General features: G+C 40.7%; 2 protein-coding genes across 2 annotated transcripts; both read right to left on the bottom strand.

Annotated features, from left to right (window-relative positions):
• Window positions 1–13,161: 13,161 nt before the first annotated feature.
• LOC127653527 (protein FAM171B-like) lies at window positions 13,162–24,085 on the bottom strand. Its single transcript, XM_052140217.1, has 8 exons — window positions 23,735–24,085; window positions 22,507–22,740; window positions 21,050–21,142; window positions 19,939–20,094; window positions 18,433–18,603; window positions 16,093–16,206; window positions 15,849–15,972; window positions 13,162–15,628 (listed from the first exon to the last, which is right to left on the bottom strand). The coding sequence occupies exons 1-8, from the start codon at window positions 23,919–23,921 to the stop codon at window positions 14,404–14,406; spliced, it is 2,304 nt and encodes a 767-aa protein (XP_051996177.1). The 5' UTR covers window positions 23,922–24,085; the 3' UTR covers window positions 13,162–14,403.
• Window positions 24,086–28,179: 4,094 nt separating this feature from the next.
• LOC127653526 (E3 ubiquitin-protein ligase MARCHF7-like) lies at window positions 28,180–60,433 on the bottom strand. Its single transcript, XM_052140216.1, has 11 exons — window positions 60,321–60,433; window positions 51,039–51,235; window positions 44,540–44,695; window positions 43,919–44,084; window positions 40,548–40,727; window positions 35,213–36,311; window positions 34,633–34,802; window positions 33,579–33,682; window positions 29,760–29,861; window positions 29,480–29,528; window positions 28,180–28,996 (listed from the first exon to the last, which is right to left on the bottom strand). The coding sequence occupies exons 2-11, from the start codon at window positions 51,219–51,221 to the stop codon at window positions 28,899–28,901; spliced, it is 2,307 nt and encodes a 768-aa protein (XP_051996176.1). The 5' UTR covers window positions 51,222–51,235; window positions 60,321–60,433; the 3' UTR covers window positions 28,180–28,898.
• Window positions 60,434–61,894: the final 1,461 nt, after the last annotated feature.

A 61,894-nucleotide genomic window follows, 5' to 3' on the forward strand; every position in this document is an offset into this window, starting at 1 on the left:
ACCCTATTTCTTCCTATGCTGGTCCTTCCTCTAAAAAACCATGGATGACACAACATAAGAAACGAAAAGTGAGGAGAAGAAAATAAATAAACACAAAGCCCTCAAAAGGTCACTTTTCTGGGAGTAACCACCAGCTTGAGTTGAAACAGCAGTGTTTTGTGGGATAAATTGGAACCCTTTTGTATGAGTGTTGCAGGTTGTAATGATAAAGAAATATTATCGATATTATGCTCAGGTTTATTACAATAATTTAGGAAACGGCACCATTTTAAGGACATCGCTGTAAAAAAGTCATTTGTTTGTTTTTGTTTGCTTTTTTTAAATATAGTACACTTTTCTTGTGTTTTATTGTTTTAACATATATATATATATATATATATATATATATATATATATATATATATATATATATAATACATTGATTAATGTGGTGGCACAATTATATTTTTGTTTGCAAAAACTAATTTCAAATATTTAAGCATATGCCTTCAGATTAAAAGATTTTTAAGATCATAAGAAACATTTCAGTCAAGTGTCAAGTAGTGCATACATATATATATAACAGGGCTTCACGTTTTATGTTTTCATGGCAGTAAAAAACATTTCGGCGGCCGCCAAAGCAAATTCAATGACATTCATCTCACGTTTGCGCATCTGTGTTTCATGTGCATATTGTGCACGCTATCTCTGGAGCATGTTAGTGTGAGTGAGTTCAACAAGCTTCAGCGCAATCATTTTTGACTCAGGAAAAACCCTGGAAAACACAGACTCCCAACAAGTCAAGAAAATGAAATAGGAGCTTGTTATTAAAAAAAGGTGTGACATCTGCGGTGTACACTGGTGGCTAAAAGTTTTGAAATAATGTACAGATTTGGCTGTTTCGAAAGGAAATAGGTACTTTAATTCACCAAAGTGGCATTTAACTGATCACAAAGTATAAAAAAAACAGCACCATCACTATTTAAAAAAAGTAATTATTGATCAAATCTAGCAGCCATCAATCCAACACCTTATTCTTGAGTAATTATGCTAAATTTCTCATTTGGTACTAGAAAATCACTTGCCATTATATCAAACACAGTTGAAAGCTGTTTGGTTTGTTAAATGAATCTGAACATTGTCTTTGTGTTTGTTTTTGATTTGCCACAGTATGCAACAGACTGACATGTCTTGAGGTCAAAATTAGATCAAAAATGGCAAAAAGAGAAACAACTTTCTCTGGAAACTCATCAGTCAATCATTGTTTTGAGGAATGAAGGCTATACAATGCTTGAAATTGCCAAAAAACGTGATGATTTCATACAAAGGTGTAACTACAGTCTTCAAAGATAAAGCACAACTGTCTCTAACAAGGACAGAAAGAGATGTGGAAGACCAGATGTGCAACTAAACAAGAGGATAAATACATCAGAGTCTCTAGTTTGAGAAATAGACGCCTCACATGTCCTCCGCTGACAGCTTCATTGAATTCTACCCGCTCAACACCAGTTTCATGTACAACAGTAAAGAGAAGACTCAGGAGGACTTATGGGAAGAATTGCAAAGAAAATGCCACTTTTGAAACAGAAAAACAAAAAGAAAAGGTTCGAGTGGGCAAAGAAACACAGACATTGGACAACAGATAATTGGAAAAGAGTGTTATGGATCTTAACCCCATTGAGCTTTTGTGGGATCGGTTAGACTGTAAGGTGTGTGAGAAGTGTCCGACAAGACAGACTCATCTATGGCAAGTGCTACAGGAAGTGTGGGGTGAAAGGTCACTTGAGTATCTGGACAAACTGACAGCTAGAATGTCAAGGATCTGTAAAGCTGTCATTACTGCACATGGAGGATTTTTGGATGAGAAATCTTTGAAGTAGTTTAAGAAGTTCTGAACATTTTGTTCAAATTGTAATAGTAATTTTTCACGTTATTAATGTCCTGACTATACATTGAGATCAGTTGAATTCCACTTTGGTGAATTAAAGTACCAATTTATTTCCATAAGAGCCAAATCTGTACATTATTCCAAACTTTTGGTTGCCAGTGTAGGTTCACAAAAGCCAACACAGAGCAGAAAAATGTAATCTGCAAACTTTCAAAATAATATTAAGAAAGTCGAACAAGCTGCTGTGAATGTTTCCTCATTTTGTAAGTCTTTGGATAAAAGTGTCTGCTAAAGGAATAAATGTATCGTAAATGTAAATCCATTCTGTTTTTTTATTTTGCAAGAACTGTTTATATTTTTTATATTTATTTTACAGTGTTTACATAATTTTGGATATTTTCTGCAAGTTGTTTTTTATGTATTATTTTCTTTGTTACATTGCTTTGAGAAGATTAAAAAGTTTATAATAATAATAATAATAATATTGGTCAACAACATATCAAACATGTGAAGAGTGGTATAATGTGAAATATTGCATAATAATAAGAATGATTCAACCTTTTTGCATGTGAGTTTCTCTTGTACTGATGGATTATTTAGCAATAATCTTTGTTTTACAGTTTTTTGTTTGTTTGTTTTTTTTAGCTTCTAGGTTTGTGGTCTTTGGTGCTTCAAAAAGAAGTTAAGAAAATCTGGAGTGGGGTCACATGAATGATGAAGAGGATGGGATGCTGGAAGGAAGGACGGTGTGACTGGTTAAGCCACATGTCATAGTCCAGTTGTTGATTATCTCTGCAAAAAAAAATAAAAAATGCAGAGGCAACTAGAGAGTGATCTGAAGTACCTCAACAGCCAGAACACCCATGTATATGCTGGTGACCTGTGATCTCGTAAAATTCAGCTCTGTACATGGGTCATGGAACATTTGGGATGTACTCCTGAGCATATGTCAAGCACTTCTTCTGTTTCTCTGGAAGCAGAGGACTCCTTTGAGATGACATTTAAACCTTTATTATGGTTATACCATATTTAACACTAATGTATATCTTAAACTTAATACTTTAAAGAGGGGTGTGTGTGTGTGTGTGTGTGTGTGTGTGAGCGTGTATTTATCACTTTGTGGGGACTAAATGTCCCCATAAGGATAGTAAAACCCGAAATTTTTGACCTTGTGGGGACATTTTGTCGGTCCCCATGAGGAAAACAGCTTATAAATCATACTAAATTATGTTTTTTGAAAATGTAAAAATGCAGAAAGTTTTCTGTGAGGGTTAGGTTTAGGGGTAGGGTTAGGTTTAGGGGATAGAATATAAAGTTTGTACAGTATAAAAACCATTATGTCTATGGAAAGTCCCCATAAAACATGGAAACACAACATGTGTGTGTGTGTGTGTGTGTGTGTGTGTGTGTGTGTGTGTGTGTGTGTGTGTGTGTGTGTGTGTGTGTGTGTGTGTGTGTGTGTGTGTGTGTGTGTGTGTGTATGTGTGAGCGTGTATTTATCACTTTGTGGGGACTAAATGTCCCCATAAGGATAGTAAAACCCAAACTTTTTGACCTTGTGGGGACATTTTGTTGGTCCCCATGAGGAAAACAGCTTATAAATCATACTAAATTATGTTTTTTGAAAATGTAAAAATGCAGAAAGTTTTCTGTGAGGGTTAGGTTTAGGGGTAGGGTTAGGTTTAGGGTATAGAATATAAAGTTTGTACAGTATAAAAACCATTATGTCTATGGAAAGTCCCCATAAAACATGGAAACACAACATGTGTGTGTGTGTGTGTGTGTGTGTGTGTAGAGAGAGAGAGAGAGAGAGAGAGAGAGAGAGAGAGAGAGAGAGAGCGCTTAAAACAATTATTTCTCAATACACACATAAAAAACACACTCTGACATCCATACCAACACACCCACCCAATTTCAGCTGCATCATTTATTCAGTTGTCCTGCAGTGCTCTATAATACAGAAAATAGGGGAAAAGCATGTATTTGCTCCATAGGCTAAACTTGCCAGAACTGGCACCATCTGGTGGAAAATATTACAAATTTAATTTTGAAGCCAGGGCTCCAGACTGAAAACACAATATCATATAATTCCTAATTTTATGCTTTAATGGCACTGGCATCAAATATTGCCGTTTTAATGAGATTCAATGGGGACATTTGTGTCCTGAAGGTCCTGAGTGGAACTATTTTGTGTACACAGAGTATTATAGATGTATTATAGGAACTGAGGTTGAAATGTCAAAATTCCCCAAAAAGTACACCTCTGGCAAAATTGCATGCGGTTGGCATTAACACAGCCAAAATGATTGAAAAAACTAAAATGAAAAAGACAAAAATGTCCAGAAGGTCGCACAAGGATTAATATACAAATGTTTCACTTAGGGCTGCACAATTAATCTAAATAAAATCGATATTGTGATATGACCTAGTGCGATTATTAAATCGCAAAGGGCTCTGCTCGCCTCAAAGTTTTTTTAGAGCGGTTCTGTGCTCCACAACTCCATGCTTAGAGTAACAGAAGTGCTCAGAGATCGGTTTCATTTGCTTAAGTATGACAAATACTTTATTTACACTAAACCAGTATAATTCCAACATTTTTATTAAATGATTGCAGAGCAAACAGCTTTAACAGAAGCACCTGTGGAGTCCAGAAACAAGTGCTCTTCCTCCATTCTCCTGTCATTTGTTTACCTCATGAGAGAGCGTGTCGCCCTTATTACAGTCCCAGCGGAAACAAGTGTAAGCAGAACTAATATTACCAACATCCAGCAAAATGAAATTGAAGGAACATATATAGGATAAACCTATATAAATTATTTAGATACTATAATATAATGCACTGTTAAATTAAATATAATAAAACAATGAATACAAATTATTAAATTAAATGGTGGCAAACTATCAACTTCATATTGACATTAAGCATAGTTGTTTAGAACTACTTTATATACAGTAGAGAATAGATTTTTTTGGTTTGTTTGTTTTTTATCCGCTTTTCTCCCCAATTTTGGAAAGCCCAATTCCCACCGGGTGGAGATGAACAAGTCTCAGTTGCCTCCGCTTCTGAGACCGCCAGTCCATGCATCTTATCACGTGGCTCGTCATGCGGAGACTCACAGCATGTGGAGGCTCATGCTACTCTCCATGATCCAAGCACCGAAGGTGCGTAGGCACCTATTGTTTCTGTTAGTGTTCTTTTTATTATTATTATTATTATTGTTGTTGTGTATACTTTTCCTATTGTAGCCCATAGAACCGTTAACAGGAAAGTTATGACATTTTGCACACAGGTAAGGGACAGTCTGAAGTGATACCATAGCAAATTTGGAGTCTTTATCTCAAACCCCCTAGTACCACCATCAGTTCAAAATTTCACTCATGTTTATGCTAATAACCTTTAAACCGTAAGGGCTTTTTCAGTCCCTCAGTATGTTTCATTGAGCACTATCAGAGATTATTTAGCCGAGATGGGCCATTTCTATTAAAATTAATGGGAGAAATTGGAAAGCCAAACAAAGGAGTTCTGAGCGCCCAATAGTAGGCAGCGATAATTTAGACCTTGTTTTCAGTTGGTATTAGGATGTGATTCGGATGATCCAATGACAAGTGATCAGCACTATGTAGAGGTGTAAATGGTGAACAAAACCTATTGTGATTAAGGATTTGAGAAATCAATATTTGGTGGAATAACCCTGATTGTCAATCACAGCTTTCATGCCTTTTCATGTCTTGGCATGTTCTCTGCCAGTCTTTCACATTGCTGTTGGGTGACTTTATGCCACTCCTGGTGCAAAGATTCAAGCAGCTCGGCTTTCTTTGATGGTTTGTGGCCGTCCATCTTCCTCTTGATCACATTTCAGATGTTTTCAATGGGGTTCAGGTCTGGAGATTGGGCTGGCCATGACAGATCTGGTGGTCCTCCATCCACACCTTGATTGACCTGACTGTGTGGCATGGATCATTGTCCTGCTGGAAAAACCAATCTTCAGAGTTGGGGAATATTGTCAGAGTGTCTGACAATTATGCTGAGTGGTGCAAACATCATATGCAGCCTGAAACTGAAATTTTGACTGGACGTTAGGAGTGAATGCACTTGGATACTCCCTTGATCCCTAATTATTGAATGATTTAACCTCCAGTTTGTTGTCTGACTGCACTGGTCTCAGCAGTCAGAACTGTTTGAAATGCACCTTATTTTCATCCTAACTCATACAGCCTCTAAAAGCAACATTTTCCAGCTTTCGGATGCTGTATGATTGCTGCATTGATTATCAATGTGATAATGCATAGTCAGTGAATATAGGATTTCTAAGGTAAGTAATGCTTATTGTTCTCACGGGAGGTTGTCATGTTTAACAGTGTGCTGTTTTTATGATAAATACAATTTTCAAAGTGGCACTTCAGATTAAATGTTATTCTTTTGATACAAACAGGTTTCAATGTAAAAACTTCATTAGTGTCATTGATCTACCGGACACTCCCAGCACTAATACTTTACGATAGTAAAGCAAATACTTTACGTAAATACTTTACGATAGTGCTGGGAGTGTCCGGTAGATCTGTGACAATTAGGTTTTCTACCAGATGTAGTTTTGTTGCCGCTTCTCCCAAAGATACTTTTTTGGTACCGTGTTGTTTTGTCACATGACTCCATGCGTTGAAAGTTCAACCCTTTAACCCTTTGAACTGAGATCAGATTGCATGTAGCGGGGGCGGCACGGTGGTGCAGCACGGTGGTGCAGCGGTTAGCACTGTCACCTCACAGCAAGAAGGTCGTGGGTTCAAACCCTGGTTGCCCCGGCCTTTCTGCGTGGAGTTTGCATGTTCTCCCCGTGTCTGCGCGGGTTCTCTCCGGGTACTCCGGCTTCCTCCCACCATCCAAAAGACATGCAGGCTAGGTTAATTGGTGTCTCCAAAAAAATTGCCCTAGATGTGGATGTGGATGTGGATGTGGAGGTGAGTGTGAGTGTATGTCTGTCTATGTGTGGCCCTGCGATGGACTGGCGACCTGTCCAGGGTGTCCCCCGCCTTTCGCCAATGTTAGCTGGGATAGGCTCCAGCCCCCCGCGACCCTGTACACAGGATAAGCGGTTGAGGATGGATGGATGCATGTAGTGGATAACGAAGACCAAACTCACTGTACATGCATGAAGACACGGAGTTGCACAAGGTTAAGGTAGCATTTGCATGTTACCACTTATACAGTGTAGGGTTCTTTTGATTGACATCTTTAGATGTTTTAAATATGGACTCTCATTGTTCCTGAAACCATTGAGCCAGAAACTGTCTTGTGACCAGATCTGAGCAGTAACTAATACACCAACCCACCTCCATTGATCAAAACAAATGCTGCTCATAAAACTTTTGGTCTTTAACTTGTTGTGGCCCAGTATGTGATGAAATGACTGTTCAACAATTGCAATTACAAGCACCATATCTTCTTTGGAAACAGGCAGCTTACAACCCATTTTATCAGACTTGGTTTTTAGAGATTTTAGTTTACTTTAATTTAATGAGGTGTGGTACTGTATATTGCTAAAGGGCTGCCAATGTGTCCCTTAGAGCTCTGTTTATATAGTTAGTTTGAGAGTATAAATAACCGACCCATCTGAGCTGATCTGGTTCCCATATGTAATGTATCAGCCCAGATCAGCCCAGTGATTTTTCTCACAGATTTAGTGAGAACAGCCCGTTTGCAGGCCTGCTTTGCAGTGATTGAAAGATCAAAGCAAGTCCATCAACACATGCCAAAAAAATTCTGTCCTGTAGCCATAGGGTATTTATTACAACACAAAAACCAGCTGTTGGCATTTTTACGTTTCTCTCCCTCACACAAATTCAATCGTTCCACATTAAATTGAAGTTAAACGCTGTGTATATAAAAAAAATCTCATGTAATTTGAAACATAATCATCTGAAATCAGTGGACAGCCCTGCTGGGGAAAAAAAACCATAAACCAGCCTAAGGTGGTTGGCTGGTCTTAGCTGGTCTCCCACATATCCTGGTTAGTTTTAGGTGGGTTTTGGGCCCTATCTTAGCTGGTTAGACTGAGGGATCAGCTAAGCATCAGCTTGGTCAGGCTGGGAATCCAGCTAAGACCAGCAAACCATCTGTTTTTTGTTTTGTTTTTTACAGCAGGAAGATGAAAGAAGAAAAGGGTACATCGAATGAAACTGACAGGAATCTGTACGTGGGCAATAAAAACAGGCATGGTCAAACTGTAATGCCTGAAATGATATGTGAATTATGAAGCATGCTTGGGTCAACAGATGTTTTGATGATGCAATCCATTACAAACTTCTTCACATAGGGACGGGAATCAGCAGACTGATCGGAGAGCAGTTTGTCTTTCTCCAGCACAATGATGCATCGGCACTGTGGGGTTTGTTTTGCAGGATTTACTCTATGACTGTATACAGAGATTGCAAAACATAATGAATCGTTGAATTTTGTTTAAGCCCTGGAGGAACATGTTGTAAACCAAAATCACATGCAACATCTCTTTGTTCGTTCATGTGTACAACTTTGGTAAATGGTACCGTGTGGCTAATGAGTGTCTAAACTCATTTCTGTGGTTAGTCAGAAATCGAACCTGTCAAAGCAACTTTTGTACAATCTTGTACAAAAACTTTTGTTTTCATCACACATTTAAACAAGTTGTCATGCCAATGCTGTTGTCATTCACAAGCTGAATGTTCTGTGCACACACACACACGACCTCCCACTGCAAGAGTCTAATATGAGTCAGTAGTGATGCGCCGTGTTGGGCGAACTTTCAGGCTTCATTCTCACTAGGTAGAGGCCGAACCCAAAGTCACATGGTGTGTGTTATGGCTGTCAGAGAGCTGGTAGATGGAAGAAAGTTCATTGTTTGCACAGTCAAATTTGAATTATTTTTTCACTGTTAAAGGCGGCAAAAATGAAAGCTCACCTTGTTACTAATAACAGTCATGTTTTACTATCCGAAGCCAATTCTCAACAGACAGATCAAGGCTACTAATTATTATTTTACCCTATAAGTTACTGTACCATTGTACAAGGCAAACAATTTCCTACAAACTGTAACTGCGTTATTTTTGTGCCACTTGTACCATTCTGGAGTCTCTATCCTTACACTTAACTAAATAATATAAACATAAAGAAACAGTTCACCCAAAAGTTTAAATTATCTCATCATTTACTCACCCTCATGCCATCCCAGATGTGTATGACTTTCTTTCTTCAGCAGATTTTGGGAAGAATATTACATCTGAAAGTCACATGCGATGCCTGTTTAGTTTCACTTTCACATATGAAAGTTAATGTGGAGATTTAGAGTAAAAAAGACTTAAATATTGATCTGTTTCTCACCCACACCTATTATATCACTTCTGAAGATATGGATTTAACCACTGGAGTCATTTGGATTACTTTTATGTTTCCTTTATGTGATTTTTGGAGCTGGTCACCATTCACTTGCAGTGTAAAAGCTGAAATAGTCTCTAAAAATTCTCATTTGTGTTCTGCTGAGGATAAAAAGTCACACATCTGGGATGGCATGGAGGTGAGTAAATGATTAGAGAATTTTTATTTTTGGGTGAACTATCTCTTTAAATGAGCATTTCATGTCCATTTATTTGTTTATTTCGTAAGTAGCCATATAATATGCGAGATAGAACATTATTCCTTGCTTTACAGCATAGGTTAGTTTGACAACCAGTCTTTAAATGCTGTGCTTATCAATATCATCGTCTTTAAAAAAAAAAAAAAAAAATTTATAAACATTTTCTTTACTACAGAGAAAATAATGAGGAACACTAAATTAGCTCTATTGCTGGAAAAAGGTCGAAATTGTGGAAAATGCCATTAGAGTTGACCACAGAGTCTAATATCGCCATCTTGCGGCGGTATGCAGACATGACTGTTTCAGATTGTTTAGCGGAGACGGGCCGTTTCTACTCAAATGAACGGGAGAAATTGGAACGTTCAACCAAGCAGCTCTGAGCGCCCAACGGTCAACAGATGTAGAAATAACCTGTCAGTTAAAAGAGCCAATCACATTTTAGATACTGACATCACCTGCCAATCAACTCATTGCCATCCCAGACGTGCATGACTTTCTTTCTTCTGCAGAACACAAATTAAGATTTTTAGAAGAATATCTCAGCTCTTTTGGTCCATAGGCTACAATACAAGCAAATGGCTGTCAAAAATGTAGAAGCTTCAAAAATCACATAAGACAACATAAAAGTAATCCATAAGACTCAATGTTTTCAGAAGCGATTTGATAGGTGTGGATGAGAAACAGATATTTTACAATATTAAAGTAATCTTCACTTTAACTTTCACTTTCTTCTTCTTGTGTTTTTGCCGATTCACATTCTTAAAGCATATCGCCTCCTACTGGGCCGGGAGAAGCATTTCTAGCAAAAAAGGTAAGTTTCTCACCCACACTTATCATATCCCTTCTGAAGATATGGATTAAAACACTGTGGTATGGAGTCCAAATTTAGGCACCCATTCACTTGCATTGTCTGGACCTACAGAGCTTAAATATTCTTCTAAATATCTTCATTTGTTTTCTGCAAAAGAAGGAAAGTCATACACATCTGGGATGGCATGAGGGTGAGTAAATGAGATGAGAGAATGTTCATTTTTGGGTGAACTGTGCCTTTAAATGTTCCCTATGAATGTAATTTCAACTCACTCATTAACAAGGTTCTGTTTCGGTTAGAAAGCGCTCTTAGGAAGAGAAGCTCAGTAGGTTTTGAGACAGCATTTGTATATGAGATTATTTTATGGCATTGACTTTTTGACATGATTCAACAATGCCTGCATCATCCAAACTTATATATATATATATATATATCGACCTGTCCAGGGTGTCCCCCACCTTTCGCCCAATGTTAGCTGGGATAGGCTCCAGCCCCCCGCGACCCTGTACACAGGATAAGCGGTTGACGATGGATGGATGGATGGATATATATATATCTATAACTAAATAGATTATTAACACATCTATTTCTCTCTCTCACTGTCTCCTGACACTTTAGTTCCATACTGGGTGCATTGATCCATTGCTCTGCAAGTCTAACTGCTGCTCACTAGACTGGCATGTCATCTACAATCCTCTTTCATGGAATGCCAGAGGTTGCTGGATAGGAAGATCTCTGGCTCCACCTTGTGGTCTTCATTACAAGCTGTTTTTAGAGTTCTGTCTCCCAGGGATTGGTTTACAGGTTCATAAAATTGTGGTCCACCTCAGCTGAGAACAGTGAGTTCAAAGCCATCGGTGGAAGATGCCAGTCACTCCTGTATGAGACCACTCTCATGGGTCTTTGGGGATCTTTGCATCAATAGTTCCCACATAGAACCACACTCCAGAATTTCCATTATGAATCAGAGGTCTCTAGGAAAGGCTGTGCCAACACCAGCTAAGAGGAGAGAATTCTACTCAAGTAGGTCCTCAACATTGGGAAAGGGGTGGATGTGAAGGATCTTCATCTCTGGATCAACCCTAACTACAAGAGTAAAGGGAAGTATATTCTTATCAGTTGTCTGCTTTTTGGTAATACCAACCTGGTCTCATAGAATCAGGTTTCTATACCAATATTTTTGCTAAATATTTTTCAGCCATCCTTGAGGGGGCCCCCTTCCAGCTCGGGGCCCCAGGCAATTACCTGGTTTGCCTACCCCATTGCAATGTCTCTGAGTGTAAGGTGATACGTTTGAACATTTGCATTACAAAACCAACTAAATTTACAAGTGCGGTAGCTCAACTAACAGAGCATTGCACTTGCAATGCAAACGACCAGGGTACGAGTCTTGAAGATCATGTGTGTCGAAACTGTCATAGAAGGACCACAAAATGACGTGGTTGGTACATCCAGGCCAGTGGTGGCTCAGCTCTGGGTTACTGACTGAAAGGTCGGGGTTCAAGCCCCAGCACTGCCAAGCACTGTTGGCCCCTTGACCCTATCTGCTGCTCCAGGGGTGCTGTTTCATGGCAGACCCTGCGCTCTGACCCCAGCTTAGTTGGGATATGTGAAAACAAATGCATTTCATTGGCTCTGTACCTGTACTCTACACAATGACAATAAAGTTGAATCTTAATCAATTGGTTTTTCATACCGTAATTGCTTTTTATGACACCGTTGGTTAGGTTTAGGTTTTATTCTGGATTTAATACAAGTTAAGCTCAATCAACAGCATTTAATGCACAATGTTGATTACCACAAAAATACATTTTGACTCATCCGTCCTTCTCTTAAATAAGGAAAAATGGAGGTCCCGATGAGGCACTTAAAATGGAAGTGAATGTAGCCAATTTTTTTGGGAGGGTTTAAAAGGCAGAAATGTGAATGTTATCATTTTTATAAATGCACTAACATTAATTACTCTGTAAAGCTCATGTATTTTTAGCACATTGTAATTTTGTACAGTTGTTTTTTGGTTTTATGTTTTGTTGAAATTACATCCATGGCAACAACATTGTAAAATTAGCAATAACTTTACACAGAAAAGGTTAGTAAGTGAATTCGTCACACTAAAATCATGTTTACACGCATATTGTTCGCACTTTTGAAAAGTTCAAATTGGCCCCCATTCACTTCCATTGTAAGTGCCTCACTGGAACCCAGATTTTTTCTATTTGTAAAGAAATTATTACCACAAAATACATTTTTGTGGTAATCAATATTATGTTACAAAAGCTGTCGATTAACTTGTATTGAACCAGGAACATTCCTTAAAGCAATAGGTCATCTAAAAATGATAATTCTCTCATTATCTCAAACTCGTATGACTTTCTCCAACAAAGATATTTTGATGGAGATATGATGTGAATATATCCATACAATGCGAGTCAATGGGGACCAACACTTCTGAGCTCCAAAAAGGACTTGCCGCATAAATGTAATCCATATGATTTAAGTGGTTAAATCCATGTCTTCTGAAGTGATACGGTCGGTTTTGGCTGGGTCACTATAAATCTTGACATCTGCAGACTCCTACAGGCGCGATAATAACACATAGATTAAAGACCAGCACACTCATTTAGGATTACATGTACACTGCGCTGTGATTAAATAAAGCTTGAATGACAAGATTTAAACGTTTATTCCCTAATCCCATATAAACAAAATCCCGAAAGATTTCTGATCAATCCTGAATTCAGGAGCCCATCCTTGAAACATTTATGATAATTGACATTTATATAAGAGACAATAATATTTTTTATAAGGATTTGTTTCATGTTTAAATGTTTGTTTATTTTGTTAAAAAAAAACAGTTTATTCTGTTCTGATCAGTTTGGGGTGAATAAAACTTTATTTTTGGTTAAGTACCTTTTATTAAATGTGCACAAAAAGGCAGATTACAAGCTGTATTGTAAAGCATTCAGGAAGTGGCTCACAAGCCATTTAAACCAGTGTGTTGAGAAGTCATTAAAAAATATTATAAGTAACCATAAATAATAAATGCTACAGTATAACATAAAGTCCTTTAAAAACATTCAATTGACACAAAATCTCACTTTCTCAGTCATACATCATTGTAAAATGTGAAACTCTTAAATTCGATTTATTTCGTTTATAATTGCTGCCTGACAACAAACTAGTCTTAACGTTGGAACTGTTAATAACCAATACACAGTACATAAACTGTCAAAAATAATGAAGCTACAAAGGATTCAGCGCATGAGTTAATAATGATTGTTGTCGTGAAGAAATATTTTACACTAAACACATTAGCACAAGAAACATCTTAATATGCTAGGATCATGGCCTTGTAATGTAAGACATAACCTGAGACATATCTTCAATGTTTATAGGTACTACATTCTTACAGATGAAAACATTGAATGGTTAAAGTATCACAATGGAAGACATGCAAACATGACTAGCAATAATATATTAAATAAGTACAGTGCGTCAGAAAAAGCATATGACCTTAAAGGCCTCAGTTGCTCCCTCAAAGTACCCCAGAAAGCCCCGTGTCCGTGAAACACACTGGTGCATTGGAGCATATAGAGTGCTTAGGTTTATTTTATAACAGTGCTTAGTTTTTCACAATTGTATTCTATCGTTGTATTTTATTCATGGCAGTCTGTGGCAGTCCCAATGTGTTATCTGAACTGAAGAACAGAAACTGATTTCCAGAAACAGAAGCGACCCAAGCTGATCACATTTAAACTGCTGTGACTCATCACGAGCACTAAAAGAGTATTGTGGGTGCAAGCATTGTGCTCTCAGGGTAGCAGATACGTAGCTACAGTATATATATTTTTACAATTAACTTTTGACGGTAAACAAATATGTTTTTCAAGAAGTTTGTAAAAACACATTATATAATGCGGTTTGAAATTGTGTACAAATGAACTGCAAAAATGCTGGATACAGTCAACTTAGAGTTGCCACAAGAATAACTTTGAGCTACGGCAGGACAAGACAGGCTTTTTTAATTTGAACCATTGTTCCTGATGTTTATATAATAAGGCAATTTGATCAAAACCATTTTTCAGACACCAAAAATCTACAGTTACACACAGGTTATTCAGCTAGTGTTTCGTTGGTGGTCTCTCCTCCCTCAAGTGCAGAGAAGGCTTCTTCTCTGGCTTCTTCTCTCGAACCTTTCGCAGCCTCCTTGGTGGAGGGGTAGATTTGGATTCGCTGGAGGTGTCCCCAGCATCCCTGTCCTCTGGGATATTGGGAATGGCTGCACTGCTGCCCTCCAGGGTGTTCCTAAGGGACATATCCTCGGGACTCCCAATTTCACTGCTGCTCAAGTCCTGCTCCTGATTTCCGCTTATTTTAGCCATGCTAGCGCTCGAGGGCTCCTCGCTTTTCTGCAGAGGCTGCTGCAGCTCATTCATGTCCACTCCAGAATCCAAGCTCGTGTCGTTGCTGCTGCCTGGACGATGTCTTCCCTGAAGTTCGATTACAGAGTGACGAACTTGGGCCACTGGTTTACCCTCTAGAGACACAAACCAGGCACGGGGTGGGTGAATGGAGGGCTTGCCCTTGGTAAGCTCCAGCAAGGTTTGCTCCGATATTCCCTGGAGTTCCCCTCGGAAAGGCCCCATCCTAGCGGCTTCATTCAAAGTTCCCGGAACAGACACGGATTCCAGGAGATGACTGTAGCGGCCCCATAGGCCTGGGTTAATGGCGGAAGCCTGCGCTCCTTCCAGAGCCTGCTGCTCATCGCTGTCCTGCTGGGGGATTTTGGGTAACGTCTGGGTGAAACTGTCTTTCAAGGTCCGCTCTGTCTGAGCTCCGTGCTCCATGCCATTCCGTGGGAAAGTGGCAGATCTGCTTCCAGAAGGGTCGGTCTGTCCCTGGGAATTAAAGAGCTCTGGGCCTTGTACAATAGCCATAGGCTGGTTATAGATATGGAACAGCTTGTCTTTGAAAACGGCATTCTCTGCACCGCCATGACGTGAGGCATTCTGTTCCCATTTCTCTCGAAGCTTTGCCACTTCATCACTATTAACATAAAGATTCGTCACTGGGGCTCTAAGGCTTTCTAATCCCACAGCTCCAATGTTCTCATACAGATTGCCCACAGGCTGAGCAACATTTTCCACATAAATGTTAAAACTGGCTTGGTGCCTTGGAGAGTCCGATGCTTCATGGCTTCTTGCAGCCAGTGAATAAGATCGGTCACCATTACGAAAGAAATGTTCTTGAGCCTCATCGGAGTTGGTTGACGTGGTCTGGTCTTTCTTCAGTACTGTGAGCCTGGTGGAATTCCATCGCTTTCTTCCTGCCTCATGGTTTAAAGCTCTATAAAATGAGAATTCAAAAGGATTGCATACTTTGATGATCGCTAGGGAGTTTTAACTGAGTCAGAGGAATGAGAGAGCGGCTTTGATTCTCTGGATACCATGAAATAAACGTGTTTGTTAAAATAAGATCCTGCAGTTCTGCAAGTCCTGCAATTGTTTAACTCAGTTTTTATAAGATGCTGATACAATGATGTTTGTATGGTTAAATCAACTCTTACCTGCAATGAAATACAATCACAGATAAAAATCCAATGACTATCACAAGAGTTCCTCCCAAGACACCCACAAGTAGGTATGTGTGGTAGGAAATGAAATCCATTGAGCTTGCATGCCCCATATAACCTAGATGTACACAAACAGACATCTGGTTACAGGGCTGCAAATGAACAGAAGAAAAAAACACCTATTTAGATTTAGATATATTTATTTTAATTACACATGTTACACTTCCCCGATTTTTACCTGAGGAAGGTGATGGGGCAGCAATCCAGTTGCCAAGATGAGGTGCTACATAAGTCCAGACCAGGCCATTTTTCTCCATCCGAACTATGCCTACACCTTTATTCACCCAGGTGCCTGTAATGACATAACTCATTTACTGCTTACTGGGAAATACAGTTGAACTAACAACTTCAGCATTAAGACTCATTACAGCTGAGAAACATACTGCCGGCGCTTACCTTTTACTGGAGTTTCCACATTGGAAGGAGATATAAATATTCAACATAGCAGAAGAGAGAACGGTTTCAATAGTGAATGACTCTTGCGCACCGGCTACCACGAAATACTCAGGGGACACCCTGCTCGAATGGCTGATACACATTTGATTTAATGAGATTTGACCAGAATACTATTATCTTCAGCAAGCAGACTAACACTACACTAATGCTTGAGTCGCAACAGATGCATGTAGTCACACAAGCTCAATCTCTCTCTCTTTCTCTCTCTCAAACACACACATACATCCTTGTTTCTCCAATGACTTGTTAGCAATAGCCCAAGCCATCGTTACTAGTTCTGAAGTTATGGAGGCTTGTCTGCATCTTTTATACTAGCAACGTCAGATCCTGATCCGTGGCATAAGAAAGTAGTTCCATGTATAAATGCATTTTATTTTTGTGACAATCCTTAGTTTTTCCTAATTGTTATGATTCACTTGTTCTTTGAACATTTGTATAAAATTTGAGCTGCTCACTGAAGGGACTCGGCATTCAGTGAGCCTGCGGCTGAATCACAACAGTGCAGATGCAGGGCCATATAGCACACTTGCTCGTGTGATATCGCTTTAATAATGCATTTATCGATGGCCTGGGTAGCTCAGCAAGTAAAGACGCTGACTACCACACCTGGAGTTGCAAGTTCGAATTCATGGCGTGCTGAGTGAATCCAACCAGGCTTCCTAAACAACCAAAAAAACCTCCTTGTGGTCGCTATAATGTGGTTCTCGCCCTCAGTGGGGCGTGTGGTGATTTGTGCGGGGATGCCATGGAGAATAGCATGAAGCCTCCACATATGCTACGTCTCCGCGGTAACGCGCACAACAAGCCACGTGATAAGATGCATGGATTGACAGTCGCAGATGTGGAGGCAACTGAGATTCATCCTCCACCACCCAGATTGAGGTGAGTCACTACGCCACCATGAGGACCTAGAGCGCATTGGGAATTGGGCATTCCAAATTGGGGAGAAAATTAAAAACAATTAAAAAATAATGCATTTATCATTGCTACTGAAAATGCCTTCAGTAAGCAGCTCGTATGTGCACATGTCAGACAGACGCAAGTGTCAATTATTGCGCATTAAGTTTTGGCAGTAAAAGCAAAGGGACAAAACCGTAAATAAAGAGAGGACGTTTTACAGTATGTATGGTCACAAAGAAGGTGTCGTTAACATGCAGTGGTATCTGTTTACAGGGGTAAACAGATGCTTCTCATACTCGGATGGCACTCGTTTTCCATATATTACAACCCAATTAGTGCAAACAGAGGCTCCTGGGAGCAGTGAGAGGGTGGAATCGAACTGTGGTGCGGACCAAGCAATCAAACACGGGTGGGATAAAATTCTAAGTACATGAGAAGGGCAGAGCCCTGGAGCAACCTTGGGTTAAGTGTCTTTTTTCAGTGTACGGGTCAGCCCTTGCGAGATTTGATCCTACAACCTTGTGGTTAACCAGATCTTTAACCACTAGGCTACACCTCACAGACTGATAGCACTGTGAGTTTAGAAACAGTATTTAGAAAGTTCTGCTACTTAAATTGGTCTGTGCTTACCGAAATTTGAAACACCACCCTCCAGTGGCCAAAGATGGAAGTGCTGTTGAATGTGTGGGACGTGTGAGCTCCAGTCCCTGGGCGAAATGTCAAGAGAGTGGAGCCAAAAGCGAGTTGTGTTTTTAGTTTTAAATGATGTAATTCAATCACAGGAATGCAAACCTTCACCCAAACCCCAACCCTAAACCTAACAGTCAGTGGAGTAAACATTTCAGAGTGAAAATGCAACCTCAGACTCCAGCCCACCATTGTTTATATAAATGCGATTACTTCCTTGTTTCCATGGGACCAGAACCCATGTCTCAGAGGTTGTTCATGTAACAGTTATCAATAGCACTAGAAGGAAATGTAAAAACATTTGAATTGGTGCAAAAATGTCTGTTGGGGAAAAGGGGCTTTGTCAGCAATTAGGTAGAATTTCAAGATTAATGACCATTTGAAAGCTACTGTACATGTCGATTTCCTGTTTGATTATGTTGCACCTCCCCCACTAATAGAAAACTATGAAAGCCTTACAATGCTGAAATGTTACCTGTAGTCATGTTGAAGTTCCACCCAGGAAGTGAGTCTGAGGGCCGTAAGCGGGTGTGGTAGGGAAGTGGTACTGTGAGCTGAATGGGTCCTCTGATTTCAATCTCATTTCCATTAGACACTAGTTGGGTACTGATCATAACCAAGGGGCTCAACTTGACATTCCTACAGCCTGTAATGGGGATACAAAAATAACAGATTTATTTTAGAGACTGCAGAAAAATGGATTTGCAAAATTGTATTTTGGGGCTGTGCTGTCTAAAGGAGCAATAGTTTGTCTAAAATGTGGCATCACATTAGAATTTGTTTAAGTCTGGGTGGCCAAATTATTTGCTAAATCAATGCAGTATCAAGTCTAAACAGTTGTAACCTTATGGGGCTTTTCCACTGCATGGTACAACTCGATTCAACTCAACTCTTTTTTAGTTTTTTTGGGGGGGTTTTCCTCTGTGGATAGTACCTGATACCAGATACTTTTTTTAGTACCACCTCGGTCGAGGTTCCAAGCAAGCCAATACTAAATGTGACGTCAAAATCCTGCAGATCACTGATTGGTCAGGGAGATTCGTCACTAACAGCGTCACTGGATTTCCGACACGTTCAAGTTAGGAACAGCGATAGCAGTATCAGTTGTTCACGTGACTTTCGAATTGTGAAAAAGAAATGGCTGTGCGCAAAACCACGCCATGGTCAATAAACGAGGTGCAGACGGTCCACTCGTTAGCGATGAGCGAAACGAAAAAGTCTCTCAAGAAGTGTCTCAGCTGTTGGCCGCACGAGGCTACCACCGGACCAACCAACAGTGTAAGGAAAATTTTAAAAAACTTGAAAGTGACTACAGAACCATCAAGGAAAAGTGGAAGTGGTTTGACCAAATGGACGCTATCTAGACCGGCGAGCAATGGGAGGGAGAGTGTCCTGGACTGGTGTTGATCCACGATGGAGGACGGTACGTTTTGTTATGTTAACTCTATACTCTGCTTGAAAGCTTCACTTTATTTAGTTGACCAGCTTCTGGAAGCTGCTTCTAAAACAACCAGGCCAATTTAACTGTTACACTTGTGTAAAATCACCATGATGCAACAACTGTTTTATGCAGCACAATGAGCTAGTAGCTAACAGCTAACGGTCGTGTTATTGTTTTGGTCTGTTTGTGTCATGTTTAAGATGATGTCATGGCAGTAGAGGATGCGCAACTATGATGATCAGACTATAATCCCACCCACATTGATGTGGTAATAAACTGCAGTGGAAATGCAAGCTCAGAAATGCAAAGCGAGTAAAGTTGAGGTGAACCGTAACGTGCAGTGGAAAAGTGCCATGACTGACTTAAGCTGCCCTTCTATACACTCCCCTCAATTTTACAGATCATTGACATCTGAATGAAAGATATAGTGTCATGTACTATGAAATGGCAAGACTTATTCTTAGATTTACTTGCAACACTTGGTCATGGTTAGGTACAATACATTTAATGCAATTCATTCTTTAGACAAATTAAATTTACCTCCTTTACTGCTCAGGCTTAAAGTATAGAAATTTGCATCTTTTTCTGCAGACAGGGCTGGAGATGTTAGATACGCTGACAGCATTGAGATGTTGGTGTTCTCGGATAGTTTGAGGAGACTTTTGGGAAACTGGACACTTGGCTGAAATGACACATCTGTAATACATGTGAAAATAAATACATTGAAATTACCAAGAATATTACACAGTAGAAATGCATTGTGTCATGTAGAACAGTAAGGCTACATGCTCCAAAAATTAAACTGAAGAAAAAGGTTCGATCTTCAACCTTGATCTAGGCTTGTTAAAGGGATAGTTCACCCAAAAATGAAAATTCTCTCATCATTTACTCACTCTCATGCCATCCCAGATGTGTATGACTTTCTTTCTTCTGCAGAACACAAACCAAGATTTTTAGAAGAATATCTCAGCTCTGTAGGTCCATTCAATGCAAGTGAATGGTGACCAGACCTTTGACCAAAACTAATCTGTTTTGGGTGAGAACATACCAAAATAGCTGTACATCTGGCCATTGCAGTCTAAAGGTACAATCACAATTTAAAGCTCGATTACACTTCCTAGTGCTTGACGCATGCGCAGATCACTAGATGGCGCTAGGAAGTGTAATCCAGCTGGAAATCATGATCTCCAAGCAGACTGCTGTCAAGAATTTTAGTGAATATTTTTGTCAGTTCTCGCCTAAAATTGCTTCAGAAGGCATGGAACAAACCAGTGGAGTCGTATGGATTACTTTTATGCTGTCTTTGTGAGCTTTTTGGAGCTTCAAAGTTCTGGCCACCATTCACTTGCATTGTATGGACCTGCAGAGCTGAGAAATTCTTCTAAAAAGCTCTGTTTGTGTTCTGCTGAATAAAGAAAGTCACATCTGGAATGGCATGAAAAACGGATGAGAGAATTTTCATAATTTTGTGGGTGAACTATTATTCCTTTGAGTGCTACGATGAATGACATTCATATTTTGGAGTTACTTAATTTTTAGCCTTTTAATTACACTTGTTAAAACAGCTCTCAGTTTCACAATGGTACAAACAGGTAGTAGGATCAAATAATAGCTAATAGAGTACAATTTTGTTTTGTTTTAACAGACATACCAGATGTTTTTTGCGTTATCAGCACAGAATCTTCAAAGACCCAGACGTTCCCTTGTGTTTGAGGATGCAGGGACATCGTAATGACAGATAAAACTAGAAAACAATAGGAAGACACTCAAAACTCAAATTAGCAGCAAACTGCCTCTCATTAAATGGATTTAGCTGAATTTCTCCACACTCTATGTTTAAAGATATTATCTGTTGTCAATTGGGTGTTAAACAGCACATCAGAGTGAAGTCACTGGGGTTCACAACTTCATTCTTGCTGCCTCACTGTTTTTCTATCCCTGTTTATTTTGCATTGTTAAAGGGATAGTTCACTCAAGCATGAAAATTCTCTCATAATTTACTCACTCTCATGCCATCCCAGATGTGTATGACTTTCTTTCTTCATGTCTTCAGCAGAACACAAACGAAGATTTTTACAACAACATTTCAGCTCTGTAGGTCCATACAATGCAAGTGAATGGTGACCAGCACTTTAAAGCTCCAAAAAGCACAGACAGTTAGAGTAAAAGTAATCCATAAGACACCAGTGGTTAAATCCATGTCTTCTAAAGTGATATGATCGCTTTGGGTGAGAAACAGATCAAAATGTATGTCCTTTATCACTATAAATGTTCACTTCCGGTCACTCTCTAATACGCGTTCAAAAAAGGACCGAGTTCAGGCAGCCTCTCATGTGACGTAAACAATTTGGCATGTTCAAACGAGAACTGACGCGTGAGCGACACAACCGAAAGTGCAGCTCGGTTAGTTTACAACAGAACACTGTACACGAGACGGGAGAAAGGTGCCACAGATTGTTCCTGGCAGGGTACGTAGCCTTACAGGCTCCACTTGGTAAGGATTAGGGTGGGTGCATCTGCTGCCTGCCAGGAACATAGCTTCATAGGTTTTGCTTTCATTTGAACATGCCGACACGCTTACGTCACACGAGAGGTTGTGTGGCCTTGGTCCTCTAATGAACGCAGATTGGAGAGAAACCAGCAGTAAACATTTATAGGACTTAAATATTGATCTGTTTCTCACCCACAGCGATCGTATCGCTTTAGAAGACATGGATTTAACCACTGGAGTCATAAGGATCACCATCCACTTGCATTGTAAGGACCTGCAGAGCTGAGATATTCTTCTAAAATATTCATTTGTGTTTTGTAGAATAAAGAGAGTCATACATATCTGGGATGGCATGAGGGTGAGTAAATGATGAGAGAATTTTCATTTTTGGGTGAACTATCCCTTTAAATCCATCTAACTGAGGAACAGAGCAGTCATATATCCAGATACAATGGGAAAGAAGAGGATTTAAAGAGGATCAAACGTACAATCTTACAGTAAAAGTTTCCTTTGGATTGAAAAAAAAAAATATTCAAACAACCATCATGATAATGTCTCTGCTTAGCAAAATAAATAGACAATAAATGAACACTGCATTTAAAAGATTATGAACTCACTGGGCATCTTGGTGGTTTTCCAAGGCAACTGGGTGAGTACATAACCCTCCATGCTGGCCACCAGAGTGAGGGTCAGGCCAAGGTGGTACGGGACAGTGACAGTGACCTCTCCATTCTCCAGCGTCTGGCTGGAATGAATCTGAGATCCATTCACAAACACACCCACCAGAGCTCCTTTCAGGAACCTCTGGCTAGACGCATCCTTCACCCAAACCTTGAGTGTCAGAAGCGGCTCTAGAGACCAAGATAAGATCAAAGCTTTAGTGAGGGAGATTTCCATTCCACTTTATAAACATATCACTGCATAACATTATATACTGTATGGTGCATACATTTTATCTGAAGCTTCTGTAATATCATTCAGATTCAACAAAAGAACTTTAAGGTGAATCGCCATTGTAAAAGATCCTACCTGAGGTAACACAGATGTGCAGTACTTGCTGAACGCATACAAAGATAACTGAATCACCCGTTTAATGAACTCATGCAACACTGGTAATAGTGTGATGTCAATGCCTGAAACAAATTGTTGGTGACTGTAAAATCTTGTGGTACGTAATTGCAAAGCTTTGAAATAGTAATGACCAATGGCTCAGTCAGAGGGACTTAAAAATAGATCAAAGTGGCAAATGTCGGATGAGCACTTCATTGAAAATACTGAGACCTTGAAATATCTCTTATTAATGAACAATGTGAGTGATGTTGAGAGTATGGTTCTGAGTACAGGACAAAACACAGAGCGTGCTTCATTTTATCTTCTGACACACACACACACACACCCGTGACACACACCCATAAGGCATGGAAAGGTCCACAAATGCTCTCGACTGAGCTGAACTTGTATTTAACCCCAAATATATTCCTTTAAGTGCATTTGTCTCAGTAGTACTGCCAAGGCAAGGGGTGTTCAAGGATGCTGCCCAACCATATCAGCTATTCACCTGTAAGTAATGCTGTAATGCACAGTGTGGACATGACTGGCCTGAATAAACTAAATAAAATAGGCGAGTCTTCACTTAGGATAGCATTGCATATAATGGATACATGTAAAATGCTATATATATATATATATATATATATTTAATAAAACAATCACAGCACAGTCCTTTGTTGTCATGTAGCCTACCCCTTCGTGTAAACATCCTTATTATTTATAAGCACAGCTCATTTAATGGCGGAGCTGATATGGGCTGGTTGGTGATGCTGAAGATGATGCTGTGACCATTACCTGATGTAGGCACAGTCGCATCCGTCTGTGCCGTGAGCGGGGCCGGCTGTGAGTTGCTGCCATTGTCCTCCTCCGACAGCGAGGCGAGGCCGTGGGAGAGCACCCCACCCTCCGCTCTCCTCACGCACCCATCCTCGGAAAAAATCAGCACCGCGGCGAGCAGCAGGCACCCCGAAAGATCTGGCATGGCGAGAGGAGGCAGCGCGTTTTAGACATAACTGCACGAAACGACACGGAGAAGGAGAATGTTGTTGTCTTTTCTGTCTTCAGGCGGCTCTGTGTGTCATGGTCACATCATGGTTCACGGGTGGACCGATGAATAAGGAGCTGGTGGAGTCAGACGGGTGCGCGTGTTGCGTCATAGCAGGCGCGCGATGCCATCTGCTGGCTCAGTGATTTTCTCTTTGTTAAAGGTTACGCAATTACCTTTTTTTTTCCTTTTTTTTTTGGATGGTTAAATATTTATTTTATGAATATAAATATGTTTAAATGGGGCTGTACACTGTAATTAAAAATATTAGTAAAATAGCTGTAAATATTTGCATATGAAAAACTATATATTTTACATGTAGGTAAATAGGGCTATATTTAAAATGCTATAGGTATGTTAAAGCTTTTTACTTGTATTTGCATTATGCAAAAAAAAAAGTAGGCTATTGATAGAAACCCTATAGGGCTATAAATATTTTTAATACAATATATATTTTGGTATCAGTAAAACACACTTAAATACGCAGTACTTAAATATTATTTTTTGCACCAAAAGCGATTGTATCGTTTTAGAAGACATTAATTTAACCGCTGGAGTCGTATTTATGACGTTTATGCTGACTGTCTGTTCTTTTTGGAGCTTCAAAAGTCTGATCACCATCCACTTGCATTTTAAGGACCGACTGAGCTGATATATTTTTAGATTTTTCTTTAAATGTGTTCTGGTTAAGAAAGAAAGTCATACACACCTGGGATATCATGAGGGTGAGTAAATGATAAGAATTTTCATTTTTTGGTGAGCTAACCCTTTAAGAAAGAGGGCTGTTGATCAATTAGCTTTTGCTTTTAGAGCAACCCATGACAGGAATGGACTTCCTGCTTATTTGTAACATCTAACAAGCCATGGGGTTTTCTCTAAATACAATCCAGTCATCAAACCAGAAATGTCAACATGGTACACTTAAAGGAATAGTTTACCCAAAAATGAAAATTCTCATCATTTACTCAACCTTATGCCATCCCAGATGTGTCTTTCTTTCATCTGCTAAATGCAAATTATCTTTTAGAAGAATTTCTTAGCTCTTTTGGTCCATACAATGCATGTGAATGTGTGCCAACATTTTGAAGCTCCATAAATCACACAAGTCAGCATAAAAGTAATCCATAAGACTCACAGTTAAATGTTTATCTTCTGAAGCGATATGATAGGTTCTTCTATAGATTCTCCTCCCTGATCAGTAGGTGGCGATCTTCACTAATAATACACTCACATTTTTTTCTTGTGTTTTTAGTGATTCACATTCTTCATGCATACCACCCCCTACTGGGCAGAGAGAAGATTTTCTAGCTAAAAATAGCTTAAATATTTATCTGTTTCTCACCCACACCTTTCATATCACTTCTGAAGACATGGATTAACCCACTGGTGTCATATGGATTACTTTTATGCTGCCTTTATGAGTGTCAAAATTTGGCATCCAATTACTCCATTGTGAGGACCTACAGAGCAGAGATATTCTTCTAAAAATCATAATTTGTTATGGGGTGGGATGGCATGAGAGAATTTTCATTTTTGGGTGAACTATCTCTTTAATACTAGCGGTATTGTTTTATGGATATTATACACAGTGTTTTTGAACATCATGCTCTTAGGCGTCGTTGGTTATTGGTTTTGATTTGCCTTTGGCCCAAGACAGCTGGGTTAGGCTCCTGTACAACCCGTGACCCTGCATAGGATAAGTGACTATAGATGATGGATGGTTTTGATTGTAGTGTTTTAAAAACAGCCTTTTTAATGTAATTTTGCACTTTGACATCAACCTGCCAGCATGGACAGCAGAAGAAAATGAGCATTTTTGGCTAAATCCAGAACATTTTCATCAATTAGTTGATTTATTAATGTGTATTGTCCCTGACAAATAAATTAAATATGTAATTATATCAAATTGTGTAATGGATATGGGATTAATTAAAAGCTGATTGTTTTGTCTTTTCCATTTGTTATAGTTGCTACACATGTAAAACACTTGACAACAACTAAGACACAGAAGTTTTAAGAAAAAGTAAATTTGATTTAAACAATGCCAGGAAGCTACAATGAGCACCTCTGAGGAAGTAGTCATCTAACATGATTTGCCAAAGCATCCAGTTTATGGCACTGAATCTTTAAAAGAAATAGAGTATTGTTTGATGCAGATTATTTGATTGTGTCAATTTTTTGAACGAGTCACCACTTTATTGCGTCAGACACTCCTTCCTTTCTCTCCAACTTTACTCATCCTCATGCCATCCCAGATATGTAGGACTTTCTTCCGCAGAACATATTAGAAGAATATCTTGGCTCTGTTGGACCTCACAACTCAAATAAATGGCTTCCAAAACTTTGAAGCTCCAAAAAGCACATAAAAGATAGTATAAAATTAATTAATATGCCTCCAGTGGTTTAATCAAAGTCTTATGAAACAATCAATCCAGTTTTGGGTGAGAACAGACCAAAATGTAACTTCCCACGGTTCATCTTGCTATAGCTACAATCATGATTTAAAGCTTGATGAAACTTCCTAGTCCTCGATGCACGTTGCAGCTTAAAATCATGTTAAGATTTATGGTGAAACAGTCGTTGTATTTTGGTCTGTTCTCATGCTAAATAAAAAGGATCGCTTCAGAAGACAGATTAAACGGAGTTACACTCACCTAAAGGATTATTAGGAACACCTGTTCAATTTCTCATTAATGCAATTATCTAATCAACCAATCACATGGCAGTTGCTTCAATGCATTTAGGGGTGTGGTCCTGGTCAAGACAATCTCCTGAACTCCAAACTGAATGTCAGAATGGGAAAGAAAGGTGATTTAAGCAATTTTGAGCGTGGCATGGTTGTTGGTGCCAGACGGCCGGTCTGAGTATTTCACAATCTGCTCAGTTACTGGGATTTTCACGCACAACCATTTCTAGGGTTTACAAAGAATGGTGTGAAAAGGGAAAAACATCCAGTATGCGGCAGTCCTGTGGGCTGAAAATGCCTTGTTGATGCTAGAGGTCAGAGGAGAATGGGCCGACTGATTCAAGCTGATAGAAGAGCAACTTTGCCTGAAATAACCACTCGTTACAACCGAGGTATGCAGCAAAGCATTTGTGAAGCCACAACACGCACAACCTTGAGGCGGATGGGCTACAACAGCAGAAGACCCCACCGGGTACCACTCATCTCCACTACAAATAGGAAAAAGAGGCTACAATTTGCAAGAGCTCACCACAACTGGACAGTTGAAGACTGGAAAAATGTTGCCTGGTCTGATGAGTCTCGATTTCTGTTGAGACATTCAGATGGTAGAGTCAGAATTTGGCGTAAACCGAATGAGAACATGGATCCATCATGCCTTGTTACCACTGTGCAGGCTGGTGGTGGTGGTGTAATGGTGTGGGGGATGTTTTCTTGGCACACTTTAGGCCCTTAGTGCCAATTGGGTATCGTTTAAATGCCACGGCCTACCTGAGCATTGTTTCTGACCATGTCCATCCCTTTATGGCCACCATGTACCCATCCTCTGATGGCTACTTCCAGCAGGATAATGCACCATGTCACAAAGCTCGAATCATTTCAAATTGGTTTCTTGAACATGACAATGAGTTCACTGTACTAAAATGGCCCCCACAGTCACCAGATCTCAACCCAATAGAGCATCTTTGGGATGTGTTGGAACGGGAGCTTCGTGCCCTGGATGTGCATCCCACAAATCTCCATCAACTGCAAGATGCTATCCTGTCAATATGGGCCAACATTTCTAAAGAATGCTTTCAGCACCTTGTTGAATCAATGCCACGTAGAATTAAGGCAGTTCTGATGGCGAAAGGGGGTCAAACACAGTATTAGTATGGTGTTCCTAATAATCCTTTAGGTGAGTGTATATTGATTAATTTTATGCTGCCTTAGTGTGCTTTTTTGAGGTTCAAAGTTCTAAAAGCCATTCACTTGATTTAATGATGAGAATTTTAATTTTTGGGTGAACTACTCTAAAATAATTAATGAAATGACCCGCCCCCCTTTATAGTTTAAAATGCTTTTGAAACTAACCCCCCCTCCCCCCTGTAGTTCAACATGCTTTTGAGTATTAATATTTGTCCTTTTTATGCCTAGGTATAATTGTATTACATGATGCACTCAAACTATGAAAATATGGAAATTAAGTCAGGTTGTGCAAAGCAGTTCACAGAATCAGTCAACCAGCTGTAAGAAAATTCTGAAGCAGAATGCAGGTTTTTGTGAGGTATCAATACCTCCATTTTATTGTAATAATTAATTCAAGCAAATTACATTGATATTATAAAGCAACATACAACATACAAAAGGACTGTGGAAAAGGTCCTCTGTAAATAGAAAGTCTTGAAAGCAAAGTGATCACATTTTCTCACTCACCCATTCTCCGAAAACCAACAAGTCAACGCAAATGTATTAATTGCATAAAAACAAAAAGAAAATGAAGTGGTTTATTTATTTTTCTTAAATCATTCAACATATTACCAAACATCATCCCATTTTCAAGCAGCCCTATAAATGAGCAGACAATCTTTTACCACCGCACCAGTGTAAGTATGCAAGAATGAATCTCTCCCCAGCCCAGCTTCGGTCTCAGCATAGATATCATGTAAAGCACTCATGGTGGTCGACAGTTCACCGGACTTTTTTTTTTTTTTTTTTTACTGAATAAAGCTTCAAGAGTGCTTACCGACCTCTGATGCAAAAAAGAAAACAAAACATTTATCAGAATGTGATCCAATCAGCTTCTATTGACAACATTTATCTGCATATTATGAAAGCCTTGTAATAGGCTAGGGACAGTGGTTATGCTGCCAATAAGACATTGGCTAAAGTCACTTCAAATAGGAGGAGAAAAGTGACACAGGAAGTGGGAGGAGACTGTCAAGCCACACCCCTTCCCTTCCACCACCTGATTAAACCTCCTCCTCTTCATCATCATCATCCTCCAGATCACCGAAGTCGATGAAAGGCCTGCTGTCTTCAGTCTCATCATCGGATTCTGCGTATGAACCTGTGAATGTGCGAATACATCAGGAAGAATCTCAATGAGCAAAAACAACCTTGGAGAAACAAAACTTGGAGAAAGAAAGATGGAAAGAAACAGACATAAGAATTACAACAACCACAAGGCACCAGTAACCTACTTCTTGTGACCTACAGTCACTTATAACTCACATGGAAAAAGTGTATTTTAAGAGATTTACATTCTAATATCCTTAACCTGCTTTTGTGTAATAATATGCAATAACACATTTGTATTAAAGGCCATGCATATATTTTAATGCAAGACTTTAAACTGTCACGGTCATACATTTGGTTTACACATTCTGTATCGACATTCCACATCCACAGAATGGGCAAAGTGTTATTATAATTGATACTTACCCAAGCATTTGTAAAGCTTTATATAAATAAGCAGACATCAACATGACAAACTGACAAGGTTTTTACAGTGCAGGACCAATACAAATATAAAAAGTAATTCAAAACGTACTTTCGAGATTGTCCATGTGTTCGTGCAGAGTTCTCGCCAAGTTGAAAAACTGAGCGAGAGAGGAGAACGTTTTGGTTTTCAAAATCACAACATTCATTTACAATGTAAATGTCCATAATATCATGTGTGACAGCTCACACGACAGAACCAATTTTTTGGACTGTATTGGACATTAACTAACAGAACAGACAATGATTCTTGTGTGAAAGAGAAAACATGTGGAAGGACAAGGCAGGTAATGTAATAAAAAAATACAAATAAAAAAAGAAGTGCTGCTTACCCCGGCATCATTGACTGCCCCAAGGACATCAGAGAACCTCTGCTCACACAGGTGCAGGAGCACCACCAGATACAACCCGCAACTGATGAACTCGTACTCTGACTGAGGAATCAATCGCAGGCAAAAAAGAAATCAAATGGTTAGCATTTACTTTGCTATGACATGTATCCTTGCCACTACTGAATATACAGAGCAAGAGTATGTAGGTGCTGCAAATCATTCCTAGGTGAGTTCAATCACTATAAAGGGGACACACACACACACAAAAAAGTCAAAGATCCCCCATTTAGCCTTAACAGACTGTAGGGGCAAGTGCTGTTAGCGAGCACCTATGAAGGCCGGAACTGTACACGAGGGGGTGGGTGGCCAGCACCACGCCCGACCACCTTTGTCTCCCCAGTGGCGATGTTTTACACACAGCACCAGGTACTCATGTTAGGCTGAGTCGACCTAGGGGAGGCCCAGGACCCCCATGTTGGGGTCCACTTCTGTCATTCCAGAACAGAAAACAGAGGCTGCAGTGGGCCTACCATGTGTGTACCTCAGCAGAGATCCAGATTAGTCAGAACAGGCGATTCATTTCAAATTGTCTACGGTCTGGCGAGCCTGTGTCCACTGCAGCCTCAGTTTCCTGTTTTGGTCACCTCTCTTACCAAGGCCCCCTTCCCCGATTGCTCAGTTTGGCCGGGCAGCAAGTTCTAGGAAAAGTCCTGGTTGTTCCAAACTTCACCATTTAAGAATTATGGAGACCATTGTGCTCTTGGAAACCTTCAATACAACAATGTTCTTTGTAACCTTCCCCAGATCTGTGCAGATTTCATACAAAGGTGTAACTACAGTCTTTAAAGATAAAGCACAACTGTCTCTAACAAGGACATAAAGAGATGTGGAAGACCAAATGTGCAACTAAACAAGAGGATAAGTACATCAGAGTCTCTAGTTTGAGAAATAGACACCTCACATGTCCTCCGCTGACGGCTTCATTGATTTCGATCTGCTCAACAGTAACGAGAAAGGGTGCAGGCCTTATGGGAAAAACTGCAAAGGAAAAGCCACGTTTGAAACAGAAAAACAAAAAAGGTTAGAGTGGGCTAGAATGCCAAGCATCTGCTAAGCTGTCATTGCTGCACATTGAGGATTTCTTTTAATGAGAATTAATTGTAGTTTAAGAAGTTCTGAAATTTTCCTCCAAACATAATGGTCACATTAACAGTTAAAGAGCAACATGCAGGTTGAATTTATAACTGAATTAATACTTTATATTGTCTGCAGAGGTCTTTTAAAAACACATATGTAGAAATTATTAATTAAATCTCATTTGATGTAGAGATTTTGATGAAAATGTGCTAGGCTCTGGGATACGCCTTTCCCGCTATCAACGCGTCATATGACGTAGGGCGAGGCAAACAAAAGAGCTCGCGGTCAGCTCTCGTTGTGGGTGTTGATGTAGTTAGAGCAGTAGTGAGAGACAGAAAGTTTTAGAGAAGCCATAATGGTAAATTATTGTGTTTGTGCTGGTTGCACGAATTCCAGCCTGTCATGACATCGTGTCCATCATTTTCCTTCTAGAAAAAACAAGGCTTTTCGGTCTTGAGTGCGTTTTGTGCAGGTGAAGAGAGCAGACTTCACTGCCGCGTCTGTTACCACACACTCGGTCGTTTGTGGCGCACATTTCACTCCGGAGAATTATCGACCTGGAGATTTGTTGGAGTCTCGGATGGGATTTCGGAGTAAGGAACACGTGAGGCTGATTACTGATGCTGTTCCCTCGGTGCACTCGATGGAATCAAGTCCACCGTCTAAGTGTACACCGGATTTTGGCGCGGGCTGGACTGGAGGACAAAGTGCTAACGTTAGCAGACATTCTGTGCAACGAAAACGAGGACTTAGCAGAGTAAGTCTTACTTTTAATTATTTTAACTCTTAATTTGCTCATAATTATAGGCCTGTGGGCCATCATAGGCATGTTCGGCCACACCGGAGAACTCGGTTTCTTCATTCGCATCCATTGTAACCTGAGCTTGAACTTGACCAGACTCCCTCACCCATCGTCACTTCCGGTTAGTGCTTTATAGACGCGGAAGTTATTTTATCACAATTTATCTCAAAATATCGTTAATGGCCAAATATATATTACTCCAGTTCAGAAAATCTAGTTGTTTTATCATCAACATACACTATGCTATATAGGGGTGTCCAACCTGCATGTTGCTCTTTAAATATTTGTTTCATGAGACCAGAGGACATTTCTCAAAAAGATCTTTGTCCCCATGTGCACTTGCAAACTGTAGTCTGGCTTTTTATGACAGTTTTGCAGCAGTGGCTTCTCCCTTGTTTAGCAGCCTTTCAGGTTATGTTGATATAAGACTCGTTTTACTGTGGATATAGATACTTGTCTACCCATTTCCTCCAGCATCTTCACCTGCTTTTTGAGGCAAACTACGGTAATCTCTAGGAGACAGAATGAGTCTCCTTCCTGAGCGGTATGATTGCTGTGTGGTCCCATGGCGTTTGTACAGATGAACGTGGTACCTTCTGGTGTTTTGGAATTACACCAAGGATGAACCAGACTTATGGCGGTCCAAAATTGTTTTTTCTGTGGTCTTGGCTGATTTTATATTGATTTTCCCATTATGTCAAGCAAAGGCACTGAGATTGAAGGTGGATGTATTTTTAAGCCTACAGGTACAACTCCAATTCAGTACACCTTCTATCAGAAGCTAATTGTTTTCTGGAATATTTCAAGCTGCTTAAAAGGCACAGTTAACTTAGTTTATGTAAACTTCTGACCCACTGGAATTGTGATAGTCAATTAAAAGTGAACCAATCTGTCAATTATAAAACAATTATTTAAATAATTACTTTTGTCAAGCACAAAGCAGATAATAATAAATCTGTGGAGTGGTTAAAAACAACCCAAGTGTATGTAAACTTCTGACTTCAACCGCACGCACGCAGAGTTGCCATATGGAAGCCTCTCCGCAATGCAAGATACAACAAAGCACCTAAAGGACTCTCAGACTGTGAGAAACAAGATTATCTGGTCTGATGAAATGAAAATTTAACTGTTTGGCCTCAACTCCAAGCAGCATGTCTTGAGGAAACCAGGCACCGCTCATCACCTGCGCAATACCATCCCAACGGTGAAGCATTGTGGTGGTGGTGGTGGCGGCATCATACTGTGGGGGTGATTTTAAGCGACAAGGACTGGGAGACTGGCCAGGTTTGAAGGAAAGCTGAACATCACTAAATACAGAGATATCCTTAATGAAAACCTGGTCCAGAGTGCTCAGGACCTCAGACTGGGCCGAAGGTTCACCTTCCAACAGGACAATGACCCCAAGCACACAGCCAAGACAACGCAAGAATGGCTTAGGAACAACTCTATCCTTGAGTGGCCCAGCCAGAGCCCAGAATTAAACCCAATCGAACATCTCTGGAGATACTTGAAAATGGCTGTCCCCCCACGGTGCCTATCCAATCTGACAGATCTTGAGAGAAATGGCATAAAATCCCCATATCCAGGTGTGCAAAGGTTGTCACATCATACCCAAAAAGACTTGAGGCTGTAATCGCTGCTAAAAAGGTACTTCAGCTAAGTACTGAGTTAAGGGTCTGAATACTTATGACAATGTGATATTTCAGTTTTTTCTTTTTAATAAATTTAATAAAGTATTCAAAAATATGGTTTTTGCCATGTCATTATGGGGTATGGAGTGTAGATTGATGTGAAAAAAATAAAGCATTTTAGCATAAGTCTGCAAGGATATGGTCAAAACAAATGTGCTTGACTGACAAGTCAAATTTTGATCCACTCACCCTCTCATGAGACCTGTAGAGCTCATTAATGTCAAAGTTCTCAATGTTCAGGTGCAGTTTTTCCTTGCAAAGCTCACAGGTAGTGATGGCCTCCAAGTTAGAGCCTGCATATCATAGCAGATACACAGACAGAATTAAAAACATTGCAAATACTACAAGCATAAATAAGTGTTCTTCACTAGATATTAGAACATTTAATAGACTGCCTTCCAGTTCACAGGTGCTGAATCCCAGATCCCCCTTTTCAAACTGACAAGTGTAGATGGCATAAATTCAACCTAGTCAAATAGAATGAACGTATGTAAACTGACATTTACGTGCCTTGTTCTACGTTTCATTGCAGTTTCCTGTGGTGAAATGAACACTAGAGGCCTTAAAATAACTGCGTTTTATCCACCTTTACACAAATCACATCTACAACAGCTGATTTTTCATACAATTACTCTAACACTGCAACGTTATGATATTGAATCAATTCCTATAATGCATCTCTTGAAAAACTACCAATTTTAACAAAGGTATTACAGACTCGCCTACTTGTACAAACGTATTCCAACGTGGTTAGCTTGCATGGTAGCTCACCTGATGGAGTATTGGGCTTTGGACTCATAAGACCATGGTTCGAGCCTAACCAAGTATGCATGCTGACATGTGAGACGAAAGTGTCGTTGCTTCAGAAAGTGTGCTTTCATTTCTAATTTAGTTTTTGGACAATCGGTAAGGTTTAGGTGTTGTTTAGGGAAAGGATGTTTACCTCACATTTGCTTTTTAGATCACTATTGGTTAGATTTAGGTTAGGGAGGTACACTTTATTCATTAAAAATCTCCATCTAATATTTATCTTTAAATCTTGTCTGATTACAACACTTGCTTTTGGCACCCCCCCCCTGGACATTTCAATAGGAAACTGCAGCGAAACATGTAATTAGACACGCAAAAAAGTTGCAATGGTCACGTAACGTTCAAGAGATCAGGCTGCATATCATACAAACTAATATACACAACGGTTACGTCTTTTTTTATTGCCACCCTCTGGAAAATACATTACCCATACCAGAGCTGATTTTGGAGTGAAGCCATTTCTTAATGCAGTCCTGGTGCACGTACTGCAGGCTGCCAGTGCACTTGCAGGGCACGATCAGAGGGTTGGAACTCGACTGCTCCCCCATCTGACAGATTCTGCATAGATCACCCTCCTCTTCATCAGAATCCTCCAATAGCAAACTATAAATTAGGAAAGATGTGGATATAATCAGCAAATGAAATGGTAAACAACCACTACAATTGGGTCTCAATCATCGACAGTACATTGAACCGGTGTAAAATCTTGATTCTGCAGCAACTTTGCATTTAAATTAATTCTAACTTCAGGCAAAAAATATGCAATTGTTAGTGAACAGGACCCATTAAGCCTGAGGTTTACTTCGTTCTTTCGCCTGCCATTACGTCTTGCTCAAGGTTAAGTAATCTATAATTTCCAAGCATACTCTATTGACAAGCAAGCTGTGGCAGCTTTGGCCTCAAGTTCCTTGCCATTTTTCCTAAATGGTCCAAAAATCCTCTTCCATTGATGCATCCTCTTTAAATCATTTATTAACGTGTAGTGAACATCAACATTGCTTTATAAGTCTTACCTCTCCTGAATCTTTCGTAGTCTCTCTGGGTCTCTGGAAGGGGCAGGTTTTTCTTTCAACTGTTCGTCAGTTTGACACCTCCCCTCTGCTCCCACACCAATTATTACATTCTCAGGCATACGAAAGAGGGGGCTGGACACCACTCTGCCAATCCCGTTGCTCCGTCCTGCTAGACGGGCTCCATCCTGCAGAAGTGATGACGAGAGACCTGAGGCTTCAGTGGAGGGTGCTGCTGTAGCACCCTCTGATGATGAAGACTCTTCTTCATCCTCGTCATCATCTTCACAGCAAGAGCCCCGGTTGGGTGTTTTACGGCCATTTTGGTCACCAAGGGGAAATTGGGGTGAACTGCGAGGGTTCAAGCGCGCACTTTCATCCTGACCATCCCTTCGACGCCGAGAAAACAGAGGGGTACAGCGGTTCCAGTTTAGCCAAGCCAGGCCTCCTGAAGCCCTGAGCGATTCCGGTTCAGGCTCCACATTGGCACTCTCCTGCACAGCAGCAAGGGACGGCCCGCGTCTGCGCAGAAATGAAAATGCCTGAACTGGGTCAGAGCTCCTCAGCTCTGCTTCCAAATTCGCTCTACTGACTGGAGGAGGAGTTTCATTAGGCGGGGCTTCATCTGGGCCAGATTCATATGACCTTGAATCAGACACAGAGCTAGTAGTAGAGCTTGACTCCTGACTGGAGCGTCGGGAGAAAAGCCGGGATAGCAGACGCCTGGTTGTTCGCCTGCCATCGGAGTCACCACTATTCCGAGTAGTGAGTGGAGCAGGGGCGGGGTTAGATAGAGGTGGGCTGGAGCGTCGATCAGTAAGGGCCGTGTAAGGGGTGGAGCTCCAGGATGAAACTTGGGAGGGATCTGAGACAGAGGTGGAGGTTTTGGTGGAGCTAGAACTGGAAGTGGAACGTGGAGTTTCACGAGAGAAAGGGCCAGACGGGAACGAGGAGGTCAGTCTGTGGGAACTACGTTCCAGTGGGGGGAGGTACTCAGTCGGGATACAGTGACTGGATGAACCGCTCTCTCTGTAGGAGGAGTACTGGCTCTCTTTGGGTCGAGCACCCTGTGCATAGGTGGAGGTAACACGCTCAGAGCGATCTGAAGCACAAAAAGAAATAAGACTGAGTTGATCATTCAGTTTTAATTGATACATTGAAGAGATGGGTGGGAATAACTAGAGTGCCATTAGACAGGTTAGTTTCCTACTTGACAAATAGGAAATTTGTAGTGTTTGTTGGAGTGGAGATGTCCTCCTCTTCTAAAATGAATTGTGGTGTTCCGCAAGGACCTCCATTAGGCCCTACACGGTTTTCACTAATGTCATTCAAAAATACAATTTCATTGCTATGCAGATGACCTGCAGTTGTATTTGTAACCCTCAATGCTATGATCTGACTAATTTACATGTTCTTCAAGTGAAAATAGGAGATATACAAAATTGGGTGGCTCTAATCTAATTTCCTTTAGATAAATACTAGTGGTTGTTCTAAACTGTCATGATAAAAAAATTAAATAAAAAAAAAAAACTGAGTCAGCACTTAAGGTGGTCACAAATATTCAGCAGGTGGTGAAATTTATAGTCTATTTTGACACCAATTAAAATTTGTAATACCATGTCAGGAAGTTAATTCAATCTTTTTTTTTTTATCAATTAAGGAAAATTTTCAAGGCAAGACATGTCTTGAGTTAAGAAAGCTCATACATGCTTTTATTTTTCCTTGATATTTGTAATGACAACTTGCAGTGTTAAATCAATGCACTTTAACACCGCTACAATCAGTGCAAAATGCTGCAGCTAGACTTGTCACAAACAAGGTCTTTTGATCATATTACTTGGTTTAGTTTCTTTGCACTGGTTACCAACTGATTTTTGGGTTGATTTTTGGATTTTATTAGTCAAGTGGTTTTTATTGTCGTTCAACCATATAAAGTTAGTACAGTACAAAGTGAAACGAGACAACGTTCCTCCAGGACCATGTGCTACATAAGACAACATAGGACAAACACAAAACCACATGAGACTACACAGACTAAATAACATCCCTATATAAAGTGTACGTGCAAACGTGTGCAAAAAGTACGGGACAGTACAATACATTTCTAAAAATTAACAGGACAATAGGCACAGTGAGACACAGTAGTGCAAAAAGATGAAGGTGCAAGTCCCAAACCAGCCAGTGATGCAGCTGCTCAGGTTGCTCTCAATAGTCCCTCTATAGAATGTAGTGAGGATGGGGGGGGTGGGAGATGTACTTTCCTCAGCCTTCGAAGAAAGTAGAGAAGCTGCTGGGCTTTCTTGGTAATAGAGCTGGTGTTGAGGGACCAGGTGAGGTTCTCCGCCAGGTGAACACAAAGGAATTTGGTGCTCTTGACGATCTCCACAGAGGAAACCGGTCACTCTGTGCTCTCCTAAAGTCAACAACATTCATGGACAGGTTTGTTGGCTCTACACCAGTCTGTTAGCCACTGCACCTTCTCTCTGTATGCGGACTCGTCGTTCTTGCTGATGAGACCCACCACGGTCGTGTCATCGGCAAACTTAATGATGTGGTTCGAGCTGTGCATTGCTGCACAGTTGTGAGCCAGCAGAGTGAACAGCAGTGGACTGAGCACTCAGCCCAGGTGGGCCCCAGAGCCCAGTGTGGTGGTGGAGATGCTGTTCCCGATCCAGACTGACTGAGGTCTCCCAGTCAGGAAGTCCAGGATCCAGTTGCAGAGGAAGGTGTCCAGGCCCAGCAGGTTCAGCTTTCCAATCAGGTGCTGAGGAATGATTGTGTTAAATGCTGAGCTGAAGTCTATGAACAGCATTCGAACGTATGAGTCCTTTTTATCTAGGTGGGTGAGGGCCAGATGGAGGGTTGTGGCGATGGTGCCGTCCGTTGAACGGTTTGGACGATACGCAAACTGCAGTGTGTCTAGTGAGGGGGGCAGCTGGGTCTTAATGTGCCTCATGGTGAACCTCTCGAAGCACTTCATGATGATGGGTGAGTGCGATGGGACGGTAGTCATCGAGGCAGGACACTGAAGACTTCTTTGGCATAGGGACGATGGTGGTGGCCTTGAAGCATGTTGGAACGACAGCACTGCTCAGAGAGATGTTGAAGATGTCGGTAAGAACATCTGCCATCTGGTCTGCACATCCTCTGAGCACTCTGCCAGGAATGTTGTCTGGTCCAACAGCTTTCCGTGGGTTGAATATGTAGAGTTTCTCACATCAGTCGTGGTAAGACAGAGCACCTGGTCGTTGGGAGGAGGGGTGGTCCTCCTCGCCACCACGTCGTTCGGCGCATCTGGAAAGGAGGCATCTTTGTCACAGGCAATAGATGCTGTCCTGTAGTTGGTGATGGCCTGGATGCCCTGCCACATGCACTGCATATGGCCGCTGTCCTGGAAGTGAATGTGGATTCTCTGGGTGTGCGCGCGCGCTTTGCCTCTCTGATGGCCCAGGACAGTTTGGCCCTCGCTGTTCTTGGGGCAGCCTTGTCGCCTGCTCTGAAGGCGGAGTCTCGGGTCCTCAGCAGCGCACGCACCTCCGCAGTCATCCACAGCTTCTGGTTGGAGCGTGTGGTGATGGTCTTGGAAAAGGTGACATCAATGCACTTGCTGATGTAGCTGGTCACTGATGCTGTGTATTCCTCCAAGTTGTTAGAGTCGCCATATGTTGCAGCCTCCCTGAACATGTGCCAGTCAGTTCACTCAAAACAGTCCTGAAGAGCAGAGATGGCTCCTGCTGGCCAGGTTTTCATCTGCTTCTGGAGTGGTTTTGTGCATCTGACGAGCGGTCTGTATGCTGGAATTAGCATAACAGAGACGTGGTTGTGTAGCCGAGGTGGGGGCGGGGCTCCACCCGGTACGCGCCTGGGATGTTTGTGTAAACAAGATCAAGCGTGTTTGCCCCTCTCGTTGCAAAGTCCACATACTGATGGAATTTAGGGAGCACTGTCTTGAGATTTGCATGGTTGAAATCTCCGGCAACAATAAACGGTCTGTCAGGGTGAGCGTTCTGCAGTTCGCTCATAGCCCCATACAGTTCACAGAGCGCTTCCTTAGCGTTAGCGCTGGGGGGGGAATGTAAATTCCGGTTATAATAACATTCCCGTGGTAAATAAAAAGATCTGCATCTAACGGTCACAAGCTCCACCAGCGATGAGCAGTAACGAGACTTGCATAAGAGTTATTACACCATTCAGTGTTGATGTAAACACACAAGCCACCACCGCGAGTCTTGCCGCACAGAGCTGCATTTCTGTCGGCACGAAACGAGGTGAGTCCATCTAGGTAAATGGCAGAATCCAGAACTCTGTCGCTGAGCCACTTCTCAGTGAAAACAAAGACGCAGCAGTCTCTAAGCTTGTGCTGCGTAGTCTGCTGGAGTCGGATATAGTCCAGATGATTGTCCAGGGAGCAAACATTTGAGAGCAGGATAGATGGGCTAGCCGGCCGGCTAGGGTTTGTTTTTAGCCTAGCATGGACCCCCGCCCTCTTGCCACGCTTGTGCTTCCTCACACACCGCTTACGACGTTCCCTCCCCCGGGCACCGGCAATGCCGAGGACTGGAGGGCTGGTCTCTGCAGCAAGCAGAGTTTGCGTAGCAACTCCTGCAGATCATCATGCAGCTTGGTTGTTGCATGAATCTTATATTTTAACAGTGTCTGGCGATGGTAGACAAGAACAACGGTTGCTCCGATGTCCGTGTGCCATAAAAGTAGAGCTTAATTACATAAGGCATTACATGGGTTGGCACCAGAATATTTAGCAGAACCATTAAGACCATATAAACATTAGACCTCAAAGACCTTGTCATGAACTGTTGGCTGTAGCAAGATCCAGAAACAAAACAAAAAGGAGATAGAGCTGCCAGAGCAGCCTTCCCTAGAAGACTGGATCTGCTGAATTGTGTCCGTTTTTAAGACTCGTTCAAAAACTCATTTGTATAGACTTGCTTTTATTACTATGTGAATATTTTGGGTTTTACGTGCGTGATATGGATTTTGTGAAGCACTTTGTGCTTAAATCGCTAAAAGGTGCTATATAAATAAATGATTATTATTATTATTATTTATTTATTATGTTAAATATGGTTACCATGATGGGCTACATAAAATTACATATTTACACAATGTTTTTTTTTTTGCCAACAAAGGCACACCTGATTCAGCTCATTAGTAGAGTGATCCATGAACTGAACTGGGTTTGTCAGATAAAACATCCACAATGTGCAGTTCTGGACATTGTGGATGTTTTATCTGACAAACCCAGTTCAGTTCATGGATCACTCTACTAATGAGCTGAATCAGGTGTGTTTAAGGAGGAGTTCACCTAAAATGAACATACACAGTGAAGATGTCAGACCACTGGGCCGGTAACTCGACTCTCCCAGTGAGGTCATCCCTGAATCTGCCCTCTTCTCCAAATCCCTGCGGGCCCACAGACTCTCTGACTGAGTGGATGCGGAAGAGGATGATGAAGACGACGATCTAGACAAAGGACTAATGGCAGACTTCCATGATGAATCTTAACACAAGATAAATTTATTAATCCACCATATAAACATATTGGAGAAATGCACTTTATATTCAAAAGTATGTGGGCACCCCCTTCTAATTAACAGGTTTGGCTAATCCAGTTATTTCTATGAGGTAAAAAGTTAAAGCTACACATTGAAATTATATTAGCCATACAGTGAATTCAGAATCAACACACCTGTATTAAATAAAAAGGGTCTTTTTTTTATGTACACACGAGGTGTAAAAATACTTTTGGACACCTGTATTTCACATTTTGTATCATACTGAAGAAAACTTAAACTTGCTAAAAAGCACTTTTCTAGGAGCAATTACTTAAATTATGACAATTAGTGATGACAAAATACCAGTACTTCGGTACCAAGTCGATACTGAAATAAAAAGATGTCACGATACCAGTGTTTCTACAGTACCAGAGTAGTGTCAAATTTTGACTCCCTAGTATCCTTATGTTTAGGGGAAGGTGTAGGGATGGGCTTTAAGGACAGTGGCCACCAGCTGCATTAAGTACTGCAGTGCTGCATCTCATGGACTGAAGCAGATTTGCCAGTTCTTGCTGTGAGATGTTACCCACACTTCTACCAAGGCACTTGCAAGTTCCCAGACATTTCTGGGGGGAATGGCCCTAGCCCTCACCCTCCGATCCAACAGGTCCCAGATGTGCTCAATGGGATTGAGATCTGGGCTCTTCGCTGGCTATGGCAGAACACTGACATTCCTGTCTTGCAGGAAGTCACGCACAGAACGAACAGTATGGCTGGTGGCATTGTCATGCTGGAGGGTCATGTCAGGATGAGCCTGCAGGAAGGGTACCACATGAGGGAGGAGGAGGCCTTTCCTGTAATGCACAGGGTTGAGATTGCCTGCAATGAAAACAAGCTCAGTCCGATGATGTTGTGACACCACCACAGACCATGATGGACCCTCCGCCTCCAAATCGATCCCACTCCAGAGTACAGGTCTTGTTGTAACGCTCATTCCTTTGATGATAAACGTGTGTCCGATTATCACCCCTGGTGAGACAAAACTGTGACTCGTCAGTGAAGAGCACTTTTTGCCAGTCCTGTCTGGTCCAGTGAAGGTGGGTTTGTGCCCATAGGCGACTTTGTGGCCGGTGATGTCTGGTAAAGACCTGCCTTACAACAGGCCAACAAGCTCTCAGTCCAGCCTCTCTCAGCCTATGGTGGACAGTCTGAGCAATAATAGAGATCCTGTACCTGTCCCGCAGGTGTGATATTCGTATGTACTGATCCTGTGCAGGGGTTGTTACACATGGTCTGCCACTGCGAGGATGATCAGTTGTCCTTCCTGTCTCAATGTAGTGCTGTCTTATGCGTCTCACAATACAGACATTGCAATTGTTTGCCATGGCCACATCTGCAGTCCTCATGCCTCCATGCAGCATGCTTAAGGCACGTTCAAACAGATGAGCAGGGACCATGGGCATCTTTCTTTTGGTGTTTTTCAGAGAGTCAGTAGAAAGGTATCTTTAGAGTCCAAAGTTATAATAACTGTGACCTTAATTGCCTACCATCTGTAAGCTGTTAGGGTCTTCATGACCGTTAAGGTCTGACACAAAAAAGCACCTAAAAGGACTCTCAGATGGTGAGAATCAAGAGTCTCTGGTCTGATGAAACAAAGATTGAACTGTTTGGCTTCAATTCCAAACATCATATCTGGGAGGAAACTAGGCACTGCTCATCACCTGCAAAATATCATCCCAACGGTGAAGCATGGTGGTGGTAGCATCATATTGTGGGGGTGTTTTTCAGCTGCAGGGACTGGTCGGGGTTGAAAGAAAGCTGAATGCAGCAAAATCCTTAATGAACAGAGAAACCCTTAATGAAAACCTGGTCCAGAGCTTTCAGGACCTCAGACTGGACCACAGCCAAGACAATGCAAGAGAGGTTTAGGGATAACACTGTGAATGTCCTTGAGTGGCCCAGCCAGAGCCCGGATTTTAACACGAGGCACAGATCTGGGGAAGGGTACAGAAAATGTTCTGCAGCATTGAAGGTCCCAATGAGCACATTGACCTCCATCATCCATAAATGGAAGTTTGGAACCACCAGAACTCTTCCTAGAGCAGGACTCGGACCATGAGAAATTCTCTTGTTTGAGGAAACAAAGATTGAACTCTTTGGCCTGAATGGCAAGCATCATGTCTGGAGGAAACCAGGCACCGCTCATCACCTGGCCAATACCATCCCTGCAGTGAAGCATGGTGGTGGCAGCTTCATGCTGTGGGGATGTTTTTCAGAGACCGGAACAGGGAACGATGAATGCAGCAAATGTACAGAGACATCCTTGATGAAAATCTGCTCCAGAGTGCACTGGACCTCCAACAGGACAACAACGCCAAGCACACAGCCAAGACAACAAAGGAGTGGCTACGGGACAACTCTGTGAATGTCCTTGAGTGGCCCAGCCAGAGCCCAGACTTGAACCAGATTGAACATCTCTGGAGAGATCTGAAAATGGCTGTGCACCGACGCTCCCCATCCAACCTGATGGAGCTTGAGAGGTCCTGCAAGAAGAATTGGAGAAGCTGCCCAAAAATAGGTGTGCCAAGCTTGTAGCATCATACTCAAGACTTGAGGCTGTAATTGGTGCCAAAGGTGCTTCAACAAAGTATTGAGCAATGGCTGTGAATACTGATGTACATGTGATTTTTTGAATACTTTTGCAAAGATTTCAAACAAACTTCTTTCACGTTGTCATTATGGGGTATTGTTTGTAGAATTCTGAGGAAAATAATGAATTTAATCAATTTTGGAATAAGGCTGTAACATAACAAAATGTGGAAAAAGGGATGCGCTGCGAATACATTCCGGATGCACAGTACGCACACATAAGTAATGCATACTTAAGAAAAAGGAAATATGCATTTCTTTAATTTTATTATTTATATTTAAATGTCACTTTTAATAGGCTAAAAGGAGTGTGCTCAATAGCACATTACCAAATTAGCATATTTTTCCAGTAGTATCGCCATTGGTATCGAGAACCGTGAAATTTCACTGGCATCTGTACAGACTACTGAAATTTTGGTATCATGACATCACTAATCATAAGATACACCAAACATAAGACCTGTGTTTAAATGGACCATAATGCATGAGCATAGGACAACTGCCTATTCAAAATACTTTATGGTGGTAATTCTTCATGTGCGATCACCTGACATCCTTCCTAAAGCGGAGTAAGAGCTGGCAGGTGTAGAGGTCGATGGGGTTCTGGAATACGCTGCTCTATTTGTATAGGACAGTTTTGCTCGTTTAGACTCGCTGTCTTGGGACGTGCCCAAAAGTCCAGAGTAGGTTCCCAGTCTTCTTTCAGAGTTGGTCTGAAATACATGCACCCAAACACACAGTCTGATGTCATACAATGGCTCAACAGCCTCCAATATTTTTGGGGACTACAAGTGATATTACTAGTTAAGAAGGCCTCAAAGAGGTATCAAAAACATAATCGATTTTGCTCCATGGTGGAGTCCAAATCCGACTGGTGGCATGGTTTTACGAGAGAGGAATAATATTAAAAAAAAAATAATAATTAAAAGCAAAATCAGTGGACAGTATTGTGTGTATACATAATCTAACGGCCCTCTATTACTTATTTGATAAGCATAAGCCGATTCTCGACTTCAGAAAAGCATGTTTTGTTCATATAATCTGCATGGTTACAAAAAAATATGCGTGCAGGTGGTACCGTATTTTCCAATACAACACTCAAACTAAATGTTGGCAACCTAATCATGCAAGTTAAGAGTTTGACTTAATAATTTACGAAAATACTTACAAGTCTGCCTCGGTCCCCATTGGAGGAGTCGATCCATGATCGATCACAGGAAGACGAGGAGGAAGAGGAGACCGTGATAGGTGTGGAGAGTTTCCAGCTTGAGCGGCGGCTCTCAGATGAGCTGTAACCTCTCGGTGAGCTGACCAAATGGGAACTCTGGAACACACAAAAGAAACTTGAGAAACAATCACAAAACACGTGGACATGGGAAGACAAACATGACAGAGTCATTCAACTGTTGTTTGTTCTATATCGCTCTGGCATTTTTCTCTTCAAGACCATTCATGTTGAATGGTAGGTTTCTTAAACTATTTTATTGCCTCAAACGTTCATGGCATTGACGAATAAATGTATATACAAAAAAAAAAAAAAAAAAAAACATTACTCCCTAAACCCTAAAGTTGTCATTAAAGGGATAGTTCACCCAAAAATGAAAATTCTCTCATCATTTACTCACCCTCATGCCATCCCAGATGTGTATGACTTTATTTCATCTGCTGAACACAAATTAAGATTTTTAGAAGAATATCTCAGCTCTATAGGTCCATACAATGCAAGTGAATGGGTGTCAATTTTAAATCCACAAAAGTACTCTAGATGACTCTGGTGGTTAAATCCATGTCTTCAGAAGTGATGAGATAGGTTTGAGTGAGAAACAGATCAATATTAAATTCCTTTTTCCTATAAATTCTCCTCTCTGCTCTGTCAATCCCCACTTTTTTCTGCTTTTGGTGATTAACATTCTTCATGCATATCACCCCTACTGGGCAAGGAAGAGAATTTATGATAAAATAAATAAAAAATAAATAAAAAAACAAACACTTAAATATAGAAAAGTCTGGACACATGGATTTAACCAGTGGAGACATAAGGATTACTTTTATGCTCCATTTGTGGATTTTGGAGCTTCCAAATTTTGGCATCCATTCCCATGCATTGTGAGGACCTATAGAGCAGTAATATTCTTTTAAAAATCTTAATTCGTGTTCTGCAGAAGAAAGAAAGTCATACACATCTGGGATGCCACGATGGGGAGTCAATGAGAGAATTTTCATTTTTGGGCGAACTATCCCTTTAATAAAAAAATTTAAGTGGTCCTAATTATACAGTACTTGAAATGTGACATTTTGGAATTATCACATTCTTTAAACTTTGGCTTTGAGTACTACCAACTCAAAATTATCAAGTACAAAAGTGTGGTTGTGTGGAATCCCCATAAGCCCTTGAAAAAAATTGTTTGTTCAAAACGAGAACTTCTCACCAAGGGGAAAAATCTATAGTTTTAATACTTATGACTATTGTTGTTTTATTGTAGCTGTGATAGTTGTGATTTTTTTTTAAGTCACCATTAGGGTGCTAGAGTTACCTCTGGTGAACTTTGAGCATGTTAAATTTAATCCATTCTTCTTTACTAAATTGTACATTAAAACAGTGCAGATTTATGTACGGAGCAGAATCTAATGTGTCATATGGCTAACTTGGATTTCAGTCATAATTTCCCTTATATTGGATAAGACGTGATACAACTCAATTTAAATAAAAACACTGATACTTTAACTAGTTACAAGTTAACTCACCTGTGATTTAAAGTTAATTTAACTTGAGCTAAATAAGTAAGTTTACTTGCAAACCATGAACAGTGAATCAAAACACCACTGCAAACTCTTCCATATGGGAATTTTTCCTTGTTGTGAGTTTAGAAATTTATGAAGGAGCGGATGGTGGCAAACCTTGTTTAATGTCCACTTCATACTAAGACCGACTAATATCATGATGTAGCAAAGTTATTACATGTGATCATGGAAACGTTCCCGAGACCCTAATGCAATCCAGGGTGCTTCAGTAACCTTATCTAGCGAGACAGACCTTGACATGCTGACGAGATCCAGGGCCAGGAATCCAGCACGCCCTATAAAAAGCCCAATGAAATAAGCCAGTGTAACCCGAAGACCTTCCCATAGACCCAGCGGAGCAGCGGAACTTAAGATGGTTACAGTTCTGGAGGACTGATCTCCACAGTGGCTCTGTCATGCCTCTAGATGCCTTATGACATTTTACTGATCCCAGATGTTTATGATTTTCTTCTGCTGAACACAAATTAACATTTTTAAAAGAATATTTCAGCTCTGTGGGTCCATAAAATGCAAGTGAATCGGTGCTAAAATCTTGAAGCTACAAAAAGCACATGAAGGAATCATAAAAGTAGATTAATTTGACTCTGGATTAATTTATGTCTTCTGAAGCAAAACAACAGGTGTAAGAAATAGTTCAATATTTAAAGAAAAAAAAAAAATTCTAAAGCCAGTTGTGGCCAGCTGTGATATGCATGGTCACGAGGGTGAAGTTCAAACTGCCTCTAGCATGACATAAGAGAGTTGGCATGTCGATAGGGTCAGATCCTACAGATGGTCTGAAATCGAGGGGAAAAATGTTCACTGCACGCCCAATATTTTGAGTGACTCTGTCAGTGTTTTGTTATCCCATAGCTTCAGTTGCTCAGGATCTTTCATAGGGAATCTGTGAAAAGTTAGTCTTACCTCTTGCGATGATGCCTGCAGATCTAATCTAACATTTTTGTGTATGTTGAAGCATCCAGGAGAAGCACACACACACACACACACACACACACACACACGTGCACACACGGCATTTTTAAATAGAAACGGACAGAAAATCAATGGCAAAACCAATTCAGTTCTGTACAACATTCCTCCTCTATTGCAAACACCACAGCCATTTCCTGTTCCTGTTGGTGCTAGTGCTCATGTTTGTAGCCTGCTAGCATTACTTATCTTTTTATTTTCAGCATTTAAACTAATCTCTCCCATTTGTTTTGAGTGCATAGTTTTCTGCGTTTTTATACTTAACTTGATACAACTACATGCATTTTACCACGCACGCCTGCCTTTCCACTTATCAGGATTAAACTGCATGCTTTACCGCATGCATTTTGTATTTTTTTACACCGATCATTGCATCGATCTCAAATCACTGGTGATCAGGAACCACCACCACAACAACAACAATTATGTGAGGGACTTGCATCAATCTCAAACCCGCGCTGATCAAAAACCACCACAACTACAAACAATTGCAGTAAGTCATGCATCTGCTCATATTATCACTTGGTGCATTGCATGCCACACGTTTACTATAGCTTCTTCAATCAGTAGTGCGGGATTCACATGTTATAAAATGTAAGGAATTAGTCAGGCTGAAGGTTAATGAGTTAGAGACACGCCTCCGAACGCTAGTGGAGGTCAGTGAGAAAGAGAAGCTGGTAGATACAGTTTCAGATGCGGGTAGTACAGTGAGCAACACAAACACACACACAAGTTCCGGCTGTAGAGCCCCCACAGCAGGGCATTTGGGTGATGTCTCGGCAGCATACTCCAAGGGCAAAGCACACCACTCTCCCATTCCTGTTAGGATTTCCATTCGATTCTCCCCACTCAATGATGCCCCCAAAGCACCCTTGATACTTGGAAAGAGACTCCAGACACTATGGTTAAAATGCATTTCAGGTCCCAGAGCCTCTGACATCAGAACAAATTTACAAAAGCTGGCTAATGCTAAACGTAGATTTTTCTAAGATTGTTATTCATGTCGGCACTAACAATGTCCTGCTTAGTCAATCGAAGATTGAGAAGTGAACCTGCAAAACCGATGTCAGACACCGTAATATGTTCTAGCCCCCTCCCTGCTTGTCGTGATGAGGTTCATATAGTGATAGTATCGGACTAACTTGGGAGACAGGTCAGGAAGCAGACAAACTGGCTAATCCGAATGTCTGCTAGCTGCCTTGAGACACACTGGTCCCAATCAACATCACAGAGAATAAATCGCCTATATAGATTATTGTATCAAATCCCTTAGTTCCAGGGAATGGGGCAGCAGGAGACAGCATGCTCCATTCAAAATAACACAGTCTTTATTCACACAAGATGCTCACTTTTCAGAGCCACGCACGCACGCACGCACTTTGTTTAAGCACCTTTGGCACCAATTACAGCCTCAAATGTTTTAAGTATGATGCTACAAGCTTGGCACACCTATTTTTGGCCAGTTTCTCCCATTCTTTGCAGGACCTCTCAAGCTCCATCAGGTTGGATGGGGAGTGTCGGTTTACCGACATTTTAAGATCTCTCCGGAGATGTTCAATCTGGTTCAAGTCTGGGCTCTGGCTGGGCCACTCAAGGACATTTCACAGAGATGTCCCATAGCCACTCCTTTGTTATCTTGGCTGTGTGCTTGGTGTCTTTGTCCTGTTTGAAGATGAACCTTCGCCCCAGTCTGGGGTCCAGAGAGCTCTGGAGCAGAGTTCATCAAGGATGTCTCTGTACATTGCTGCATTCATTTTTCCCCTCAATCCTGACTACTCTCCCAGTTTCCGCTGCTGAAAAACATCCCCACAGCATGATGCTGCCACCACCATGCTTCACTGTAGGGATGGTATTGGCCAGGTGATGAGCGGTGCCTGGTTTCCTCCAGACATGATGCTTGCCATTCAGGCCAACGAGTTAAAACTTTGTTTCATCAGACTAGAGAATTTTGTTTCTCATGGTCAGAGTCCTTCAGGTGCCTTTTGGCAAACTCCAGGCGGGCTGTCATGTGCCTTTTTACTGAGGAGTGCCCCCTTTGCTTCCGTCTGGCCACTCTACCATACAGGCCTGATTGGTGGAGTGCTGCAGAGATGGTTGTTCTTCTGGAAGGTTCTCCTCTCTCCACAGAGAAATGCTGGAGTGCTGACAAAGTGACCATTGGGTTCTTGGTCACCTCCCTGACTAAGGCCCTTCTCCCCCGATCACTCAGTTTGGCCAGACGGCCAGCTCTAGGAAGAGTCCTGGTGGTTCCAAACTTCCATTTACGGATGATGGAGACCACTGTGCTCAGAGACCTTCAATGCTGCAGAAATTGTTCTGTACCCTTCCACAGATCTGTGCCTCGATACAATTCTGTCTCAAAGTCTAAGGAATTGTCTGTAGACCTTCATGAATTGGTTTGTACTCTGACATGCACTGTTAACTGTGGGACCTTATATAGACAGGGGTGTGCCTTTCCAAATCATGTCCAATCAACTGAATTTACCACAGGTGGACTCCAATCAAGTTGTAGAAACATCTCAAGGATGATCAGTGGAAACAGGATGCACCTGAGCTCAATTTTGAGTGTCATGGCAAAGGCTGTGAATACTTCTTTACATGTGATTTGTTTTCGTTTTTTATTTTTAATACATTTGCAAAGATTTCAAACAAACTTCTTTCACGTTGTCATTATGGGGTATTGTTTGTAGAATTTTGAGGAAAATAATGAATTTAACCCATTTTGGAATAAGGCTGCAACATAAAATGTGGAAAAAGTGAAGCGCTGTGAAGACTTTCCAGATGCACTGTATATATTTAACAAATATATAAATGTATTTTCTATTATAGCATAATTTTAAACTATGCCAGTTTTAAAAAACACTATACAAATAACTTGGACTCGACAGATGTTTTTCACACGTCAGTTCTCAAGTGAACTTTTCAACGCACATATTGGATCCTTGTGAATGTGCATGCCATAGCTGGCTGGATGAAAAATTTTATTGTTAAAAAAAGTTTTAATTATGGATCTGTTTATTAAACCTAGTGTTTCGCTTCAGTAGACAATATTTAATCCACTGGAGTCATATGGATTAATTTTAAGATGGCAATGTGTGCTTTTTGGAGCTTCAAAATTTTGGCACCCAGTCTTGTATGGACCTACAGAGCAGAGATATTCTTCTAAAAATTTTCATTTGTGTTCTGCAGAAAAAACAAACTCATGCATAGCTGGGATAGCATGAGGGTGAGTAAATGAGAGAATTTGGATTTTTGGGTGAGCTATCATTTAACGACCCTTTTTGGTGTCACCCCAGGATCTGACTTGTCGGCATTCACTTACAAAGATAATACGCTCGTTTCAGATGAACAATAACAGTGAACGGATGACAGTGATTACCAGCAGGTCCATACTGGACTGGTTAGAAATCCGTCAGACTTGCTGTGATGTCATGGCGACATATGCCAAAAATACTCTTGTGAGAGTGATGCAGATGAAGTTTTTAGAGCCAGGTGGCGCAGTTGCTTACTTCCAGATGTGCGAACTGCAAGCGTGAAGGAAACTACTAGCTGACGACACATCTTAATGCTCATTAGCATAAACTGTGTTTTGTAATATGCCATTATAGTTTTGTACTGGAGATGGGCTATGGGAGGGTACAAATAGAGGCAAACTGGCAAATATGGACACTTGCTCTTTTTCCAGACAAACCAGTATATACTGTCCCGCCAAATACCAATAAAAAGACGTTTTGGGGATTTGCAGGTGACTGTTACAGCAGGTCTTCTACTGTGGAAGGTCTGATGAGGATTCAGAAATGACAGCAGTTATGTTGTGAAACTGTGTCAAGTTGCACTACCTGTGGAGCTGCATATGAACAGGAGCGGTTCCAGAAATGAATGCGACACTGTAATACCTGATAGTCTGAGTCTAGCTTGACAGAAGCTTCTCTGCTGAAGCGATCTCTCCCCAAGACGCTCCCTCTGCCATAAAGACGACTAGCACTGAGCGCTGAAGATGAGGAGGACAGGGAGGAGGGTGATGACTGTGAGGAAGAGCTGGAGACAGCGAACGGAAACCGACGAGACTTTGAATCCATCTCTGAACTGCACCCTGAGAGAGAGAAAAGGAGTGTGAGAAGGCACTACAGCTGAATACCTATGGCAGCAGTCAAAGCAACATTGCACTTAACAAGTGTGTCTTCAGTCACTGACTACCACAACCTGTCATGTATTATAAGCTGCCGCCAGCAGTTTGATGCTTTTTAAGTTCTAAAAATATGAGTGACACCAGACAACTGTGAATTTGAAGATGGAAGGGGGACAGAAAAACATCCACATTTACTAGATAGCCTGAAAAAAGTTGTCAAAGTCTATTCAGCAATGGCTCACCTGCTTAGAAAGCTTTAAAGGAATACCCACAAATTTAAATTGTCATTATTTACACACCCTGATGTCATTTTAGATCCATATGAAAACGGATATGAATTCTTCTGTATAGCACAAAAGGAGATATTTTAAAGAACGTCCCGATTGTTGACGTCCATACAAATGGAAGTTAGTGACTCACTTTTAAAGCTTAACAAAAAAAAAGGTACCCAAGTGTCATAAAAGTAGTCCATGTGACTTGTTAGTCATATTCAAAGTTTGTGAAAACCATCCGATTGCTTTGTGCAATGAAAATACAACTTTTCACCTTTTCTACAACTAATCATTTCAGTAAAATATAGAGCAGACAGAGAAGAATTAAAAGCTGTAGACTGTTAAGAAAAACTTTGTTAACTACTCTACTGGATAATAGGCAGTGGTGGCACAGCAGTTAAGGCTCTGGGTTACTGACCAGAAGGTCGAGAGTTCAAGCCCCAACACAGTCAAGACACCATTGTTGGGCACTTGAGCAAGGCCCTTGATCCTATCTGCTCCAGGAAGGCCGCATAATAGCCGACCCTGCACTATGATCCTAGCTTAGCTGGGATATGTGAAAAAAATTTCACTGTATACATGCAAAAATGTATGTATAATGTGGGACAACTGATCAATTATTATCATAATATGGAATTGATTCTTTAGTGGATCTCTTGTGTTCACTTTAGTTGTGATGGAATATTACTAAGTCTGACTGGGGGACCTCGAGGAGTTCCCAGGTGAATATGGAGATATAATCATTCCAACTAGTCCTGGGACTTCCCTGAGGCCTTCTCCCAGCTGGACGTGCCTGAAACACCCCCTTAGGGAGGTGCCCAGGCGGCATCCTTACCAGATGCCCAAACCACCTCAACTGGCTCCTTTCGACGCAAAGGAGCAGTGGCTCTACTCCGAGCTCCTCACGGATGACTGAGCTCCTCACCCTCTCTCTAAGGGAGAAGCCCGCCACCCTTCTGAGGAAACCAATTTCAGCCACTTGTACTTGGAACCTAGTTCTTTCGGTCATGTGTGCAACATATACAATGCTTTCTACATGTGTTGATACTCCAGAGACCAAAGCGTGGCTTGCTGTGTGCATTTTCCATTTCCCTTTTTGATTTGTAACTAGCAGCACTTAATAAACAAGAAAAAACTAAATTCTAGGAGCAAAAAATCTTCCTAAAAATGTATGTTCACATATGTGGACATATCAAACCAAACTAGCGATGCTACTCTTTACACCCAAACAGGGTTCATTTTAAAAAGCTTCTTGCCAGTTGGTTTTAATCCATTTAAAAATTCTGCGTTCGCCTATAGCAAAGCCAAAATTCAACATCCATGCATGTAGACCAAAATTAAAGGCTTCTTTTAAAATTTCCTGGAAATATTTTAAGCCCCCCCCCCCCTTTCAGCCAAAAATGTTTAGAAATTTCAGTGCATCCCTAATATTTGAATTAGGCTCTGCCCATGTGAGGTGATCAATCATTTTATTTTCTTTGAGAGCAAATAACAAACTTGGTCTGTTTGATTTACAATAGTGCACAAGTTGTATCGCCTATTTTTATGGCGTGTTTTTCCTTCATGGGGCTTGAAAGCACAGAGTCACTACAGTATTCACTGTAACTATATGCCAAAAAGATTGAACACTGAAAAATTATTTTGATAGAAAGACGTCATATGGGTTTGGAACACCAGAACAGTCATTAAACTTTTATTTTTGGGAGAACCAATTAGTCTGCTGTATCACAACACACTTTTTTCCTCCTCTGTAAACCCCCTAGAATGTCTTCCTTCTGCAAACTTCATCAAGCCATCTAAAAATACCCCACTCTCTACAGTAAAGTATCAAAATAGCACCTGCAACGAAGGCTAAAGCTCTCTGCTGTACGCACAGCCTTTTTCAAATCACATTTCCAAAGTGAGAACACTGCTAAATTTAACCTGAAGGCATGAAATCACTGCCTCAAGTCAGGTGTCATGCAGAAAGGGAGCAAGTGCGGCAGGGACCATTGCAGGCCAAAGCCTGTTCTTGAAACGTATAGGCCTACTCTCATTTCTCTCATTTAGATCATTCAGCATGTTATAAAGACACTGCATTGCCTAATTTATTAGTCCTAAGCAAGCTGTTGCATAGAGTGGACCCAAAAATTATTTAGATGCTTAAGCCACATTTAGAAATGGATAAATATCATTAAATTAGTGCGGTAGTTCCCAACTCTGTTCCTGAGGCCCCCCAAAACTGCACATTTTGTATATCTCCCTTTTCGGACACACCCAATTCAGGTCTTGGAGCCTCCAATAACGAGCGGATGAGTTGAATCAGGGGTGTTTGTTTTGGGAAATATCCAAAATGTGTGCAGTTTTGGGGCCTCCAGGAACAGGGTTGTGAACCACTGAATTAGAGATTATCAAACAAATGTGTTAAACAAAGCGATAACTGCCAAAAAACAAAAAAAACAGCAAGACCTTTTCTCAAACTTCAAATGGAAGAAATGAAGTCATGTGGGTTTGAAACAACATGATGTATCATACTGTTTCAAACCCATATTACTTAATTTCTTCCATTGAAAACTGATAGATCGAATTTAGAACGCGTGCTAAAAATTGTTACTGTCTCTTTAAGAAAACAGGCTGCCTGTCAATGACAGCATATTAACGAGAGAGGACTCAAATGGCAGCTTTACCTCATTCGTGCTATTCATGATTAGAAATAAATGTCATTTCTTTTTTGTTTTTGATCAACAATAGACTGAAAAGAACAGAAAGGATATTAAGGGCGTTTTCACACCTAGTTCATTTGAGCACTACAAACGGTCTCAAGAGTGATATAACATGCAACTCAAATGATCTCAGATTCCCCTAAAAGGTCCCACAAACGAACCATACTCAGACCACCTCAGGAGATTCGGTCTAAGTATGGTTTGTTGTGGGTCCTTCTGTGTTTGGACTGATTTGTGCTGTGTGAAGGCGAAGAGGTACCAGTCTGCTTTGCATTTAGTTATGACATAAGTCCCTCGAAGTCCCTGTTGAAGTCAGAAGTTTACATACACCTTACCCAAATACATTTAAACTCAGTTTTTCACACTTTGACATTTAATCGTAGAAAACATTCGTGGTCAGTTAGGATCACTACTTTATTTTATGAATGTGAAATGTCAGAATAATAATAGGGAGCTTTTATTTTTTCATCACATTCCCAGTGGGTCAGAAGTTTACATACACTTTGTTAGTATTTGGTAACATTGCCTTTAAATAGTTTCAATTGGGTCAAACATTTTGGGTATCGTTCCACAAGCTTCTCGCAATAAGTTGCTGGAACTTTGTCCCATTCCTCCAGACAGAACTGGTGTAACGGAGTCAGGTTTGTAGGCCTCCTTGCTCCCACAAGCCTTTTCAGTTCTGACCACAAATTTTCTATCAGACTGAGGTCAGGATTTTGTGATGGTCACTCCAATTCCTTGACTTTGTTGTCCTTAATCCATTTTGACACAACTTGAGGTATGCTTGGGGTCATTGTCCATTTGGAAGACCCATTTGTGACAGAGCTTTAACTTCCTGGCTGATGTCTTGAGATATTGCTTCAATATATCCACATAATTTTCCTTCCTCATGATGACATCTATTTAGTGACGTGCACCAGTCTCTTCTGCAGCAAAGCACCCCCACAACATGATGCTGCACCCCCATGCTTCACGTGTTCTTCAGCTTGCAAATCTCACCCTTTTTCCTCCAAACATAATGATGGTCATTATGACCAAACAGTTACATTTTTGTTTCATCAGACAAAAATACATTTCTCCAGAAAGTAAGATCTTTGTCCCCATGTGCCCTTGCAAACTGTAGTCTGGAGCAGTGTCTTCTTCCTTGCTAAGCAGCCTTTCATGTTATGTCGATATAGGACTTGTTTTACTGTGGATATAGATACTTGTCTACCTGTTTCCTCCAGCATCTTCACAAGGTCCTTTGCTGTTGTTCTGGGATTGATTTGCACTTTTCACACCAAACTATATTCATCTCTATGAGACAGAATGAGTCTCCTTCCTGAGCGGTATGATGGCTGTGTGGTCCCATGGTGTTTATACTTGCGTACTATTGTTTGTACAGATGAACGTGGCACCTTCAGGCATTTGGAAATTGGTCCCAAGGATGAACCAAACTTGTGGAGGGCCACACATTTTTTTCTGAGGTCTTGGCTGATTTCTTTAGATTTTTCCATGATGTTAAGCAAAGAGGCACGGAGTTTGAAGGTAGGCTTTAAAATACATCCACAGGTACACCTCCTGTTCAGTACACCTTCTATAAGAAGCAAATTAGCTAATTGTCTAAAGGCTCGACATAATTATCTTGAATTTTCCAAGCTGCTTAAAGGCACAGTTAACTTAGTGTATGTAAACTTCTGACCCACTGGAATTGTGATAGTCAATTAAAAGTGAAACAATCGGTCTGTAAACAATTGTTGGAAAAATTTCTCAAAGTAGATGTCCTAAACGACTTACCAAAATTCTAGTTTGCTAATATTAAATATAATATTGGTTAAAAAAATTGGTTTTAATTACTTCAACCTTAAGTGTATGTAAACTTCTGAATTCAACTAAGTCCCATAATTGCCTGATCAAGATAATTTGATCTAACTGTGATTTTTGTGAACTTTACAATTCCAACAAAATTTTACTGTCCAAATAATGGAATGTTAAACTAATATAGAAATATCATGATTACGATGACCGTGCTGTCTCATTTTCCAGTCTTGCCATATTATTAGAGCACTCCAAATTACCAGCGGACTGGCCGCAGTGCAGCTTCTGAAGTGCGCGCAAAGATAAACTGCTTTGCGCTGTGATTTACATGCTGAAGTCTGCGAAATTACAATCAAGGATTTTGACAGTGCACGCAAAGCACTCCGTTTCACTTTAACATTTAAGGAATGGTAAATGTTTTGGGTTCATTCACACATGCAGGAGGTGATGCTCGCTTACTTTATTCCTGTGGAGATGATAAAACGTAACACATTGTACATAGATCGCAAATGTTTTCCTTCATGCAAAATAAGCGTTTGTGCGTTTAATTGGGAGAGCCTTAACATCTGAAAGTGAAGAATTAAGAACAGAAATGTATTACTATTGCATTTCCTAAAGTAGATTAGAAAAAAGCAGCGCTGTCTGGGCTATATTGAAAACAGTGTAAATGTAATGTTGGCCAAAAAGAAAGACTTAAATATTTGAAAATATTTAAAATATGACTTCTCGTGTCATTCTTTCCCAATGCAATATTTTAAGTTTTTAAAGCCATAAAAGGAAAATCACAAGTCCATTTACACTGCTGAAGGGTGAGGGTCGAAATCCCTTGTCTCTTCAGATATATCAATACATATATATATATATATCCTTTTATATCAATATCTATCTATATTCTGTTGCTTAACTTCTTTAATAAAGTGATGAATTAACTATATGCATGATCACATAAACAATTATATTCTCTTATGCATAACTGAAATATACTTTGAATCATATGTGTGTTGGAATGTTAACTAGTGTCTTTTAAGGAACATTCCAGAGTCTCTCTCTCTGTCCTGCCCGTAGTCTGAAGGTCCTTTGGGGATAAGCTTAGCTGTGATGAGAGGGGGCAGGGAGAATGTTAAACATATGTTCTGTGTTTGATCATTACTTTTCTATGATTAAGTATATGGTTTAAAATCCTATGCAATATTACCTGAATAGTAGAAGTGTGATTTTCTATTATTATTTCTTTAGGGAAGAAATGTATGTTATTTTTCACCCTCTCCTCTGCCCGAGGAGTGAATATTTTATCTCTCTTGTTTTGGCTTAAATGACCTGATAATGTGTGCTCTGGCTCTCCTGTGCCCAGAGAAGAACTGTCGTTCGTCAGTGTTTTGTGTGTGCGTTTGACCTTCTACCCAGGTTTTGAACCCAGGAAGGCACACCAAGCCGACTCGAAGACGCCCGCGACCATCTGCGAGGTCACTTCAGACGTAAATCTCGGGCCCAGACGACAATTGCGCTGACTAATGTTGATAGGCCATTTAACTATCTATATGTTGTGACTTTGTACTTTTAGCCAATCAGGAGTGAAATAATGGAATGTACGTCCTTGCAAATGGTATAATTGATGTAAGATTTTGTGTAAGGTACGAGTTGGCTTTTCGATCTCCTCGTGATACTTTGCCGCTGGCTCTACCAATTTCACTGCAAACTATACTTCAGTAAATTTTGGATTCTTTAATTATACTTCTCGACTCCTGGTCTTCTTTCTCCATATCTGGTCAGGGTCATAACTGTTATACCCCTAACACTGCAAACACAAAAAGCACTGAGGTTGTTTCCAGCTGGTTCCATTTAAGTGAACTGGGTTTGGTTCATTGTATTACATGTGAAACCACCATAAAACAGACATTATTCAATGAAAAATGGATGCTGTGGATCTTGTCTTTGGATACAAATCCAAGTCAAATCTAACTTAATTTCTCACCATGCAATGAAAGGATCTCGGTGCTGAACTTTTATGCCATTATACTCAATCACCGGTGAGTGCAATCTAAACCTTTACCAGCCAGTGACATATTTAGTCTCATAGTGCGAAATTTGTTCTCATATGAGTGTCATTTACACATCGTAGAGGTGCACATGTAGTAAAAGATCAATCTTGGGATTTAATGATAAATGCTGATATCGTTCAAACGAAGACTGTGATGCATCAGAAAATCAATACTCTTACCAAATACTAATGAAATGTAATTAAATGTAATCCAATGAATGTAAATGCTGACAGAGACAAATATTCTGCGTTTTGTCTTCCATGGAAGCAAGCACATAATATGGGTTTGGAACAACATGAGGGTGATTAAGGTTCCGGAGTTCCGGAGCCGCCTTTCCAAATGGTAACTAGTTAGAACGGTGTTGTCAGATCTCACAAGAAAAACAAAAAGGACCTGGTCCGGAAAAACAAGCTCAAAATAAGGAACTTGCCACACCCAAAATAAATAAATTCTATTAAATAGCATTTCTATATGGGGGTGAATTATCAGCATAGAAATCATAACTGGGATTTAGCATCATCTATTGCTGGCTGAATAATTGTAATTTTTTTAAACATTTGTTTTTAAAAATGGTGTTATTCAGAATCTAAAAGCATGTTTATTTTCTAATAATAATAATAAAAAAAAAGCTTAATTTTTTCCAAGCAGCAGGAAGCTTGACTTTGTTGTTTGGTTTTATGACAGAATTATCAGAACAAAATTAACTGGTTACCAGCATTTAAAATTTTCACATTTGAAACAACTGAAAGGGATATTGTTCCCATTTTAGGTTAAGTTCTGGTTTTCATTCCTTGAACTGTTTTTAGTCCTTGCTTGAAACACACAATTATTTTAGGTCAACTGCATTTAGGGTCTCTGTATTTATTTGCAGAAATCACATCCGTAAAAGCTAACATAGTGCTACAGAAAGATGTCTGACAAGCATGTGTATGTTATAACATCCGCGTGAAACATTATGCAACCATTGCAGGATGATTTTGTAAAACTCAGGCTCATACCACCGTACACCCAACAAAGAGCACACTACACTGTACACTTATAACGGAGTCATTAGAAGTTCATGCATGCAAATTCATCTTTTTTTCTTTTTTTTCCTTTTCCTCCCAAATTTCACATGCCCAATTCTCACTACTTACTAGGTCCTCACGGATGCACGGTAACTCACCACAATCCGGGTGGGGGAGGACAAGTCTCAGTTGCCTCCAAATCTGAGACCGCCAATCCGCGCATCTGATCATGTGGCTCGTTGTGCATGACACCGCGGAGACTCACAGCACGTGGAGGCTCATGCTACTCTCAACATACCATGTGCCCCATTGAGAGAGAACCACAAATCACAACCACAAGGAGGTTACCCATGTGACTCTACACTGCCTAGCAACCGGGCCAATTTGGTTGCTTAGGAGACCTGACTGGAGTCACTCAGCACACCCTGTATTCAAACTCGTGACTCCAGAGGTGGTAGTCAGTCAATACTCGCTGAGCTACCCAGGCTACTGCATGCAAAAACAGCATGTTTTTTTTTTCCTTCCTGAATCAGTAGTACACTACAGGGAGTACATACTTCTACTCTTCCACTTCCCTGATTTTAGTGCACCGTTTTAGATCAGTTATAACACAGCAATTCAAAGATTAGAGATTTTTAAGTGCCAACCTATGCTGGTTCCAGATCAGAGTAGTGATTTCTAACATTGACTTTTCAAAATCTATGACAGTCTCTATATTCACTATGCATATGGCCACTAAAGAACAATGTTCCAGACATGTTTGATGCTAAACTTGACAGCATAACACCATGATCTTTGCTCTGAAGCACAGCTGGCACATATCAAGCTGGTGACAGTGCTCAGGCTGTTTTGATTTGCATTTGCTCAGATCTCGGATTACAAGCACATGAAAACACAAATGGCTCTCAGAGGAGGAACACGCGGATTATTTACTCTGTACAAAGCATTTATTCCAATAAATCAGACTGATTTAACTCAATACCTTCAAAAACAGAACATGCACCACTGATCCGTTAAACTAGCGTTATGTGATCCCCAGAGATATTAACATTAATAAACCAGCACTCTGCCAAATATCTAGGCCTTGTTTTTGTTAGCAATGCCACTTCGTAACTAAAATAACATTAAAGCTACATTTCGAAAACACAGTCGAGCAAACGCATGCCATGGGATCGTAAGAATTTATATAACGACTTCCACGAACACATTCCGTTACAGCGGCCCAGTCTCACCGTTTTAAAGGGCTCCGATTGGTATCACTTCCGTATGAACTCGCCTCTGATTTTCCGTCTCTCCGCCTTTAATATGCATGGCGCCCATGTGTTGATATAGAGAGACGGTCACGTGGTTTAAAGTGTAAACGGACACCCGCAGGAAACGCTTATCTTTCATCACGACAGGTGACTGACAGGCTTGTCGGCCAATGAATGGCAGCATAGCGAAATACGCCCCGCCTCTTTGGTGTTGACATGAAGCATACAAATTAAGCATACTGAATGTGAGACTGTAAAGCAACTTCTAACAGCAGGTTGAATACGAAAAGAAAGTATTATGTGCATTTAAGGTTGTTTGAAATAATAATAAAAAAGAGAACTTTATTAAAAATGAACCTTTTTTCAAAACACGTATCAAGTTCGTAGAAATGTTATCTATTTGTCTATGTTGATTTCATACATTTTCGAAAAACATTTAAAGCATTTTAAGATAGAAAAAAGACTTGTACCTTGAATACACATTTCTTCTGGGAAAGTGTATATATAGGCCTATATATACACAGACACACACTGGCAGCCAAAAGTTTGGACTAATGAACAGATTTTGCTGTTTCAGAAGGAAATTGGTACTTTAATTCACCAAAGTGCCATTCAGCTGATCACAAAGTATAGTCAGGACAAGGGACGGATTATGACTTGCGAATGCCAATTATCTCCAAGGGCCCCCTCCAAAGTTGTTGTTGGGTTGGGGTGGGGGGAGGGTGGTGTTTTTGTTTTCATGCCCAAAAGTTGTTGAGCAGGGGGGGCAGTTTAAGTTTTCATTGTTGATGGGTTTTCGAGTGTGGGATAACCTAACTGGATCACGCAACATTAAAGCCCAGGGCCACCCCCTGGAAGTCACCCCATTGGCCCGGTCGGTAGTCCATCCCTTGCCAGGACATTACTGAGGTAAAAATAGCACCATCACTATTTGAAAAAAGTCATTTTTGATCAAATCTAGACAGCAGCATCAGTCCAACACCTTATCCTTGAGTAATCATGCTAAATTGATCATTTGGTACTAGAAAATCTCTTGCCATGATGTAACTACAGTCTTCAAAGATAAAGCACAACTGTCTCTAACAAGGACAGAAAGAGATGTGGAAGACCAGATGTGCAACTAAACAAGAGGATAAGTACATCAGAGTCTCTAGTTTGAGAAATAGACGCCTCAAATGTCCTCCGCTGACAGCTTCATTGAATTCTACCCGCTCAACACCAGTTTCATGTACAACAGTAAAGAGAAGACTCAGGAGGACTTATGGGAAGAATTGCAAAGAAAAAGACACTTTTGAAACAGAAAAACAATGAAAATGTTCGAGTGGGCAAAGAAACACAGACACTGGACAACAGATAATTGGAAAAGAGTGTTATGGATGTGCCCGATAAGACAGACTCATCTATGGCAAGTGCTACAGGAAGTGTGGGGTGAAAGGTCACTTGAGTATTTGGACAAACTGACCGCTAGAATAACAAAGATCTGCAAAGATGTCATTACTGCACATGGAGGATTTTTGGATGAGAAATCTTTGAAGTAGTTTAAGAAGTTCTGA

This window comes from Xyrauchen texanus, chromosome 13 (genome assembly GCF_025860055.1).
Source record: "Xyrauchen texanus isolate HMW12.3.18 chromosome 13, RBS_HiC_50CHRs, whole genome shotgun sequence".
NCBI lineage: Eukaryota > Metazoa > Chordata > Actinopteri > Cypriniformes > Catostomidae > Xyrauchen > Xyrauchen texanus.

Bases quoted from the DNA above. Each gene is read 5' to 3' on its own strand.
- LOC127653526 (XM_052140216.1), bottom strand. From the start codon at position 51,221: ATGGATTCAAAGTCTCGTCGGTTTCCGTTCGCTGTCTCCAGCTCTTCC. The intron at 44,085-44,539 runs GTAAGTATTTTC...CATGTATTTCAG, and splicing joins ATGGGGACCGAGGCAGACTT to ACCAACTCTGAAAGAAGACT. The intron at 28,997-29,479 runs GTACGTTTTGAA...GCACATTCACAG, and splicing joins ACACATGGACAATCTCGAAA to GTTCATACGCAGAATCCGAT.
- LOC127653527 (XM_052140217.1), bottom strand. From the start codon at position 23,921: ATGCCAGATCTTTCGGGGTGCCTGCTGCTCGCCGCGGTGCTGATTTTT. The intron at 21,143-22,506 runs GTGAGTTCATAA...ATTGTTTTCTAG, and splicing joins GAAAACCACCAAGATGCCCA to TTTTATCTGTCATTACGATG. The intron at 20,095-21,049 runs GTATGTCTGTTA...CATGTATTACAG, and splicing joins GATAACGCAAAAAACATCTG to ATGTGTCATTTCAGCCAAGT.